This window comes from Urocitellus parryii, unplaced genomic scaffold (assembly GCF_045843805.1).
Source record: "Urocitellus parryii isolate mUroPar1 unplaced genomic scaffold, mUroPar1.hap1 Scaffold_61, whole genome shotgun sequence".
In the NCBI taxonomy this organism is placed as follows: Eukaryota; Metazoa; Chordata; class Mammalia; order Rodentia; family Sciuridae; genus Urocitellus; species Urocitellus parryii.
This window is the reverse complement of record NW_027554109.1, coordinates 1562400-1634488: the sequence shown is the minus strand read 5'-3', so window position 1 is coordinate 1634488 and position 72089 is coordinate 1562400. Positions and strand designations below refer to the sequence as shown.

At 34.5% G+C, this 72089-nt stretch overlaps 1 protein-coding gene across 1 annotated transcript; it reads left to right on the top strand.

Moving 5' to 3' along the window:
• Window positions 1-18022: 18022 nt before the first annotated feature.
• Window positions 18023-60477, top strand: LOC144252857 (cysteine-rich secretory protein LCCL domain-containing 1-like). The gene is given in 14 exon segments (XM_077794936.1): window positions 18023-18280; window positions 40742-40860; window positions 41193-41325; window positions 42322-42437; window positions 43109-43209; window positions 44814-44954; window positions 45137-45196; window positions 45305-45372; window positions 45585-45715; window positions 47768-47811; window positions 47911-47983; window positions 53376-53451; window positions 57778-57914; window positions 60426-60477. Coding segments are annotated over 14 exon segments (1509 nt in total).
• Window positions 60478-72089: the final 11612 nt, after the last annotated feature.

Below are 72089 nucleotides of genomic sequence, written 5' to 3'. Positions count from 1 at the left end.
AGTGTCTCTTGAGCAAAAAGGCACTGCTCAGCTCACTCAGTTTTGAGAGAGAGCCTTGGTAAGAGTGGATGCAATCCAAGGGTGTTACTGGAATTAGGGCTCCACAGGGCCAGGTTAGTGTGAGGATGGTTGTGGTGTGGTTTTAAGACTTTTTTTTTTAAGTTGCCTTCTTTGTGAAGCTGTCCCTCTTTGAACTCAGTTGCCTCTTCCTTGTGGCCTAGATGGAAAGGCAAAAGAGCTGGGCTTCACGCTGAGGCCTATTTTCCTCTGTGCCAAATGTACCATGTGTCTCTAATAACATGTACGTTCTGTGGCTCCATGATGCTAACCCAGGGTGCAGTAATTCTTTAAGCTGCCAGGGTTCCATGTATCACACAGGAAGGTCTGTTAATGGTGACCCAATGGGCGACTGAATGCCAGGTATTGTGTTCATCTCTCCCCTTTGGTGCCCAGTTTTCATAACTGAGCTTTAATGGTGTCAGCCAGACATTTTTTAGCCTCAGAGGACTGAAGCATCTTCCCACATACCTAATACATTGTTAGGAAGGAAATAAATTCTCTCCAAAGATAACAGAAACCACTTCTGTCAAGCTGTATGACTTTAGACATCAGTGAAACAGCATTTAGATTTTAATTTCTTTAACATTGGAAGAATATGAGCTTTGGCAGGAAGGTGATGTTCTCTTCCACAGTTTTCACTAAAGAGGAGAGTTGAAATTCTCCAGTTTTCAGGCAAGCTTGACAACTAATAATATTACCAATAGGAACCAACAGAAGTGGGAGGGATGTTCCTCCTCTCTCTACCTGTTCATTAGTACCCTTTTTTGTCTCCTTGACTTATTTTGACAGGTAGGAGACAGGTAGAGGGGAAATCCCTGTTCAGAGAACAGATAGAAGAGGCAGATAACCCTGATGCTGTTGATGAAGATAAAAATTCAGGACCTGTGGTTTGTCTTCACCCTTTTCAGGACCCCAGGAAAGGCACTAGCAATGTATTATTTCACTTTAGTTTTTATAAAATTTGCAAAATATTGAGTTTTGATAGCAGCCATTAAGAATTCTAATTCTTGGGGCTGGAGTTGTGGCTCAATGGTAGAGCACTCACCTAGCCTATGCGAGGCCCTGGGTTTGATCCTCACAATCATATGCAAATAAATAAATAAAGGTATTGTGTCCAACAACAACTAAAAAATATTTATTTTTTAAAAAAGAACTCTTGATTATTTCTATTCTGTCTCCCCCTCCATCACACTATCATCTTGTCCAGCAATGTTGAAGTACTCAAGAGGTTGGTAGGTATACAGGAGATGAGTTTTAAGTTATCCATCGAGTTTAGAATTACAGGGATATATTTACAAAATTCACATTTCTTCTAGGTATAGTAGATAATTGCCAGCTGTCTGCATTAGAAATGGATCATTTGATCAACCTTGCTGGACAAAAAATGAAATATCTTTCTATTCTCTGCTTGGGAATTATTACAATTATTATTGTTGTCATATAAAAATGTCATAAATACTATTCATTCAAAGAATAAAAGATCAGGTATTATAGAAGTGTTTCTTGTAGTAATCAATAAATATGTTATTTTTCTAAATCAGCCTGTACTCCTTTGCAGGGTGTATTAGTCCTTTTAAAAGTGTACTGGTCAACTTTTTGTCACTCTAACAACATACCTGACAGAGGCTTCATAAAAAGAAAAGAGGTTAATTTAGCTCACAGTTTTGAAAGTCCAGGGGCATGGTGTCTGAATCAGCTCGGTGTCCCTGGAAGATGGCAGATGGTGGACATCTGTGGTCAGAGTGCTTGTCTGGGCAAGCAGTTATATCTTGAGCCAGGAAACAGAGAGAAAGAATGGGAGAGGCAAGGCTTGTTCCTTTTATATAAACTTTCCCATGAGAACTCAAGGGGTTGCATGAGAGCTATCTTCCAAGAAATCACTGCCAATGACCAAGGACCTCTTACTAAGCCCCACCTCTTTTAGGTCTCACCTCCTTCCAGTAGCACTAACCCTGGGGACCAACTATTTAACACATGAATCTTTGTGGGGACACTGTCAGACCATAGTCAAACCACAGGACAGGCTAATGTATTTACATGGGACTTTGATCAAGAGCTGGCATTTCTGTTGGACTTCTAGTCTCCTGCATGGCAAGGTCAATATACTGTCAACAAATTTTAATTGAATGCTTGTTAGGTTCAAGACACTGTACTAAGAAGAAATGGTGACTTTAGGATTGCTAGTCCCTAATCAGAAGAAATTGCTTTTTTCTTCTAAAACAATTTGTAGCCTTGCATAAACCAAATTATATATATCACATTTGACCATCATGACAACTCTCTGCTGGAGCTGTTACTGGACCTCTTCTTAAAATGAGCAAATAAAGACTCTGCAAGCCTCAGTGAGCTTATGGGACTTTGTGAGTTCATGATGCTCATGAGTCGAGTAGGCCTCCTCCTCAGACTTCCCACCACCATCTTCCTTCTGATAAAACAAGTAGGAGGCCTTTCCAGAAAATTTCTTGGAGTGTATCAGGTCTGGCTGACTCTCTCAGTTGCTAGCTTTGAACAAATCTATTGGTGCCTCTCAGTTTCTGTTTCATTGCATGTTAAGTGGAATAATAACCATTTCCTCAATTTTCTGTGAGCATTTATAGCAATACTAAGAACAAGACCTCTGGGAGGAGAGTGCTACGAGATGAGGGGAAAAAAGGCAAAAAACACCCAATGTAAAGGCTATCCTCTTGGACTGGATCTCTCCACCTCTATATTTCTGTGTCTCAAGTTAAAGGGTCACAGATGCTGACAATCTTCTTGGTATCTATCTTCCCTTATTGCATTTTTCTTTCTCTCTATCATCCTTCTTAAAAGTAAAATCTATTTCAAGATGATGTGTCCTTCCCATGCATTTTTTAATCATTTATTTACCCATACATAAATTTATATCAGTATTGACATGTTCTTAGCAGAGTTCTTGGTCTGTAGCATGTCTCAACAATGTCAGTGTGAAAATTCATCTTTTCTACCTTCTGGTCAAAATTGATATCACAACCAGGTGCAGTGGTGCACACCTATAATCCCATCAGCTGAGGAGGCTGATGCAGGAGGATTGTGAGTTTAAAGCCAGTCTCAGAAACAGCAAGGCACTAAGCAATTCGATGAGACCCTGTCTCTAAATGAAATACAAAATAGGGATGCAGATGTGGTTCAATGGTCAAATACCCCTGAGTACTTCCCCTCACAAATTGATATTGTCAATATATAGATTAATAACGTCCTCCATTATCTTAATTTTCATTTCTTTCATTAGTAACAAGGCAAAACATTTAATAAGTTTATTAGCTATTCAATTTTCTCACTCTGTTTTTTTTTTTCAGCATTTGCCCTTATTAGATTGGGTCATTTGGGTTTCCTCTAAATTATTTTTGAGATTATTTACTTATTCTGCATAAAAATCTGTCTGTGATTTGTCATTTAACTGTATTTACTTTTTAAATTAAACAAATTATACTTTTTTTTCATAGCTAAGTAGATCAAGTTTTCTTTTGGGTATTATGCTTTTTTTCTGTCTTGTGCAAGAAATTCTTTCTTTGCTTGGTATTAAAAAGATATTCCCCCATATTTAAATTCTATAAGTTTAAGCCCCATTCCCATACTAAGGATATTTAATGGAAACAGCATTGTTCTTGTGGTATGAAATAAATATATCAGTTCATCTTTCCACAATGAAGACAATATCTTATAGCACCATTTATTGAATGGTCCAGTCCACTTCTTTCTACAAATGCCACAACTGTTATATATCAAGTTTTCAAATACATGTATGTTTATATTGTGCTGATACATTGGTCAGGTAGCCAATCCCTGAACCAACAAGCATGTTTAATGACAGATAGATAGGATGTTTTTAGTGGAACATAACTAACAAGAGGTTCTACAGCCAACCATGTGGATACCATTGACTGTTTTTCCTTCAGATCATACTTGAGGGTTGTAGACACATCACTCTGGGAGAAACTATCATGAGATAGTTTCCTAAAGACTATAAAGACTGACTCCCTATCAACTTAGTGGCTTTTCTTAGTCTGACAAGCACTTTAGTGGGCAATAAAATACTTTTAAAAGGACACCTGAAAATGATCCATCATAGCTACCACATCACTAGTCATGGTGCTCAGTTAAAAGGATGATTTCTGAAAAAAGATAAATTTAGAGGGGTTATAATCATAAAATATCTACTGGAAGTGCCTCTAACTAAAACAAATTCCACCAAGCTTTGCTGGCTACAGTGCTCCAACAATGGTAGAAGGCACTGCTTTTCCTAATAGTTGACCTTTGTTCATGACTTGATCAGAATAAGAGGAGTCATACAAGTTGTCTACTTTTTTATTTATTTCATGACGCAACTTGTTTTCTACTTTATCTAGAATTCAAAATTCTGGAATTTTTTTGAACTCACAGAATCATTCCACATCTTCACATCCCATCCAGAACAATCCTAGAAAGGGAGAGAGCTGATGTTTGCATGGATGCACTTTGTTTTGTTTTGGACTCAGAAGGTAAAAAGAGTATGTATTTGATATATGAAAAGAATTAAAATCCTCCAATACATTATGAAATCTCTACTGTCATGAACTAGGGTAAATAAAAACCAATTGATATATCTCGGAAAACCTCTTGCCTACACAGAGCAATGAAGTAAAACCCATTGGCTCAAATTTTAGAGTTAGACATTAATCTTATCAAAAGCTATATTTCCCTAGTGATTGCTATGACCCTTATCATTTTCTATAAGCACTTGTGGAAGTTGAGGTATCTGGTCTTTATAGTAGTCAAAAGGCCATCATTCTATCAAGACTTGCCTGAGAACTTCATCTGACATATCTAAAGTTGAATCTCAGATTTAATTTAAAATGGTAAAACCATTTAATTGGAAGCCAAATAAAACAGAAGTTTCTATAATTATGATTTTAAACATTCAACTTTTAGATGCAATAAATACAAAGTTGATAGGTTGGATTTCATTTGTAAATGTATTCCTCCATTTAGAAAATGAATGATTTGACCATAAAAACACAGAAAAGGGCATAGAAATCTCCATGTGTGCTGAGTTCTTCATTTTTTAATTCATTAAGTTATAGTGGTTAAACTGTGACTTTATCAGTGTGGAGTCCAGAAGTAAAGGTTATTTCTTGTATTGGAAATCTAGAAATAGCAAATGAGCTAAAAAGAAAATTGTGTTAGTGAAGTTGGCAAAATAGATGGAAATAGTTCCTCAGAATATGGAACCAAAGTGGAGAGTTGTCCTTTGCAGGCATGATGGCCTTTGAGTATACCATATTTAATTAAATGGGCATAGTAATGAAGTAGATATCCTGAACATGTTTTGTCTTTGGAGATATTATCTTCATTGGTTAAACCTCAAGACTAAACTGACCTTTGGCTTTTACTATTCTCTCATAGTTATGAAAGGTCATGATTCCAACATTTGAGAACAGACCAAGTCAAACTAAAATTTCCTGACAGGAGGTTCTTAAAATTAGTGAAAAATTTAATTTTTAAAAATTAACAGTGTTTTATCATTAGTATATACATAAACACAGTGGTGAATACTCATTTCTTTTATCTGAACTTACTTTTAAATAAGCATGAATAAAGAAAAATTACTTTTAAATGTGCCTTTTTCATCTATGATTATGCCAGTAATAATTTGGAATTGCTCATTTTTATAATCACCCAAAGGTATTTACCATCTTATTATAAAATGGATAAATAAGTAAAGGTTAAATGATGAATAAAATACATTTCCAGAGGTCTGTTGAAACTCTCTGTAGGTATTTTCATGCTGTTGATTACCAATGGAAATCAACCAAAGTCATGAAGACTTATGAATCAGTAAGTCATAATTACAAAGTATTCATCAATGCCAAGACAGAGCTACTTCTGTATAAGGACATTGTATTCTCCCTTCAAGGGTCACAGTGGCACAATGATGCCAGGTTTATGCCACTAAATGAAGATCAATTGCAAAGGAAATTGGCCAAATGAAATAGCTAAAAAAGAAAAGAGTCCAGAAAACAACTCTTAGTTAAATGAGGATTTAAGGTCTAAACCTGTTAATATTAAAATTAACATGGAGGGTCAGAATCAAGACATTGTCTTTCAAAGAGGATAGTGAAAAGGCGGAATAGTGGATAGAATAGTCAAAAGGAAAAGAGAGAGTACACTGTATAGCTTTAAATTATTTTTCTTCATGTTTGCATTCCTCTAATTCTATTCCTATCCTTGAGGTTAACAAAGGGAGCCAAGGGCAGACTTCAAACAAATTGTGAGAGGCCAGAAGTGGAACAGGAAATTTGGCTTGATAAAGTAAAGGCAATTTGTTCAACATGTGGGACCAGTGCTTCTTCTTGTTAATGGATGGTCTGTGAGCTGAATTGTTATGAACAGATAAGCTATTAATTTAAAAGAGAAATTGAATCTGTCTTATGGGATTTGCAGAGGTAATCATTTTTCTTACATGTTCCTTTCCAGATGTTCTTTTTATAACTACAGGCAATCTTAATTTTCACATATTCCCAATGTATAATTAAAGTTACAGTTTCACCTCAATTTGAAGTATTAAATATTGAATAAACTTGGATCGACTACTGCTTTGGCAAGCAGGGAAACATGTCTTGAATTCTTCTGATTCCTCCTCCAGCCGTGCTGTCTGCCATCTGGATGTTAGCCACTCTTCAGGTCTCAAAACACATACACCTACTTCGTCCTTCCTGGCACAAACTTGACCCTACTTTTCAGAACACAACTTCCTTTATATAATATTCTTGAATGCAGAAAGTCTTTGTACTTCATTTTGTCTTTTCTATATCAAGAAATATGTCTCACATGGATTTGACACTATATAATTCCTGTTGTTTGTTTCTTCATACAGTGAATATGCCTTTTGCACCCCCAGACTCTTCTAAATGCAAGAATCCTGCTCATTGAACCATTGAACCATTCTTTCAAGGTTGTTTTTTTTCTTCCCTTAATATGTCTTCTTTCTTAAAATACTGTGTAACAATAGCTTAGAATTGACTTAACAGAGAGAGAGAGAGACAGAGAGAGAGAGAGAGAGAATTTTTTAAAAAAATTTTTTTTCAGTTTTTGGTGGACACAACATCTTTATTTTTTATGTTATGTGGTGCTGAGGATCAAACCCAGCGCCCCGTGCATGCCAGGGGAGCACATTACCACTTGAGCCACATCCCTAGCTCCAAAACATATAATTTTTAAATCAAGAAATTCATTATGAAAGTGATAGAATTCTTCCAATGAAGAACAATCTCTAGTCTTAGATAATTATGGTGTAGCATGATACAACTTTTTACCCACCATCTTCCTGTTATAGTAAAAGTTGGATCACATAGGTATAATTATTTGTATTAATTTTGGTAAGAGACACCAATCAACATTTGTAAAGACTTATAGAGAAAGAATGAAAGAACAAAAAATTAAAAGAAAGAAAAGAAGAAACATTCTCAATTGACAAGTCACTGGTGAGGATATTTATCCATGAGTACAATTTAAAAACATTGAAACAAAATGCTTGGCATACAGGTTCTGTATTAGTTGGCTACTTCTCCACTTCTCCTTACTTCCAATGTCCTTTTTGCATTTACAAAAGATTTTTCACTTGCACCTTAAAAAATAGAGCAGTGGGGTGGGACAGGTGTGGCAGGGATGGAGACATTCTGGTGGAAACATTTGCTCTGAAGAAAAGATTTATCATCAAATTCTGTTCAGTTAATCTCTCTGAACCTCAATAATATTTATTTCACAAAGGCAATATAAGTTTGGTACATTAAATATAGTATTTATCAGTTAGCCTTGGACTGAGCTATTTTGTAAGGCAGACAGCATTAAACTCTTAGGAGCTTAGAGAAATGGTATTCAGGGATCCGAATAGTCTTGGCTGACCTCAGGTAGAATAGGTTGGACTCTAGGGTTTAGGTCAATTCAGACACAAACAATCTAAAAGAGCCATAGCTACCTGGAAATGTGCTTCTCATGACAAAAAGAAATTCCAAGTACACAAATGGAAACTTCCCTGTCCCCAAAGGAATTAGTTTGATAGACAATCCATCCCTTCTTTCCACATTCTATAATGCAAAGCAAGTTACAAGGCTGAGCCCTGCCCCTTGCGAAGTAAATGGCAAGATAAAGAAGATTTGCAGGCAAATAATTCAATCTATGAATTATTTCATGAATACTTTAAAGCTACTTCCTTAAAAAAACATATTTTACCCATAAATTCTAGCAAGTACATGTTACACCTAATTGTGCTTATTATGTGTTTAGATTGCTAAAATATTTATTCTAGGGCTCAGTTGGTAGAGTGCTTGCCTTGCATGCACAAAGCCCTGGGTTCAATCCCCTGTACCACCAATAAATAAATAAATAAATAAATATTTATTTTCAATAAAATAATTTCTATTTTTAAAATTCCTAATATCTGGATCCGCTGTATAATATAAAATTCCAATGAAAGCCTGGATTTTCTTAGGTCTAAAAAACATGGTTTTAATCTCTAGCAATTAGAGAAATGCGTATTGCAACTATACTGAAGTTCCATCTCACTCCAGTCAGAATGATAATTATTAAGAATACAAGAAACTATAAATGTTGGCGAAAATGTGGCGAAAAGGGTACACTCATATATACTGGTGGGACTTCAAATTGGTGCAACCACTCTGGAAAGCAGTATGGAGATTCCTCAGAAAACTTTGAATGGATACACCATTTGACACACTTATCCCACTCTTTGGCATATACCCAAAAGACTTTTAAAATCAGCATAATATAGTAATGGGCTATGTCAATGTTCACAGCAGCTCAAGGAACAATAGCTAAGCTATGGAACCAACCTAGGTGCCCTTCAACAGATGAATGGATAACGAAAATGTATTATCTATACACAATGGAATACTCATAAAAAGAATTACTTTTTTACTCAACCATAAAAAGAATGACTTTTGTTGGTAAATGAATGGAACTGGAGACTATCATGATGGTTAAAATAAGCCAGTTCCACAAAATCAAAGGATAAATATTTTATCTGATATGTGGATGCTAACACACAATAAAACATGGAGGAGAGAAGGGGGATAAAAAGAAAGGAAGGGGATGGGATTAGGAAAGAAAATAGAATGAATGAGACATAACTTTCCTATCTTTATATATGAATACACAACCATTGAAACTCCACATCATGTACAACCACAAGAATGAAATCCTAATTAGAATAGGATTATATAGGATTATTATACTCCATGTATGTATACTATGCCAAAATACACTCTACTGCCAAGTATATCTGAAAAGAACAAATATAAATAAATAAATAAATAAATACAAAATTTAAAAAGTGAATAAAAACCCATAGTTTTACAGTTAACTTTGGCTTTCATTGAGTGTTTTCAGGTTTATATAGATTTTAGAGTATAGGTAGAATACTTCTAAATAGGTATGTTTCTTGGGAGAAATCAGATTGTAGATGCAAAGAAAAGGAAAAGAAAGAGAGATACGTGCAGCAATTAAGAGAGATGTTATAATTTGGGGAAGAATTTGGGCAAACAGCACAAAGTTAGGAATATTTAAGAGGCAGAGAAATAGTGAGAATGGGTATCCAAATAAGGGTACAACATGAAGTAAGATGAAAGCAGAAGTAAAGGGCACGTTCTGCAAACTACACAACTGCAGAGCATTGAGTTAAAAACCATTTCAGATTCATGTATGAAAGCGTGTTTAAGCATATTTTCTATTTATTCATGTGCTTATTACCTGTTTATAAAATCATTAGTTACCAAAGCTTTTATTTTGTAGTTATTTCATTCTTTTAGAACCAAAGAATTTCTAAAGTCTGTGTTAATTCTTGGGCTTTTCCTCAGGAGGATAGTTAGAGGTAACATTGCAAATATAAAGTTGTCCATTTTCTTCCACATTTTCCGTGTTTTCCCTGCAACCTACCTAGTTAAACTTAAATTTTCTTAATCTCTCCCCTGCTATCTATTAAAGAATGAGTTTAAGGTTCAAGTACTACATGAACATGCACACATACAATTTTTAATTGGAGAGGATATATATTTGCTAGACACTAGGAATTCTCTTTCACTTTTGGTAAATATCATTCTTTAAAATCATCACTAAAAGTGAGCTGCAGGGGTTTTCTTCCAACTGTTTCTTCATGGGCTAACTAATGACAGTTGAGAAAGCTTTCATCTTCCTTATATTGGGATGAAAAGCCCATCTGACATTAATTCTGCACATGAAAAGGTGAGTACTTTTCCATTTACAATGTCTGCCTTTCAGCTGCCCTTCTTGGTAAACCTGACAGGCAACCTCTAACCCAAGTACATTGTCAAGTCCTTTTGTGGGTCCAGAAAGAAAAGTGATCATCAAAAGATAGAGCCGCTGCTAGATTTCTCTTGCCAACTTGAATGTATTTTAGAAACACTCCTTAAATTTTAAAAGGTTTTATTATTACCAATTGTTTATGGTATTTGGATTGGGAGAAATTAAAATATAGTTCTTTTACTTTTTTTAAAAAAAGTTTTTAGTTATAGATGGACACATGTATTTATTTTTATCTAGTGCTGAGGATTCAACCCAGAGCCTCACACATGCCAGGCAAGTGCTCTACCACTAAGCTACAACCATGGCCCCTAAACATACAGTTCTTTAACCTGGACGGAGAATTTCATATCACTGAATAGCTCTTTTCAGTTTTCTATCTATGGCTTTTGTTATGACTTAAAATCTACAGAAATTAACACTAAGAAAATGGCAGATCTTCATATCAGCCATGAAGAGATGTGTGGCAATATTAGCTATCAGCTGATAAAAGATACATTTAAAAAAAATCAATGAAATAGAGCATCATTCTGAAATATAATTTGATTCTTCCATCAATAGGAACCATTTTCTTATGAATGGTTAGGAAGAACGTATAGAAAAAAAGATTTAGGAAAAAAAGACTATTCCTTTCTCTCTCTCTTTTTAGAGAAGTATGTATATTTTTATTTTTATTGATTTTTTAAAAAATAAATGACAGCAAAATGCATTACAATTCATATTACACATAATATAAGCACAATTTTTCATATATCTGGTTGTATATAAAGTATGTTAACACCAAAATTCCTGTCTTTATACATGTAATTTGGATAATGATGTCATCACATTCTACCCTCATTGCTAACCCTCTGCCCCCTCCCTTTCCCTTTCACCCCTCTGCCTTATCTAGAGTTCATCTATTCCTCCCTGCTCCCCCTCCCTACCCCACTATGAGTCAGTCACCTTATATCAGAGAAAGCATTTGGCATTTTTTTTTAAATGTAAAAGTAAGTTTAAAGTTGTTACTTCTCTACACACTAAGAAATAGGTTGAGTTTCTAGCTTGTAGCATCAACGTAGGTCTCAGCACTCACATTTTTTTTAAATAATTCAATTGATGAAGCATCATTATATCTCTAATTGCAAATACCAATGATTTTTTTTTTCTATCTTTGAATTCTCAAATTTGACTTTAAGCATAAAAATAATTCATGAAGAGTTTTACAATGATGATGGCAAGTAATGTAGACTTTTTAATGTAAACATTGTAATCTTAAATATTCTTTGGTTACATTATAACACAAAAAATTCATTACAAATGGATTAAAGTCTTGACTTACAATGTAAAATAATAGAATTAGAAGATAAAAATGTGTACTTTTTTTCATTACTTTTGGATAGGCAAATGTTTCTCTGACAGATCTGACACAGCACTAACTATAAAGAGAAAGCTTAATAAATTGAAGTTTCTTGAAATTTGGATAGATATTCTGTTAAGAGACAGAGTAAAAGGCAAAAAATGGAGAGGAATAATAATAAAATACATGTACCCAACACTTGCAAAAAATTCCTACAAGTCAATAAGAAAAAGCAACTCACTTTATCTACTCAAGTTCTAAATAAGCATATTTTAGCATCCAGCTGTTCTCCTCCTAACTATATAGCCAATATTAAAAAGCATAAATGTGTGTGCCAAAAGACACAATATAACAATGGTCGTAGAAACATTGTGTTTAATTATGTTTAACAACCTTAATATTCAACAACATAATGAATAAATAACTTGTGGTATGGTCTTCAAACAAAAATAATAAATTACTGTTATATAAAACAAAATGGATATATCTTACAAATATATTGAATGAAAAACTCTAAACACAAAAGATATACAATGGAATCATCTGCTCTATTTTTTTTGTGTGTGTGTATGTGGGTGCACACATAATACTGGGGATTGAACCTAGGATCTTGTACATTCCAGACAGGTACTCTATTAACTGAGCTACATCCCTGGTCACAGAATTACTTGCTCTGTGATTTCACTTATATAAAGTTTTAAAGTAAGCAAAACTGGTTTGCAAAAATAAGATTATAAGTTATCTTTGGAGAGGAAGGAGGCATGAAGGAGGGTTCTGGAGAGATGGTTATGTTCTCTACCTGTAACTGAGTGGTCTTTATACAGGTGTGTTAAATTTGGAAAATTTCATTAACTGCATACTTAAGATTTTTTTCACTTTACTGCATGTGTGCAACATTTTAATAATGAGCTTTTAATAATCAACTATACATTTGCAATTAAAATAGAAAGGCTTTGTGTGTTAAAATTTTGTCATGTAATATAAATAGAACATTCTAAAATATTGCATATTATATACATTCATATATCTTAAAATGACTGCTTTTAATAGGAATGAAAACTGTGTCCTACAATATGCAGAATTGAAAACTGTTTTGGTTGTGAGAATAAATTCACTACACATGACCAAAAATTTTAAAGATTTGTTAAGAATCATGTGTATAGCCAGTTACTTCTATTCAAAAGTTTAATGCTTAAAACCACACAACACTTTTATTAAAGCCCATTGACTTATAAAATAGCAAATACAAAGTCTCTCTTTAGTTTTGATTGTAGTAATACTTTTTCATTATTGAGTACTTTCTACTTATGTTATTGTTTTAAGTGCTTCCACATATTAACTCATCCTAATACACAAAGTGACAATGTGAGATGGCTATTTCCCTTTAAAAACGAAGAATCTAAGGCTTACAGAGGTCAAGTATCATACTCAAGACCCCATGAATTTAAGTAGCTTAGTTTACATTCTATGTCTTAATATATTGTGCTACACTGCTACCTCCTCCCAAACTAACTACCATGAGGATTTTATTCTCCCTGTAGAGATGGACTTACCAACTATGTGGTGAGAGAAAAGTCTTGATGTCATAAAACTATATACAATGAATGAAATGTTTAAAAATGATTATATGCTCACTTTTGTAAGTGCAGAAATTAGAAAACACACATAGGAAAAAACATATTTAAAAATAACATCTAACTGTGCACATAACAGCATGAAGAAAATATGATGTTGATAGAGGAAGAAATCATCTCTGTAGAAATGTATTCTGCTAGAATGCTTTATGCTGCAAATAACTGAATTCTGAAATCAACATGCTTCAGATGTTCATTAGCTCTTACAGCAAGAACATGGAGGGAAGGTGTACCGATGATGGGTTAATGTCATAGAGATTCAGGCTACATCTGCTTTCATGTTTGAGCAGGGTGATATGTCTCTGCCTTCAGGTTATCTCTCTTCTTGGTATACTGCATCTTTAAATTTCACAAACTTATATATAAGCATCTAAAAAGATACTTTCTCTTTTTGCATTTCTTTTTATTATTTATTTATTTGTTTGTTTGTTTGTTTATTATTTATTTTTTAATTAGGTACATATGACAGCAGAATGCATTTTGACTCATTGTATACACACAATTGCAGGACAACTTTTCATTTCTCTAGTTGTACATGATGTAACACCTACGATACTAATGAACATCTCATTCCACCATCTTTCCTGCTCCTATACTTCCTCCTCTCCCCTTCCTCCCCTTTGCCCAAAGTTCCTCTGTTTTTCCCATGCCCCACCCCACTCCCTGCCATTATGGATCAGTATCTACTTATGAGAGAGAACATTCAGCCTTTGGTTTTTGGGGATTGGTTTACTTCACTTAGCATGATATTTTTCATCTTCAACCATCTACCTGCATATGCCATAATTTTATTCTCTTTTAATGCTGAGTAATATTCCATTGTATGTATATGTGATATATATATATATATATATATATATATATATATATATATATATATCACAGTTTCTTTAGCCATTCATCTATTTGACCCAGTTATCCTACTCCTACTCCTAGGTCTATACCCAAAGGACTTAGAATCAGCATACTATAGTAATGCAGCCACATCAATGTTTATAGCAGCTCAATTCACAATAGTTAAACTGTGTTTATCAAAACAAAAATTTGAAACTATGTCAAATAACTATATAATTGGGAACACATTTATTTTCCTTAAGGAATTAATTTTGTACTAAGGCAAACCACTGTTATGCATCAACTGTCATAGAAAATTTATCATAGCTAAGTTAATTTTTAAAAAAAAATATTTAATTGATGATTTTTTCTTTTCAAAATAACATCAGGAATAACAAGATTTATCACTGAAATGTTAATGTTTAACATGGGAATTATATAAAATCATTATTTTATATCAAAATATGACCTGTATTACCCCAATTGAAAGCCAATAAAAACATTGAGTTAAAAGTGTCTTTTTTTTCTCTTGCCTGGAGAAAGTTTGGAATTAAAATCTTAAAACTAAATTTTATTTTCTTTAATGCAAGCATTTTTGAGTCAGGTTTGTCCATTGTGTGGAAAGGTTTAAAACTGAAATTTTCAAGGATTATACTTCATTTAACTTAATTTCCGTATTATCTTAATTTCCTTTTTCCCAATTTGAGTTTTCTTTGAAAGTACTTCAAGTAATATTATTACTTTTAATGCTTTTTACTCAATACTTGTTTTATTTCCAATGCCATGTAAAAGTTGCAGTATAGAAACAGGATCTTTTACTGCTGTAACAAATGATTGCTTTTACAAATGATTTTTTTTAAACCATGGACTTTGGGGATCTTCCATCAGTTTGTAGAAGGATATCAAGTTTTCTGAACCTAGTGCATGAAAACTAAAAATAATCATTTGAAAAGTATACATTTAACAGTCCTTTTGTCCTTAAGTTGCTATAAAATTGTGAAATTATACCTATGGAAGACTTATGTGCACCAGAACCTGACACCTTTCTCACCCTTCAGATAAATGATGCTTCCTCTTTCTTCCTGTGAGAAGAAGCAAAGTCTCATGAGGCTTAAAGCTGAGCTTTTCAAATTTAATTTAAAAAGAAGTGTAGTTGGATGGTGAAGACAGGCAGCCATTGAGGTATGAGTTACTAGAATGTTTTACTTTAATCATATGCTGGATACTCCTGTATTTAGACATTGAGATTATAACTCAATACAAAACGGAGAAATGGTAAGTGAATTACAGCTAGAGAGGCAGTTCACTAATAGAGTGCTTGCCTAGTATATGCAAGGCTCTAGATTTTATCTGCAGTACCACCCCTCTTTCCAAAAGTAATGGGATGGTGTATTAAGAATTGTAATGCAAAAATAAATAAATAAATAAATTTAAAAGAATAAAAGTTACAAACTGTTTTTGCACTTAAACAAACAAACAAAAATCGTGCCTGTAGAAATCACTGTATTCAGCAGGGTGAGCCTGTAACATTATGGATTGTAACCTATTAATGTTCTTACTCTAAATTACAACATAGACAACAGGGAGACTCTCTTTCATTGTCTATTCTAGGACTGGAGTTTGAATTTGTGTCAACCTAGTACTGTTTAAATTAACTGCTGGTACCCTTTATATTAACTCCATAAGTATATACATTAATAGGAAGAAAAAAAATTCTGCTGTCACCGTGGGAAGGCAGTGATGCATATATGATGGGTGAATTGTGGCTCAGTTGTCAGGCAACCTTAACCACCCATAGCTCCATCATTTTATGAAACCCATTCTCCATCTGGACCTCATAAAGACTTAATGGAGCCAAAAAGAATAACTTCTCTATTCTAGATACTAGCTCCTGAAACAGATGCTGACCCCTGCAGAAAATGAAAAAAAAAAGTCTTCCTTTCCCCATCCCTCCCCCAGTTCTCCTTTGTGTCTCCATTTAAGGTGTGGATAACCCCCCACCTCTACCCGCTGTTCTCAGGCAGGGCAGCTACGTTTCTGTAAAGGCTATTGAAGCATTTTAGAATCTCATCAGAAAGGAACTAAGAAGAGGATCTTTGAAAGTAGAGGAGTCCATAGGGGCGGGAGGAATTGGGGGGCCTCCTCACACACACACCTCCCAGGATTCAGTCCGTTCCCCTCCTTGGTCTCTGAGGTCCAAAGCTCGCCCACGAAGGCTGGGCGCCCTGGTTTCCCCGCGCCAGGAGAAGCGGGGCGGGCTGCTGCTGTGCTGCAGCGGGCTTTGGGCCAGGGCCGGGTGAGGTGGAGGTGGGATGGGCGAGGAGGAGCGCTCACATCACGTGCGCACGCAGGGACGCAATAAATGCCCGCGAGCTCGAGGGAGGGCGGAAGTGCTTGGCGCCTGGCTCTGCGCGCCCAGACTGCACCCGGCAGGAGCGCGAGGTCGCTGTGAGCCCTGCTGGTGTCCCCGCCCCTTGCTCCTGCAGATAACGCTTAGAGACGCTTGGGCGCCCACCATGGCAAGTTAAAGAAGCAGCTCTCTTTCCGCCCCAAAGCTCTTGCTCTAACTTGGAGCGCTTTGCCTGCTACTTCTTCCAGGTTTAAAGGGAACCGAGGAGTCAGAGTCTCGCGTCCCCCTGTAGTCAGCGCCCTCCTTGCTCAGGGACTCGCTGTGTCCGGGTCTCTCCCGAACAGGGCTGTGTGTTTGCAGTGGAGTGTGAAGACTGGATGCGGCTGCAGAGGCCGGCCGTCCTGCTGCGCTCAGCTCCTGTAGGAAACTTCACACTGGAGAGGTAAGGGCGTTTCTAAAACGCATCATTCACTGGTCATACTGCTACCTTTTTCAAGCTCCCCTTTTCTTTTTAACTCTAAGTAAGAATAATAAAAAGCCAACTTGTTAAGAATGGTTCAGCATGGAGGATAGGTAGGCTACTGAGAAAGCAGTGGCTGTGGAGATGAGCGGGATCCTGTTCTTGTAAGTGACTTTGTTGGTTTCACCACCTCCCCTGGCGCGCGCTCTCCATTGGGTTAAGTGTGCGCCTTTAGTATAAGGGAGGAAAATCTCTGAAGTTGCTGGCTTTCTTGGATGAGGTACAGGTTAGGCACATACCTTCCAAGAAAGAGTGATCGAGTTCTTGACCTGTGCGCGGATAAGAGACTTTCCCCAGTGACCCTAACCATTCATTAGGTCCTCTCTGTGTGCCCACGGATACAAGTATGAATTGCATTTTATACTTCTTTAAAACATTCACCCTCAATTTCAGAAATGTAATGGACATTATGAATGCCTCTTAACAAGAAATGAGAAACTGGAATCAAATAATGCCTTAATTTTAAAACAAAAAATACCTTACAAGTCACCAAAGAGGAACACTGAACCTCCAGATGGAAATAAACATTCTAGATAGATAACACCTTTTTCAGGGGCTATGTAATGTGTAGAAGTTTAAAGTCTTGTATTTAAGAAAGAAAAAAATTTTTCAAGCTTAGACTCTCCTGAACTACTGTTCCCATTCGTTTTTGACCTCGTGGTTATCTTGGAAAATATAATTCTCTATTTTATGGAAATGGTGCACTGTTTAAAATAAATGGATTGGAGATAATTAATTTAAGAAAGTAGATAACTCATTTCAGAAAATGCAGGTTTTATATAGACAAACTGGCACATACCCTTTGTAACTACTGTTTTGCTTTTGTTATTAGAGTATTAATAATATCTACTGGTACGTTCATCTTAATCACGTGACATGTCGTTATAGCCAAAAGGAGTGGAAGAGCATGTCTTGGAGATTTTTCCGGGGAAATTCTGAGGTCATTCATTATGAAGTGTACCCTGCAAGAGTGGCTGAGAGTAACCACAGTGCTATTCATGGCTAGAGCAATTCCAGCCATGGTGGTTCCTAATGCTACTTTATTGGAGAAACTGTTGGAAAAATACATGGATGAGGATGGTGAGTGGTGGACGGCCAAGCAAAGAGGCAAAAGGGCCATCACAGACAATGACATGCAAAGTATCTTGGACCTTCATAATAAATTATGGAGTCAGGTGTATCCAACAGCTTCAAATATGGAGTATATGGTAAGGATGTCTTTCAAGTGGTAAATACAAAAGAAATGTTTATTGATGCTTTCAGCCATCATGGTTAGATTTCTTCATACTTTTCTTTAATCTTTTACCATTGTCCTGTATGAAATTAAAAAAAAGCTTTTTTTCAAGGATATCTTCCTCTGCACATTCTTTATTAGTGTTCCTCTTATTTCTAAGAGCTCTTTGAATTTCAGAGAATTAAGTACCTTTAAATGCAACTAAATTGCTCCAAATTCTACTCTCACCTGAAAGTCTCTATACTGCTGGACAGCAGGGGCATTGGCTTATAAGTGACTTAATAGAATAATGACATTCTAATATCTGATAGAACCTTATGAATGGTGGTTGTGGAAAGTTCCAAGATAATGAATCTGAAGAAGCTTTCTGGATTCCATATATATATATATATATATATTTTTTTTTTCTAGTGGGCCTTTGACATTATAAAGGGCATATTTCTGTGGTTGCTTTATATGTTACAGTGCTTCAGCAATGACTTTCCCCTTCCCTGGATTCATTTTTTTGTGAACTTTCAAGTATAAAAATAAGGCTGGGCAAAGTATTAAATAAAAATATCCACCTTATCCTTGATAACCTTATATTTACTCAGCATCAATTAACAAGTTTGGAAAACTAAATAACTTCTGTATGAGTATATTCTCCATATTTAGAAAACATCAATTATTCATGATATTACTTCCATGAATTAGCTATGCACTAGCAAAGCCTGATAGTAAATAGCAGTTGGTGACACCAAAGATTCTTTAAGGAACATTAGAAATAATATTTCTCCTTTCCATACATTGCAGGGTGTAGTTATTTTTAATGCATTCTGGTTTTTCCTTTTTTCTACATTTACATTAGTTGTCTTGGGTATTCTTCATTTAGATAACTTTCAAGAAATATAGAAGTCTTAAGTTTCCATTACCCATTAGAAAATATTGCATTATATTGTTTTGATTTTTACTGGGCAAAATATTTTACCCCAAAGAAGGTAGGTAGTACTCAAGAGAAATTGAGAATTGGGGACCAGGCTGTGTGGATTTAAATTTTGGCAATGACCCCCACTAGTTGTGTGATGTGGGGCAGTTTCTCTCTACTTCATTTCCTTATGTATAATGCATGTACTAATTTTAGATGGTTGTTGTGAGGATTAAATGAGATAGATAACCTGTGCAATGTGTAGCTCATTAGCTAGTGAAAGACAGCATGACTTCTTCATCTACCAACTTTCAAACAGGCTCCCAATTAGGGAGCCTTTCCAAGTAGGCCACTGTATGCTTATTACATGTGTCTAGGTATTCAGTAGCTTTTTCTTTAAAATAAAAGAAGACCTTGGGAGTTCAAACCCACAAAAGGAAATCTGAAAATATTTGTGTGTGATTTAAGAAATTTATGGAAATCATGAAAGAACAGTTCTGTGATTCCCTTTCATGTCTGACTTCCAAAAAAAATAACTGTCTATTGTATGATGTCTGGTCTGGGATGTTTATATGAGTTTCTTTTTAGTTTCATTGGTTTCATTCTGTCCTTGAAATGTAGATTCAGAAACCAGCCAGGGTTTATGTTGTGTTGCCCTTAGATACTATTAGCACTGGGACTGTGTCTTGGCCTTTAACCAGGCTTCAGAGGAGTTCAGTGCTTCACTGTAATACTGGGATACAGGATTTTTAGAATACACATTCAAGGGGAAGTTTAAAAAATATTACTTGTTGGAAATACTGTTGATTTATGCATTTTATGATAGTGTAAGTAATGATATAGATCAATCTTGCAAAATACAATTGATTCAAATTGTTATTTTCTGAGAAAATACTATTAAAAATTGTCCAAAGAGCTGTTTTCATAAAATCTGCCATGTCATATGATAGATGCCACCACTTTTGGCCATGTATACAATGTATGTCATTTCTTATTCCATGTTTGAATAACCAGTTACCTTATTTACAATTAGTGCTTATTTTAGTGCCGGGGTAGCCAAGCCACATCCACACTTATTAGCATCACATCCCCACCCTACTCTTATCCTCATTTAACTTGAGGGTTAAACATTGACTCTGGAAAGCTGCGTCTTCCCTTGCAAAACTTACAGGTTGATCGAGAAGAAGGAATAGAAATACCTGAAGCTTTTCTAGTAAGCCAGAAAACAACATTCTTTCTTTATGGACAATTCCAAGGCAGCATAGAGTGGTGGAATGTTCTAACTGTGAGTTAGAATGATGACCTGTTTGGTGTTTCATGAAGGTGGTCAGCATCACAAATTCTATAAGAGATTGGAGAGCATATGTCAATGAGAAGAAGAGGATCAGACACATGCAGGTGGCAAGGATTGTCAGGCTGATTATCAGGAACTAGAAGCACATTGAGCTGATGAAATCACATACATGTGGCAGAGTCAGGAAGGGGAGAAGTGAGTTATTGACGACAGGAACCAGTAATACTGAAGAGAGATTTTCTATATTTAATTTAGGGCACATTGAGAAATGGAATCCTTTTAGTCATCAAAGGAAACTCTTGCTGAAGACGCAATGGGTTTTAAAGGAAAAAATACTGGCTTTGGAACTAAATAGGGTCATATTTTTTCTCTGCTGATTGCTGGTATTAACTCTGATGGTTGGCAACAATTATGGATATTGTTTCTTTCATTGGTAAAATCAGTGAAAAAATATAAAGCCCACACGTTCCCTTGAGAGGACACATTGGAGTCTGTTGAACAGGTTTGCTTTCTTCAAGCCTTTCAGTCCATGAGCTGTGAGACCTCATTGTTTGGCTTATACATTCTTATGTCCTTGTTTCCTCCTCATCCTAAAAATTTGTTTCCCAGGATTTTGCTTTTTGTCCTTCTTCCTTCTATGGTGACTTTTCTCCCTGACTTTAAATACCCTCTGATGTTCATGGCTTCGTGTTCCATATCTCCATCTGAGCGCTCTCTTTGTGCACATCTTTCTCATACTTCTTCCTGTCCCTTGCATGATCTCTGTGTGATATTCTTCCACAGAGATTTCAAGCAAAGGATTCTGAAAAGGAAACTAACTACCTTTTCTTTCACTCTCATTTGCCCACCTGCATTCCTTCTTGACATCTTTCTCAGTGAATGTCACTGATGTCTGTCTGCTCAGTCCCAAGAAACAAATGAACCAGCAGGTAATTAGACCCCTCCTCAAGTCCTGCCACCCCTTTCCACACACAAACACGAATACCAACTACTTGACTAGTTCAGTAGAGTTTGTCTCAGGAATATTTCTGAATTTGTCTCAGAATCCCTTCTATTTTATCCTCTTGTATTTCATTTGCTCATTGCCTCACATCTACATGGGTAGTAGAGTTTTCCACCTGCCTAGCATACCAATCTGTTCTTAATTTACTTCTGACTTAATCCACCCTCCTCCCTTTTAGGAAAACTGACATTTTCATTAAACAAATATATGCTCCGTCACTCACCTATACTCTTGTCTCCTCCTAGCAAACTCCTATTTATCCCTCAAGGCTAAGTTGAAACATTCTTTCCTATGATGTTTTCTTTGGTGTATTGATTTCCTTACCCTGCTCCTAAAGCACTTCATTGTAGCCTGTTAATAGTATTTAAGTTTCATTGCAATAAAATATTTGCCTCTCTGTTTTCCTTTCCTAGAACATTAGGGATCATACCTTATTTATCTTTAGCATCCAATGCTTGGTGCATAGAAGAGGTATTCAGTAAGTGTTTGTTAATTAAATGCTCAGTAAATATGTGTTGAATGAAGGGATGGATAAAAGAACAAGTAAGATTATATGTGGGATAGCTAAGAAGGTCAGGTAATAAGAATTAAAATTATTATTAAATAATTAAAGTTCTGGAAAAAAGAATATTACCAACACCAGAGACACTGAATGGAAAATAGAAACAACTTGAGAAGAAGGCATAAATACTTCAGATAATTCAGAACCCCTCAAAATTTGTTTTTTCAGATACTCAGGGGATGCTAAAAATTATCAAGTGTCCTGGAACTTAAATAGCAAGAAGTAGTAATGGGTATTTGCATCTTGTTAACACATTTTTTAACATGTGTTCTCTTAAAACATTATATAGATCAACTAAAATCTAAAATCATTTACTGTTGTACAACGTGCAGCTATGTCTAGAATGTGCCTTAGCAATCAAGCGCTTGACCTAAAAACGACACACTGCCCAATTATATAAACCATTTCCTGCTATTACTACTGTTTCCATGTCTTCCTGAGACCTGTTGGCAGCCATCTGGGAGAGTTGATGGCTGGATGAGTTTACTCTCATCTCAAATGTGGGTGAGGATATGGGCAGAAGCTTGGCAGGACTGTATTCCAAATGTGAACAAAATACCACTGAAGGCCTCTCCTTTTGCTAAGCAACCGGAGGCTGTGAACCCAGTGGTACTTACAATGTGCAGTGTGTGATGAGGCAAACAGTGGCTTGGTTCCAGTGTGTCCCTTGCATTCTTTCTAAGGCCATGCTTATAATTGGAAATTGGGTTTTTTCCTTATGTGTTTCATAGCACATAATTCCAGAAACTTAACATGGGGCAGCCTTGTTTTTTGAACAGGGTAATGCTAATCTGGGATGTACAAATGATGTGCAAAAGTCTCTAGCTGTGGGTTGCTGTTTGCTATCATAAATCTCTTATTTGCCCTCAGCAACATATATCTAAAAATAAATGCAGATGAACACGTGATGGCTTTAGACTCATTGACCCATAACTCAGTGTTTACACATTTCTTACTCTAAAATAGTATCCTCAGTTTATCACAATGAAAGTTTCATTGTAATTCTTGATTCCTAATGCAATAGTTTTCTGTGAATAGTGCTTCTCCGGTTATTTTCAAAATTTAAATATTGTTAACTTTATGCAGTACCTACATGCACTTAAAGGTACATCTCCTTTATGTTTCATATAATATTATTATTTAAAGTAACTAAAATTTCTTTATTCTAAATTTAAAATAGCTTTTTTTTTATATACCAGGATTGAACTCAGGGGCACTTGATAACTGAGCCACATTCCCAGACCTATTTTGTATTTTATTTAGAGATGGGTCTGAGTTGCTCAGTACCTTGCTTTTTGCTGAGGCTGGCTTTGAACTCACCATCCTCCTGTCTCAGCCTCCTAAGCCACGGGATTACAGACATGTGCCACCATATCCAGATGAAATAGATTCTTTGATTTTCCCAAAGTGTTATTTCACTTCAGTAATGCTTAAAATAATATATATATTTAAAGCAAATAATATTTTGATTTAAGTATCTTCATTTACAAGATTTTAAAGTTTATGAAAATTGTATTTAAAAAATGCATTGACACTTTAAATTTTTTTCTTTTGGAAATTGCTATTGCTTGTAGAAATAAAGTGACCTTATAGCCCAGTTCTACTGAACTTTATAATAACTGTAGAGGAACTCTCTGGAGTTCTGGGAGTTACTAAATGTAAGCAACTGAAGTAGGGCTTTAGACAGGCAAGACATGGCATGGAGTTACAATGAAATAATCAGAGTTAGAAGAATACCACAAAATTCTGCAATTGTAATAATATTAATTCTTTTGTTCAATATATGTTGGTGTTTACCATGCACTGTTTGAGGCCCAGCACTGAACCTAGCAAGCGTTCTTCCTAGCAAGGAATAGATGTGAAGCCCCTGAGTGTGCAGACCTGGCAATGTGCCTGATAAAGCTGGGGAAGTGTAGAAAACGAGGTTGAAGAACTAGTTAGCAAGGAAAAATACAGGTCATTATAGAGATTCTCCCTTTTAGTGATTAAATTTTTTTTTTGAGATTTGAATAGAGGAGGAGCTTATCTTATACTTACTCAGGACTGTTTGGATTTGTTGAAAATCATATTTAAGTGGTGAACAGAGGGGCAATGATGGGAAGAGAGACACAGTGACTGCAGTAATCACAGTGACGGTGGCTAGGAATGTGGTGGCAGCTGTGAAGGTGTTGAAAAGCAGCAAGAGTGTGAATGTAAACCTTTTTGTAATCATAACATTGATCCTGAAAAATTCAAGAAAGCCTTGTTGCCAGATTATGCAATTGACTTTGCTTCTAGTAGGCTGGGATTTTCTGCATCTAGTACAAGATCTAAATCTCTGTATGCCTAGGCTTCAGGTTTTTGAAAACTGAGGGCATTATCCATTCTGGTTTAAATATTAATGGAGAAGTTTCTGGATCTGTCAACTTGCAGGGTCTTCCAGAGTGGTTACAGAGATTCCAAATATCACCAGTTACTTGATACTCATGTTATCAGCACAATCCTAAAAGTTTAAGGTGGTAGAATTTACCTTGCCTTGTAACTTCCTTGAAAAAAGAAGTCTGTTGTTTTCCTAATTTATCTCCTCCCCAATCCCTAAACCCAGCCATTTACCCTGTTCCATGCATAATAGAAGATGAGAATATTAGCATGAGATTCAGAACAGGACAGTGTATTGCTAATGCTCTGCTAACTGTAATTTTTCAACCTAGTTTTAAAAAGGAAATTCAAGAGGGAACAGATCTCAAATTACAGGCAGTCATATGAAAATGCAATTTCCTTGCATTTTTTTGTTATCTTTACTGAAGTCCTTTATGAAAGATTGAAAATATATATTTGTAGCTATATATAATCACGGTTAAGAGTGATAGTTCAGGATCATTTATTCTTTGTTATCATTCAGGTTGTATTCTCTTAGATATTCCTTTTAGGAATTCATACAACCAAATAATTGGACATGATTTAAGCATCTGTTGACTAGTCCTGTTGAATAGTAGCGGAGGGTTTCTCTGAGTTGCTGGCTTTTGAAATGAAAACTGAATTACAAGGAGTCAGCTAAGCAGAGATACACAGACTATTATTCTAGGCAGAAGAAACATACCGAACACAAAGTCTTCAAGTAATCTATTGGAGCTTCATAAAGAAGGTCAATGTGACTGAATGTTCCTCAGTAACAGGGGAAGTGAAGATGAACTAGATACACAAGCATGGACCAGAGAACTTTTGGGTCTGGTTGGATTTTATTCCTAGTATGGTAAGCCACTGGACAGTTTCTTTTAAGGAACTGATGTAGCCTTATTGCCAGTGTCAATCTCTGTCAGCCTTTCACTGAGTTAGGAATCCATCACTATATTCTAGGGAAAAGATAGTGGTGACTTGGGCCAGGGTGAGACTGATAAAGATGGAGAGAGGTATGTGCTTTCAGTGAATGTTTGGTAATAATATTGTTGACTAGTTTTGTAAACAGTGAGGTATAAGAAAGAATATAGAATCTTCTGAGTTTTTTTTTTTTTTTTGTGTGTGTGTGCATGCACTAAGGATTGAACCCAGGGCCTTATGTATACAAGGCAAGCATTTTGCCAATTGAGTTATACCCCCAGCTCCTGTTCTGAGGTTTTAAAAGCCCCTTGGTGAATAGTTGAAGCATTTGATGAGACAGGAGGAGAAACAGCAGGAGAAGGTGAAGGTGAAATCAGGATTTTCATTTTGGCTAAGTTTAGTTTGAGGTTCTGAGCCATCCTCAGTTGCATTTTAAGGTCAGTGAAGAGATGAAAATAATTTAGATAAGAGTGTGGGGATCATATAGATATTGTTAGGAGCTATCCGAACTCAACTTGCTGAGCAACATCATTTTAGAAGAAGATTTATTTACAGGGGTCGACACCTTAGATTGAGCCCAGGGGCATGGTACTATGAAAAGATCCAGCAGAAAGGAGAAGCCAGCAAAGAAGTTGAGAACAAGTGGCTGGCAAGCTTGGAGGGAAAGACAGATTAAATTGGTGTCACAAAGCCAGGAGAGGAAAGATTGACAAAGGAGAGGTCACTTTTTTCAGTATTGCTGAAAAAGCTGTAAGATATGAAGATAAGTTAATTTTGTCAATATGGAGGCTGTTGGTAACCTTCTTACGGGATTTCAGGGGTGAAGTGTGCCCAAAAGCCCTGGTGAGGAGTAAGAACAGATTAGAGGATATGCAAATGAAGTAACTTACCTACTCAAGATACCATTGCTGTGAAGGAAATTGGAGAAATGGGAGACTATAGCTATAGAGGCATATGAAAAAGCTTTGCTTTAATTTTTTGTGAACGTATTTATAGGTCAGTGGAAACAAACAAGTTGAGAAAGCCCTTGGTGTGGGAGAGAGAAAATAGAACTACAAGTCAGTTCATTTATTCAAACAGCAAAGGCTGAGGCTGTTGACACAGAAGTAGGTCATTTGGTGTGTTTGATAAAGAAAAGGAAATTTTTATATGAATGCTTTTATTACTTCCAGTGAACTATGAAGCAAAATCATTAGCTGGGATTGAGTGGGAGGGAAAGAAGGGGGTTTAAAGATAGGACTATTATCACTATTATGAAATAGTGATTCTGGAGATTCTGAGTAAGGGAACTTATGGAGTCAGACATATGGGAGGTGTTGAGATACTTCAAGTTCACTTTTCTCTCATTACTTTTAAGTTCAGAAGTCTATTAGGTATGGGAGAAGTTTACTAGTATGTCATGATGTTACTAAAAAAAATCAGATATGGTAAATAATGGTGCCTTCTCTATTTTGCCATTGTTCAGATCACTCTGTCCAGCCACTGCCCATAGTGCCATGGCTTGACTAGGCAAAAAAGAGATAATTTAAGTCATCATAGGAGGGGATCCATTTTAAAATATCTGGATATCAGACAATACAGATCAGGATACACAGACCAGATAGTATATTTGAGGTTTACATTGAAAACTGAATGCTAAATATAGATATTTGCATAGGAACTCTAAAAAATACAATTAGGTACCATTGACCCAACTATGTAACTTGCATTCATGGGTTACTAACTGGCCAAAGATAGGAACCTAACACTGTGATCTTGTGAATCTTACTGGTTTTCTTTAGTCTATACTGATTAATAGAATCAATAAGGTATTACTGTGTCAACTACCTACATGTAGCTCATTGGGGGAAAGTCAACAGATAGCCTGTATTAGTGGCTCATCAACTTCAAAGGCAAAATATGAAAACCAACGCAGTATCTTTTGCATAAAGCAGTTCATGCTTTATATTTTACACATTTAACTAACACATATTTTGAAATCAGTTACCAGGATATTAAGGGTAGAAAATATTTTTCATTAAAAAACCAATGAGATATGGTTTGTTGGGTAGAAATAGGGGTACTTTATTCCATTTCCCTCAAATTTTAATGTGCATAGACTTCCCTGGGTTCTTGTTAAAATGCAGATATTGACCTAGTAGATCTAGGGGTGGATCTAATATCCTACATTCCTAACAAGGTTCCAGGTGATTATGGTAACTGCTGGTATCCCCATATGAAGTAGAAGGAAAGCTTGAAGCAAGGTTTAAAAGCAGACATGAATAGCTGACTCCAGAATTCAGTTTCTTTAATTTTCCCTCTCAATGATTTCTTTCTCCTTCTCTCTTTTTATATTTAGCAAGTGTAACAACTGATGCAGGAGAAGAGAAGCCCCTTTCCACCCTCCTAAGTATTTAGACTTCAGAAATGAAGAGGCTTGGACAGCATGTCCAATATGTCGGCCTACTGTTGAGCTCCATCTGAGGAGTAGGAAATGCAACATCAAAATTTGGCAATGACCCTGCTCTACAGGATAGTGAAAGTGCTGCCAGTGACAGGAGACAATTCAAAGGCATATGAGTGAGAAGGGAGGAAGGCGAATTTCAGAAAGGGCAGGTCTCACTACTAGGTGAGACCTGCCATGAACATGGAGTTATTATTATGAGCTCTCCCTTTTATGTTGATGGTGTTGCAAATCCAGCATTAAAGAGCAGTCACCCAAATACTGACATGATAATGCATTGGGGTGGCTCTTGAATGAAGATGGAGTAAGGACATCAGATCTTATCTGTGAAGAAAAGACCAAGAGGTCTCTTATGCTGAGATTTTTGTGAACAAAGTGAGTAAAACCAAAACAATAAAAAGCAGTGCTATTACATGGGAACATCTCTGTACTCATTCTGTATGCCTTGGGGTTTTTATGCTGATCAAGCTCATTCATCCCAGCAGATTATTTTTCTTTAAGGGGTTTCTACTTTTCCTCATAATCAGCTTTTGAATAAACCTTCCCTCCAGAGTCACATGTTGCCTCCACCCCAGTTCTGGTCTCCATAACCTCCTAGACATGCCTCTGCCTCTTCTCTATATGTCCCCCCTCCCCCCTGTCCTTGCATTCCTTTGTGGTTAGAGACTGTGCTGTAGTAATCTTTGTAATCCCCAGCTGAGCAGCTCACAGGTGCTCTAAGCTCAGTATTATGCTAGTTGGAAGGAGAAACACTGTGATGAATGAATACAAAGATGACTAGATTTTTCAACAATTTAAAGTGGACTGAATGCAAAGGATTTGATTCTGTTTTGACAAGTTAGTTCCGTTAGAAAATTGCAAAGGCATTCTTCCCAGTGAAGTAGAGAGCTTATGTTTTACTTAATTTTCCATTTTTAAGTGCAGCAGTTTTTTGATTAGAGGGAAAAACTTCTTTAGTAAGCATGATGGGTTTTTAAATTCTCATGGATTTTGTGATTTTCAGAGCTGCAATGGGTCACTGACATCTCTGTCATGTGATGTGGGGTGGTCAGAACCTCTCTGAAGGCAGGGAGGGGAATCTTCCTGAAGATAGAATGATCACAATGCCAGGGCTTTCCACTGAGAACTGTCTTCAAAATATAAATCACCATGTGGTAAGAAGAAAACATTAGTATCTTTTAAACTGCATAAGCATAACAAATTCAGAATGAAGGAGTGGCTAGGGGAGGTATATTAGAAGAGGTATATTTTGAAATGCTATTTGGAAGAGGTTATAGTGATCATGTAGCAGGGTCTGTAGTAGAGAGCATTTGGATGGTGAGAACTTTGTCTGCAGTTATTGGTAGGGAAATATGAGTGCAGCTTTGAATGGGAGAGTGTGGGAGATGTGATCTGTGTGAACTGATCTGGGCCTCTATTTTGTAGATATTCAAAGGGATATTTTCCCAAATAATGGAGAACCTTGTTCTATTGAGTGATACTCATGGCAGACTTGAGCAAGAGCATATCACTATTAATTTTTTCTCTGCTTACCTGTAAAGAAAGATGTCATTGGGAGTAGTTTGGCAGCATTTAGTTTGGTTTCCGTAAATCAATACAAATTATTTTAAAACTTTGGGTTTCTTCATATTTTAAAAATATTTGTCTTAGCATATATAGATACATATGCATGTATATATACAAACATGTATTTCTGTGTATGTGTGTGTGTATGTATATATATATATATATATATATATATATATATATATATATATATAGTATTGGTATCACCTAAACTCTTTTATTTAGTTTTTCTGTAGAGCACATGTTGTTGTATCATTTATTTCCTGAAGTTAGAAGCTTTAGAAGAAATGTAATCTTGGGAATTTAATGTTAGCAAGGTCTCCAATTATTTGACTATTAAGAGATTCGAAGCAATGCTAGGAATAACTTACTCTAAATTTTAATTCATATTCTGTGATTATTCTTTCATTTGAACTTTAGATGGCAGTGATTATCCTGTGTTTAGATCATTTAAAACTTTGGATTTAGGGAGCTGAGGGCATAGCTTACAGCAGAGTACTTGCCTGGCATGCAAGAGGCCCCGAGTTTGATCCCCAACACTGATGAAAAAAAATGGGTTTGAAATTCATCCTTGGTCATGTGAATATCAAGGTTCCAAATGGAAATTAAAAGTTTATATTAATTACAGCAGATTCTTAGAGTCTTGTGATTCTTAGAGTAATAGGAAGAAGAAAACATTTATTAAGATCTGGTATGTGTCAAATAATATGTTAGTTTGCTGATATAATTTTGAGATCCTTTTATACTCAGATATTTGTTTCTCAGGAAACAAATGATACATTAATATGTGCTCTACAGAAATAGAATAATAAAGAGAGGTCTATAGGCAGAGTGTGGACTGGGTTAAGGTGAGAGATGTACAGGAGATGGTTGGATGTCCAGCCTTGAGTGGTGGAGCCACAACCTAGTGGGACTGAAACCTGGAATTGGACTGTGTGAGAGAACACCATCACCATGGACAGGCAGAGAGGAGAGGACTCAGAAGGCATAATCAGTACTTAAATTGCCCTGATTTGTCATCCGTGTCTTCCATTGGCCAAAAACAACCAGAAGCCAGAGAGCCTGAGGGGACTCTAGGTAGTTGAGCCTTTTGAAGCATAGTACATGACATCAGGGGCTGAGATGACTGTATGGGGACAAATGAAGAATAACATAAAGTTTATTTCTCAGGTTTTCAGAAAAAAGACTTTGGAAAGCTGTATGTGCATATTTACCATCATGATAGTCATTGTTTTAAATGTCAGGAAGAGGATGCTGTAGGCATATTCCACAGTAAAGTGAAGAATCTGATAGAAATGCTATTGTTATTAAAATAACTTTCAGCTTCTTGGCAGTCAAGAAAACAGAAGACATAGAGATTGCATGGCTTTCTCTGGAAGCATAGAAACCTGTCATTCCTGAGGCAAGAATCTTTGATAATAACACAGAATTCTCAATACAGTGAGAGAGGTAAAATGAATAGTGTTATACTGGAGTTTCAAAATATGTAACATGCATTTAATGTTTCTTATATTAGTCATTGATTTAAGTGGGAAATTTGATGTTAAATTGTAGTGTCTGTTTCTATCTGTCCACCAACTTTTTCTTTTACAAAATTGTCATGTTAATGTTTGGTTTTAAAGTAGGCATCTCTAAGTGCAGTAAATTAAAGCAAGTTTTAATTAGTTTCAAACCCTGTTACTATTATTTTGATATTAAAATATAAAATATATGAAATATTAAAAACTGAATACTGAGGTCTCCTCAGATCTTGAGAGCTTAGTCCTGAAGAGTAAACGACTCTTCTCTTTACATGACAATGAACAGAGTAATGGCATTACTGTAGCCTTTATGAGAAAGTCTATAAAAAGTTATGACATTTACAGAAAAATTCAACTTCAACTGATAGGGACTTACCCCTATGTAACGGACGTCCTTCCACCTAAATTTAAATCATCATGTACGTCTGAGGCTGGGAACTTAGGTTCTTGTATATCTGACCTAAGTTATTGCCCAGTCTCAGGCAAATAGGTGCCATGGAAAAAAAGTATAAGGCACAAATTTTGAGTTAAAATTCTGGTTTGGTAAGACTCAAAGCAATAGAGAGAATTAGGAGAATATGTAGTGTGGTAGACAGCTTTTCATTCATGTGATAAATATTTGAGAAAATCAACTGACAGGAGGAAAAATTTATATTGGCTCATGGTTTCAGAGGATTCAGGCCATTGTGTGCTGACTCCAGTGCAAAAACATCATGGTGGAAGGAAAACTGTTCAGCTAGCTCATGGTGGCCATGAAGCAGAGAGCAAGAGAGTGAAAGAGACAGATAGACAGTGATAGGAAAAAAAAGAGAGTGTGTGAGAGGGCGTGGGAAAAGGGGACACGAGACATGATATACCCTTCCAGGACATGTCCACACTGACCTACGTCCTCCTACTAGGCTTCACATTCTATACAGTTTCCACCACCTCCCAATAAAACCCTCAAATTATGAATCTGTCAATGAATTAATCCACTGGTGAGATGAGAGCCTTCACAATCCTGTCCTATCTCCAGATATCCACTTTTGAATGTTGTTTCATGGGGACCATGCCTACAATACATGAGCCTTGGGGGACACTCGAGATCTAAACCACAGCACATACAAGCTATAACATATAGTAATAGGTAACTTATATGTTTAAAAAAGATTCAGAGGAGGGTGAGATAAAGGGAGTTTTGTGGTTGCAGTTGGTTCCAAGAGAAGGGACTTTCCAAGAGGAAAAAGGATAAGGTTTAAGTAGTTAAGGAAGAGAGGATAGAGAGAACAGTCCTGTGGTTATCTCTGGTGTGACCAAGAAATATGAATGGACAGGTGTTAGAACCTTACTACTGAAAGCATGGCTTCTCAGCACGGTCCTGGCACCAGGTGAGACTTAGCATTTCTCTCCTGACCAACTGAGTCAGAATCTATATTTTGACAGAATTCCCTAGTGGTTTCTAAGCATGGTTATCTAAGGCTGGGAACTCAGGTTCTGGTACATCTGACCTAAGCTATTGCTCAGTCCCAGGCCAAATGTGAGACTCGAAATAATCAATAAGTGTTTATTTGTGATCTATTCTAAGCCAAATTTTATATAAGGAGCCATCGTAAAAGTTTATTAGAGCAGCTGTAAAGGGCCCATGTTGAGAATGGTTGAGCCACAAGGGCCTCAATTGTACAATGAGATGAGGTTAATTAATAGAAATGCTGGACAAAATGTAATGTAAGTGTTGTTTCAGATTAATGGCTCTATTGCACCATGAGGAAAGTCTGCCCTATATTATGCATCTGTTATAATATTAAATATAGTACCCGTGGACCCAGTGGTATGTGCCTATAATCCAAGTGGCTCAGGATGCTGAGGCAGGATGGTGAGTTCAAAGCCAGCCTCAGCAAAAGCAAGGTGCTAAGCAACTCAGTGAGACTCTGTCTCTAAATAAAATACAAAATCGAGCTGGAGATGTGGCTCAATGGTCAAGTGTCCCTGAGTTCAATCCCCTGATAACTCCCCCTCCCCCCAGAAAAAAAATATATGTATATGTATAGTATTAGTATAATATTAAAACATGGGTGTTTAATTGGAATTCTGATTTCCATATCAGAAATTAATTAATTTTAGGCATCTCTCTCAGGGGTTACATACTTTTCTTTTAGTGATGTGGCTTTGTTTTAGAGTCAATTTTAAAGAAACCTTGCCTGGCCTGCCTCACAGTCTCTGCAGTTTTCTGGAGACCTCACTGTGTGTATGGCCTTGAGGTGATCCTGCTCTCTAGCTGGCAGTGCCTCTGTGCTGGTGACTTAAGTGCTTCCTTTGAAACCTGAGCCTTGTGCATTTTCCCCACAACTATAAAGTCTTCTCAGGACAGGTGAAACAGAGCAGTTGAATACCTGCAGTAACCTCAAATGGCCAGGGGCACATTGCGGCTCTTTTCCATAGTGCTTTTTAATACCAGGTGACTCGCTAACTAAAATATCAGATGCCTTTTCAGCACAGAATTATTTATTTATTTATTTCGAAGATGTCTGTTTGGAAGAAAAGAAAGTTGCCTTGAAGACTTAGAATGAAGAGTTGTATTTGGAATTTGAATACGGTGACTTTTAAACTGTCTGATGTTGCTTCCATAGAATAATGAATTGTTGGGATATCTGGGTGATCCAGTTAAAGAAAGGATCACATGGACAACACATTTCATCTGATTATTTTTATTGCAGTTTCTGATTTAAATAAGAAAAAACAAGTGATTTGAGGAGGTATTTAATTTTTGAAGTAAGATGATTAATTTAAGAACCTGTCTTTTAGAAGTGGTGAGATAGCAAGAATAATCTCGTAAAGGTGTTATTATAAAAGATAATTATATATATATATATATATATATATATATATATATATATATATATTTAAATTACTTTGATATTCATGAGTTGACACAAAAATCACTGTGTTCCTGTTAACTTTCAGAAAAATTACACAAAGAGGACTGTGCCTTATTTCAAATATATTACCATTGTGTTTTCAGAACAAGGCTAAAGAGAGGCCTGGTTTTAACTTCTTGATTAAAAATATCTTCTTATTCCCTTAATTGGAAATTCGTACCTTTTGTTATATATATCTATTTTGAACAGTGTTAATACAAGTGGCTCAGAAACCATTGAGCTCTGCTTTAAAAATTACTCATAATTAGAACATCTGAAGTCTACTTGGTTATGTGATCTTGGAAGTCACAAAACTGCTTTTGCCCCTTAGTTAAGAGAATCTCTTTATTGTCATCAGAAGTATTATTTTACTGTTATTATGTTCTTATGGGTGCTGCAAAGTACTACAGGCCATTTCCAAGGGAACATAAGTCCAAATAATAGCATTTAAAGCTAAAAGGAAGGAAAAAGATATTTTCCATTTCTCTGATGTTACAGATAAGAAAAACAGAAACCAAACTTGACATAATCAAAGGGATAGAGATGAAAAGGTACAATTTTAATAGTATTTGATTTATGGGTTATTTAATTACCTATGGTTGAGTAGTTTTTACCTTGGTCTCAGCCTATACAATAAAATGGGAGGAAAGTGTGTTACTCATGCCCTTGAGGTATTTGTCCAGAACACGAAGCCCTCAGGAAGGGACATTTTAGCCTCACAGAAAGCTGCTCTCATTGGTTCTGACAGTATGCTCAGAAACGGGGTGGGTAGTATTGGAGATACAGGAGTGGTTTTCCAAATTATGTATGTCATGGGACCCAATGCAGGATGTTTGTGAAATTAATTAGTTTTCCTCAAATTGAAGTATTCCCACCCCTTCCATAATCACTTTTAAATTTTTATTATTTGTTAATTTTTCCTATATTGTATTGGTGCATTATAATTATACATATGTGCCAATGATAGAACCATGTAATCTGGTCAATATCATTCTATTATATTGAGTATATATCATTCTGCTATATTGAATAAATCCCTGTTTTCCTCCCTTTCTTCCCCACGTGGCCTCTTTTTCTATTCTACTGGTCTCCTTTCTACTTTTATGAGATCAAAGACTCATCTTTTCCCCCCTTTTCCTTTCTAGCATCCACATATGAGGAAAAAAAACAACATATCACCCTTGACCACAGAATTTATTTTTCAGAGTTTATTCCAAATGCTCAAACAGCTTTAGAAAATAGTTTTTTCATGTTACTTGAAATTTTCAGTGGTGGGAAGGCAAGGCCAGAGCATCCAACATAGATCCAGACGTCCAGCATTACTGCTTTTTTAATGCCACTGTGCTTATGTTAGATTATTATTTTGCTAGAAAGTAATGCATATTTTAAAAGTCCACATTAAGTTGTAAATTATGTCATGGACTTGTGTTTGTCATTTCATTAGATTACTTAATAGGATGATACTTAAGAACCGATTATGATTTTTTTTTCACATTCATCTTGGGAATACATTAAAGATATATCACTTTTGTGAATACATACAACAAATTTAGTCTTATATATGTTTATGCTATTTAAAGTTTTTCAATAATTGATTATAACATGTTCTGTATGAAATGGATGTTTAACTTTTACATGGAATATGGTCTGTCTTTCACTGTAGTTTTTAATACTGTGTTAGCTTCACATTACTAAAACAAAATACTTGAGGCAATTAATAAAGACAAAAGGTTTATTTAGCTCACAGCTTTTGAGGTTCAAATTTAGGATTAGGTTACCCCATTGCTTTGGGCCTTTGGTGAGGGCATCCCATGGCAATGGTGGGAGCACATCATGAAGCAAGCAGTCACATATCAAGCAGAGAAGAAAATGAGTAGAGCCCACAGTCCTATGAGGGTATGACCCCCAATGACATAAGAACCTCTCATCAGGCCCTATCTCCTAAAAGTTTCACAGCCCCTCTTAACAGAGCTTCTCTGGGCACCAAGTCATCATATATGTATTTTTGGAGGACAACTACTCATATTCAAATCATAGCAACTACCAATTGCAAAGACTTAGTTATCAGATAATGCTCATCTCCAAACAGTTCATAGTGACTAATCAACATTCATCTTAAACTCTTGTATGACACAGTGCAATAAAAAATTTGAAGCTATGAAGAGTGAATTCCCAAAACATCAATTTCCAAATTATATAAATCTGAAAATAGCTATAAACTTACTATGCTCAAGAAGATATAATTGAAAATACTTAAAACTGTTAAAGGGAAAACTTCTCCATACTTAAGAGAGAGAAAACACTAAATTTCTAAGGAGTCTTTTTGCCTAATATATAGTGATATAACTTACTGGTAAGCTTGTAGTCTTACCTCTACTAAAGCCATCTTCTTGAATGATTTCCAACTACTATTGAATACTCTATTTGAGCAAGATAGCAGATATCCTGGTGGGAATATGAACTGCTCATATTCATTCATATTTCACAAAGGATAGTGGTCAAAGTTTAATGTTAGTCCAGATAACTATGAATTTCTACTTTCTACAAATATAATATTTTAATACGAAAGTCATTATGTATTCAAAGTCTTTTGTTAAGATTTAAATTTGTACACACACATACTTGGAATAAGTAAGCCGCCATATTGGACTGGCTTAAAAATGTTAAGCTGGGAGTGTAGCTCAGTGGTAGAGCACTTGCCTAGAGTATGCAAACTCTAGGTTCAATCCCCAATACTACAGAAACAAAAACCAGAAAAAATACAATGAAATGAAATGAAGAATGTCAATAGTATTCTCAATGTTTCTTTTATTAATAAAATTTCATTGAAGACATTACTATGTTCTAAGAATGAACAACATATAAATGTTGCTGGAAAACAAAGGTGTTTTCATTTCTATTTATCTCGGGATCCATTTTATTAAATGGTAATTTTAGTGTAGTTTAATTTGAATGCTGGGTGAATAGTTCAGAGAGGAAAGAAACAAAACCAAAGCCCCTTAGGCCATCTTGATTTAATTTTCAAACCTGAATTTAAATAGCAATTCTTAGAGACCAACCTTAATTTTAAACAGAATGGGTACAATGAATTATTGATAGTCTTAAAACCTGAAATAACATGTTGTAGTATGAAAATATACACATACCATACTGTCATCATGTCATGACAGTATTTCTTCCAGAAGTGTTATATTTCCAGTACCTTGTGTTCTAATAATCTTTTTGATTTGTATTATTGAATCTGACCTAAATACCTATTCTTGATTACATTCTTTAAATAATTTATTTTAAATTGTCACTAATTAAAGTCCTCAAAGTTGTCTTCAAAGTTGTCTTTCTGAGTAACCAAATTTCAGCTGACATATTTTACAAATTAAAAAAAAATTAGCCTAAAGCATATGAATGCAATATTTTAGATTTGATTTTAAATTCTATATAGTATATATAAACAAACTATCAAAATTTACAAATTTATTAATTTGAAGCTAGTTGTATATCTTCTCTAAAAAGGGTCTATCTTCAATTTTATCCAAAAAAAATAACATCTAAGATTATAGAACCATGTGAAACAAGAGCAAAATGACCTCAAATGACGGTCTTCAGGACTCTAATGCAGGTTATCTGGTGGTGCTCCTTTGGGGTCCTACATGTTTCCATGACCTGGATCACCATCACCTGAGGGCTTGGCTGGAGCTCAGAAAGCTGGATGAAATTCATATGGAAAAATAAAAGACCCAGAATAGCAAAAGCAAGTCTAAGCAGGAAGTGTGAATCAGGCAGTATAGCAATACCAGATTTCAAAGTATACTACAGAGCAATAGTAACAAAAACAGCATGGTAATGGTACCAAAACAGGCAGGTGTACCAACGGTACAGAATAGAGGACACAGAGACCAATCCACAAAATTACAACTTTCTTATATTTGATAAAGGGGCTAAAGGCATGCAATGGAGGAAGGATAGCATCTTCAACAAATGGTGTTGGGAAAACTGGAAATCCATATGCAACGAAATGAAACTGAATCCCTTTTTCTCGCCATGAACAAAAGTTAACTCAAAATGGATCAAAGAGCTTGATATCAAATCAGAGACTCTGCATCTGATAGAAGAAAAAGTTGGCTCCGATCTACATATTGTGGGGTTGGGCTCCAAATTCCTTAATGGAGCAAGCTGTTCTTGATCTCCATCTCTGTGTTATCTCTCCACATTGTCTTTCCAGTTATCTCTTTGCTGTGGCCCAACTTTTAAATTATTGGCTCAGGTATTCAAGATGTTTCTTAAAATTGAAAATAAATATAAACCAAAAGCAGATAAAAGCTCTGTTTCCTAACCTAGCCTTAAAAGTCTTACAACCTCATTCTGTTTATTAGAAGTCACTATGCAGCTCAGACTGAAGGAGAGAGGGGGGAATTCATCTATACCTTGTGTGGGGAGAGCATTTTAAAACATCACTAGGCATTTTTTCCCTAGCCATATGTATCTGTGTGTGATCTTCCTCCAATTCCTGTCTGTTCCTGACAGGCGGTTGCTGGACTGGACACCTTAGGATAAGTGTAGTTTTGTAGTATGACTTAACAAGATGCAAGTCCCTGATTTCCAGCATTGTGGACAATTTGTCCTTTAAGGACAACCTATTTCTTAGTTCTGCTTGGAAACATGAGAGGTGATTATTTCTTCAACATTCTAGAAACAAAAGGAAAATCAGCATTTTGCCCATTTTCTGGGACTTTAGCCGAATTCGTTAGTTTTAACCTAAATTTTGTTTAGACAGATAACTATAGCAACTTGCATTATATTTTCATATAATAGATAAAATATGTAATTATAAAGTTAAGTCAAACAAATTAATTAGTAGTTACAAGTTAATGAATAGTATGCCCATATTAGCAAAGAGTACATGTCTGATAGATATTTATTTGTAGCATGCATTTCTCATATTTGTCATAAAACTGGTTATCTTGAATATTTGACATTAATTAACAGTAAAATTTAAGTTTTTATGAAAGTCTTACAGCTCCTAAGATTTTAGTTGCATGTAAACATATGTCCCTGTGTATTTTTCTGGTTAATAAAAGTGTTCAATAATAGGAATATACTTATTCTAACTTTGATTATATTTTACTTTGTGACTTTGAAAACATGATTTTCTTTATGTTTTCATAACATAAAGGGAGGAATTATTATCTAGGGAAAATTATATGAATGAATTATGAGACTGTTCCTCACACTGGTGTGTGTGTGTGTTTGTGTGTGTGTGTCTGTCTGTCTGTCTGTCTCCATGGTTTCTTTCATTTTTTAAAATCAAAGTAACAAATTCTCCCCACACCCTGACATCCTCCCTTCTTCAACTTCTACCTCACCTCTCTTCCTTCTGTGCAAAGCATTAATTCACCCATACTTGCTTTTCCCCACTTTCTTTCCACTTAACTTTTTAAGATTTCTCCCCATCACTGATCTGAAATTGCTCTTAATCCTGAGTGGGTACTTAGCAAACCTCATATTTCTCAACCTTTATATGGCACTGGGCCTCATTGCCCATTCGTGATTCCTCAAATCTCTTGTTCTGTCATTCCTGTAATCTAGTCCTTTTTAGATTCTCTCAATTTTCTGATCATTTTTTGACACAATGTACAATCTTAATTGTTCTTCCTCCCTTTTGATTTTGGTAACCCTATAATTTTTTTTAATTATGCTTATCATTCTACATCTTTTTTCCTGAATAAATTAATCTTTGGGTGAATAACTGCATAATTCTTCACATAGAACTCCAGAATTCCAATTATATATTTCTGTGCTCTACTTGGCAGATATATAGTCCTTGTACTGCCTGCTGAGATTCTGCCAGGGAAATCCACAGACACATACTTCTATTTCTCTTTCCCTTTTTTCCTTTCTCATAACATGTCAATCTTCACCTTTTCTGTTTCTTTACCACTTACTTTCAGTCTCCCATCAACTTTGAGGAATTTAGATTCCTAAATGTCATTTCAGTTCATCTACTCTCTGAAATCTCCTTGCTAGTCCTTTAGTTGTGCTCATGTTCTCTTCCCTGAACTCTTTCCCTGTCTTCATAACACTGAAGTGGTAGTGCCAAGATCAATCCCCTTTCTACCTGACTTAGTTCCTTTACTATCATGTTTAGCACACTGCCTATTTTTCAAATTAATACCAAGTTGAATTCTAAACCCAGAGCTTGAAAAGTTATTTCTGTAATCATTTTATAATTTTAATAATTTCCTTATAGATTATTTTAAAATGAATTGGTTGTCATTTAATTTAATGTATAAAAATCATACATATTTTATAGGAATCAAATTTATTATTCATTCATGTTTTCAACCAGCATTTATTGACAGACTCAGAAAATGCATGAGGTAAACTGCCTTGTGACAACTTTATGTCTCAGGAAAATAATCAGACATGCAATCAGACATTAATACTATAGTGTCATAGGTGCTAAATAAAGAGTCTTTGAGAGCTTCAATTTCTAAAAGAATTGAAAAGGTATCACAGAGACTGTGTTATGTAAGGTAGGATAGGAAAAAAAAGAGTAGGGGTGCATATGACCAATAACTGAAGTTTAAGGCAAAGGAAACAATACCAGCAAGGAATAGCATGTCATCATAAGGAACAAAGACCATGGGTTTTATGTGTATGGGAATTTATTGGGTGTGTTTAAGCAGAAAAATATATTTGTGATCACTTTAGTAGCTCTCAACATTTGTAAGACAAATTGGCTGGAGGAAATACATAGTCAAGGAGATTAATTAGATGACTAATACAAAAGTCTAGATAAGAAAATCAAGATGATACGACCAAGATGTTGACTTTGTAGAGAAGGAAGAAATCCTAAGGACTGAATAATGAATGCTATAAGCCTAAGAAATGTCCACACTCTCTATATGCACACTGTATTCTTGTAACTGTATTTTATTTCTGTTTTGAATTGTAGACATGGGATGTGGAGCTGGAAAGATCTGAAGAATCCTGGGCTGAAACTTGTTTGTGGGAGCACAGACCTGCAAGCCTGCTGCCATCCATCGGACAAAACTTGGGAGCACATTGGGGAAGGTAGCTTAAAAATGTGAATTTTTGTTTTCAAAAACATAAGTGCTAGAAATGAAATACTTATTAATTTATCATTGCAGACTTTCAAAGCCTTGATGCTTAAAAGAATAAAATATCATAAAATAAATAACAAAAATGAAATATCATACCAGAATTGTCAGCAGGTTTTTAGGCTTGTTTTAAATAATTGATACAATATAATGGACAGAAGTGCTTAAAATGTGCAACTTACACGGAACTATCTTTCTACCAAGTTTTATATATCTATTTTGCCATATTTTGTTTTGAAATTTTTCCAACTTTACTTATTCTTTGTGGTTATTTGCTTCTAATAGGTATAGACCCCCAACGTTTCATGTGCAAGCATGGTATGATGAAGTGAGAGACTTTAGCTACCCATATGAACATGAATGTAACCCGTATTGTCCATTCAGATGTTCTGGCCGTGTATGTACTCATTATACGCAGGTATGTTTGGGGTATGTTTCTCTTCATTTTTTTCAAATTTAATTAAGCAACAGGAGGAGAACAAAGTTTACTGAGTATGTGTCTTTATTATGTTATTTGAAATGGTTATTGTTTTAAAAACTCACATCATTACTGATTACATGAAACAGCCTTATAAATTTCTTTAAATAATAAAACTAACAATCACAAAAAGTCCAAAAGACTTAAAAATACATTATTTCCATGATTTTTCATATGAAACATCTTTTAATATGGCCTTAATAAATGCATATGGGGAGCAGTTTACTATCTTTAATGTCAAAGTTTTACTCTAAAGTATAGAACTTTCGTTTTATTTACCAGTAACAATTCATTTTATAGGTTTATAGAATTTATGTATATTTTTCATATTTTATGTTCATATTTGGTATTGAATGTGTTCTAAACTTCTAAATAAAATAATAGGCAGATTTGACTAGACAAAACTCACCACTGATTTCAGTTTCTAGAATTCCTACAATCTATTATCAGTGAGACTAATAATCTACCAGTGAGATGAAACCTATACGTCTTTGCCATGTGATAAGATTTAAGATCAACTTGGAACTTCCTAAATACCAGTGGCACAATGAAAAGATCCTGTCGTATAAGAAATCTCAACACTTCAATTTTTTTCTGAGTGCTTTCTGTTTAAGATGTAAAATTCAGTTCATAGACATGTTAATATGGCAGACAGGTTTGTGAAGATATTAAATTTTGAATTATTTAGTAAGTTTATGTTTCATAAATGCTGACATTTTATTCAAGAAAGAATTATTTACCTTTAGATTCCCTGTAAAAGTTTAATTCAGCAGAAACCAAAGTCTTGGGGAAAATACACTTTTTGATATTGTCTCATTTCATGTTGGTTGATAAATATTGGTTTCTCCAGTTCAATTTTATTCATTTTTCTCCTGGATATGTCATCTTAGTCCATCTTAGCCTGCTTTTTCTGAATCTTTCTTTTCTCTAATGTAGGTGGTGTGGGCAACCACTAACAGAATAGACTGTGCCATTAATTTGTTCCATAACATGAACATCTGTGGGCAGATATGGCCCAAAGCTGTCTACATGGTGTGCAATTATTCCCCAAAGTGAGTAGACAAAACATTACCTTTAGATGTAAATTTTTCTAAGAACATGAAAATAATTTATATTTGTGATTTTTTTCTCATTTTCAGTATGTATTGAGTAAATCACATTGTTTTAATTCACTTTACCTAATATAACAGTGATTATAGTTGCATAGGTCATAAAATAAGTTCTTAAAGTGTTTATGAAAATTAAAAATATGATCTTTGTGAAGTCAGGAATCATATATTTATGTCTTCAGTTTCACTCATTGAACTATTCTGTTCCATAGATGTTTAGAATTTTGATTAGAGAAAATGTATTTTTATCTTTATAAAGACCATTTGAACATACTCTAAAAAATTCCACAATCATTCTTAGGGACAAATTTAAATTTGTGAGCTATTTTGATTAAAGAATATGGGATATAGGTGAATATTTCATTATAATATTTAGTTTTCAGTAAAAAAATTAAATGTTTAACAGTAATATAGTAAATTACTTTGATAATTTTCAGAAGAATGAGGTAGAAATCTGTATTTAAACCTAGTAAACAAAAGGACTGCTTACCAAAATATATACATGTAACACATCAAGATCATTACTTGGAAGATTCATATAGGGTGATATGTTGCAATGTCTTATAAATCATGCCGTTAGACAACCTCTTAATGGAGTGTATCATATCTTTAAGGGGAAACTGGTGGGGCCATGCCCCTTACAAACATGGACGACCCTCTTCTGCTTACCCACCTAGTTTTGGAGGGGGCTGTAGAGAAAATCTGTGCTACAAAGGTAAGTGCTATTTTTTTGTAATATTCACTTTGATTTATATTTTAATTCAGTCTGCATTAATTTGTACTTAAAAAAAAAGTAGGGCTAGGAGTATAGCTCAGGGTAGAATCCTTACTTAGCATGCATGAGGCTCTGGGTTCATTCCACAGCACCACACACATTAAAATAATAATAATTAATTTAAAAATGTACTTAATTACACAAAAGTACACTTAGTTTCCATAGCTGTTTTTGGATATATTGTTGACTAGAGTGTTTCCATAACTGCTTTAATTTTTTAAGGTTTTGACAATTTAAGTTTATTCTTACTGAATTTAGAGTTTTTGCAAAACTCTCCATGTACCTTATATACAATGAATTATATTGATTCTACACTTTTCACTGTAGGCTGTACAATTCTTTATGCCAAAATATCCCAAAACATATATAATGGTACTATAAAACTGTTATAATATTAATGCATTTGTTGTACTACAAAACAATTATAATATTAGTACACTCAAATGCATTTGAAATCTTAAAAAGTAAATATAAATATGGTGTCACATTTATAGTACACAGAGAAAAATTATATTTAACAGAGCTTTGTGAAAGTCATGCTTTTGAGGATCCAAGGGGATGCTTTTTATTGCCTTGTACATTCTTCTTAATGATGATTGGTTGAAATGTCTTACTTTCTCTTGATGAATAAATGCTCATTTGCTATAATGAGCAGTCAAGAAGTACCCATCTATGTCAGATTATTTTTAAATTCCCAGAAGCATTTGCACCATCTTTTCACTGTGAGTGTGTGTGGCGGGGGGGGCGGGGGTTGTTGGTTTGTTTGGTTTAGTTTTTGTTTTTTATACTCTACCCATGAACCTGCTATGTCTCTGCCCTTTACCAAGGATCATTTTTCTTAAAGTTGGCTTTCCTCTGCCTTCAGACTTCATTTTTCCTAGGTTTTGAGTTCTGGGACACACATGAAAATAATATACTGCTCTATAACGTGCCACTGATAAGCCCTTGATATAGGACAGTCTGAGAAAAAAAAATATATTTAAAGCTTGAAACTATCTCCCATTGTCAAGATGAAATTTTTGAACACTGAATTCCTTCTTAAAAAATGTTTTCCATGGAAATGGATATGGTAGTAAATAACAAGGGCACATCAATCCTTCTTTAGGCACATCAGTCCTTCTTGTGGGAGAATTCTAAATGTGATCCTGCTGAAAATTCTAAAAATATGATTTCATTTGGGAAAGCAAAACTTACATTTCCTAATACCTGGCATTATTAAATCACTATGCATATTTTCTGATGTCATTATGAAAACCAAACACTGATAACATACTGAAATACAAGCAGAGTTTAGAAATGACTCCACTGAATATTAGCCAGATACTCACACAGATGAATCAAGGGCTCAAAGTCCTGTATGTGTATTTCATTTACTTCAGTGCAGTACTTAATATTATGGCTTTAAGATAAAATCTGTGCCAAAAGAGTACTGATTTTTGTAGTTTTAAATACTAAACATTGTATACAGGCATTTCATTATTTAGTAACTTTTGCTCATGTAAACTGGGATTAATTTTTCTCAAATATCTCTTTCTTTCTGACAGAAGGGTCAGATAGCTATTATCCTCCTCGAGAAGAGGAAACCAATGAAATTGAGTGACAGCAGGCACAAGTTCATGATACCCACGTCCAGACAAGATCGGATGACAGCAACAGAAATGAGGTCATTAGCACACAGCAAATGTGTAAGACCTCTGCATCACTATAAGAATTTAAAATTTGTCCTAGATGGCCAGGCCATGTAGATTTTGTTAATTTGGTTCATTTGGGAATGAACCCAAACTTGTCATTGTATTATACATAACAAATGTAGCAGCTTTTACATTATCTAGATGATTTTGGTGATTTCTTTTATTTTCCTTTTTAGCCCAGATTGTTTCTTGTGAAGTAAGATTACGAGACCAGTGCAAAGGGACAACCTGTAATAGGTAATACTTACTATCATTCTCAAAATCAACTGACAATATATAAGAAATCTTTTTATTTCAAACTGATGTACAGAGAAGCTAAATTTTGTTTCCATTACTTTCATTTGGGTATGAATGTCCTGCTGGCTGTTTGGATAGTAAAGCTAAAGTCATTGGCAGTGTACATTATGAAATGGTAAGTATCAAAAATGTTAATTTTATGGAAATAGAATCCTTCCCTATAATTTTTAAGATTTGCATGTGGGATATAGCAACTTATATTAAGTATATTTTTCTTAGACATAGACATATTTATTTAATTTAAAGTCATATCAGTAGCAAGTAGTTTTATCTTAGGCAGAGATTAAATATTTTAACATCATGGTGTCTCCTCTTTTTTCCTTCAAGCAATCCAGCATCTGTAGAGCTTCAATTCATTATGGTATCATAGACAATGAGGGTGGTTGGGTTGATATCACCAGACAAGGAAGAAAACATTATTTCATCAAATCCAATAGAAACGGTGTTCAAACAATAGGGTAAGTACCCAGATGATTTTAAATTGTAAAAATGAACTAAAACATTTTTTTAGGGCAAAGTGTAGAAGCATTTAATTAATGACGAGAGAAGTTGGTAATTTTCAAGATGTGTTTTAGCTACTTAATGTCCATAGATTAGAAGAAGGAAAAGGATCTAAATTCAAAGTTGAAACCTTTTTGCTTATAAAGGGCATGATCTGAATTTTCAACAGTTTCATTAAGAATGTGTAAATTTACAGTTTAATATAAAGCAATGAATTTTTAGCTATGGCAAGTGATACCCCAGAGAAGACTAATTAATTTGCATATTCTTTCTGCTCTGTTTAAGGAAAATGGTTTATTTTATGCAACAGCAATTTTTAATGAATTAAATCAGATTACTTGGTAAAGAGCATTTGGCTAAGTCTATAATATACTATATTGTCTTCCATTGTCAGTCTAAATACAATTCAATACCATAAGAAGCACTGATTACTGTTTTCAATGTTTCTCATGTTATATACACTAAGTACTTTATTCTAAAACACTACAGTTTTGTTCATTTTTCTATAGGAAATAGAAATAATATTTGACATATTTTTGTGTAGTGTCTTTTGAACCTCAGAAGAATTGTTGAGCCTCAGAAGAATGTTTTTCTTAGCAAATGTAATTTCCTTTCTTTGTAACTATACAATTTAATCTAACCAAGCTCCGTAGTAGGGTTAAGCTGGAATTCATAGTTATAGAAAATAAATTATTAAAATTTGCGGAATGAACTTTAATGTATACAGTTTTTTTTCAGAGGCTTGATATGTAGGTTTTAGCTACTTGCAAAACTCTCTTTAGTAAAATATATTTGTAGAAATATTTATTAGCTAATTCATTCAGCAAAATTTTATAAATTACATCAATAAATAATTACTAGTTATTATCTTTATTAAGCCAAGCTCTGCATATTGTATTAAAGAACATTTATATTTTCTCTTAAGTTTAAGTTTTGCTTGTCTATTGTAGAAATTCTCTTGAAATATTAAGTGTACTACATTTGATAGGTTATATATACTTTGTGACTCAAATAATGTTATTGGGAGGGATGTCACATTGCAGATGATAAATATTAAATATTAAATTTGAAACTGAAATAAAATATTGTTAAGATTTGCACCTTCAATACTGAGCTAACATGTTCAGAGGGTGAACACATCATATCCATGCTAAAAATACCATCACATGGCTGGGTGTGGTGGTGCACCTGTAATCCCAGCAACTTGGGAGGCTGAGGCAGGAAGATCTTGAGTTCAAAGCCAGCCTCAGCAAAAGTGAGGAGCTAAGCAACTCAGTGAGACCCTGCCTTTAAATAAAATACAAAATAGGGCTGGGGATGTGACTCAGTGGCCGAGTGGCCTTGAGTTCAATCCTCAGTACCAAATATATATATATTTTCACACACACCCACAGACATACACACACATACCATCACAAAAATCTTTACCTTCTGTAACAGGTATTTATCTCAAAATCTGGACATGCATAAGCAATTAAAATTTTGACATACAATGGTGTACCTAACTTTATATTCCTATTTTTAATAATTCATATAATGAGGCGAGATTCATTCATGTGCTGTAGACACTTCACTAGATATGAGGATAAATAAAAATTGATTAATGCATACTCCTTTAAGGGACATATTATTTGTAGGCTTTGTACAACATTGTCTTGTGTTTATCTCTGTGGATTCCATGGAAACTGGGAATTAGTATTTGAGAATTTTAATTTTGATATGAAACCAATGTGTAGATAGTATGTTCATTGTTTGTGTTTTTATCTATTTTTGAGATTAATAATGAAAAGAAACCACCCTCTAATGTTAAGAAGTGAAGCTAGTATGGATTTAGCCTAGGTGATGTATTCTTATATCTCTACTTACATAGGTATACTTATATCTCTTCTTACATTTTAATGAAAAAGATTTTAAAAATACAGTGTGCATGGATCTGAAAGGCCCTAGCAGTTACACTTATGATGATGCCTAAAAGCAAATGATTGATATTACTGTCTTTTTATCTTTAGCAAATATCAGTCTGCTAATTCCTTCACAGTCTCTAAAGTAACAGGTGAGACTTTTTTTTTTTAAATTTCATTTCCTTATTACTGTGTGTTGAGTTTTCATTTCTAACAGAGTCACTTTTTTTTTTTGTGCTTTTATTCTTCAGTTCAGGCCGTGACTTGTGAAACTACTGTGGAACAGCTCTTTCCATTTCATAAGCCTGCTTCACATTGCCCAAGGTAATGTTTTCTAAATTTTCTTATGTGTGTATGTATATGTGCATATGTATGTTTGTGTTTGTGTGTGTGTGTGTGTGTGTGTGTGTGTGTGTATGGCTTTAGTCTGTTTTTACATGAAATTCTATGTCTCTAGGATTCAAATTATAGTGGAATTTATTGACTAAAAAAAAAGATCATATACATATGATCTTGAACTGCTAAGCAGTAAAAAGTGATAGGACTTCACAAACTTCACACACTCCTGGCCCTCCTAGTATGTCTTCTCCAAATTCCAGAGTACTTACTGCTATTCTTTAGCAACAAGGATGGTACATGTGATTTGTATGTTCATATTTGCTACAAAAGAGTTCTTTATCAGTCTGCTTGGGCTACTATAATAAAATGCCATAGACCAGATGGTATAAACAACAAAAATGTTTTCCTCACAGTTCTAGAGGTTTGGGATGTCCAAAATCAAGTTGCCGTATAATTTGGTTACTTATTGGGACTCTTCCTAGCTGTCAGGTAGCATAATGTATTTTGTGTCCTCACATGGTGGCTGGAGAAAGGGCTTACTCCCTTGTATCTCTTCTTAGAAGGTCACTAATTCTTATATTTGGTAAGGGGCCCTCCCTTATGTCATGTTGTAACCTTAATTCCCTTCATAAAGGTCCTATCACAAAGTCACAATGGGGTTTGGACTTCAGCATATGAATTTTGAGATACAAAAACATTCTTTCTATAAAATGTTCCTCCACAGACACTGAAATGATGTAGTTTTAGCATTGCTATTCAGTTTCTAAATTAGATTAATCTAATTGCAACTCATAAGTCAAAAGGCCTATGTCTGCTTTTCTTTTAGTTTTTAATATGTTCTTAAAAATTATAATGAAATTTATCTACTATAAAATAATGAAGAAAAAGTCTTCACTTTTCTGAACCAAGCTAAGATGAACACTATTAGAGGAACAGTACATCCACAAGCCATCATCAACACTGAAGAAAAGTAAACTATGTGACTACACATACTGTCTTAATCATAGACATGCTACTTCCCAAACTCATAATGAGATTTAGAGAAATAATGGTAGTTTGATGACAGAGGTTGAGGTAGGACGATCATGAGTTCAAATCTAGCCTCAGCAAAAGTGAGGCCCTAAGCAACTCAGTGAGACTCTATCTCTAAATAAAATACAAAATAGGGCTGGGGAATGTGGCTCAGTGGTCAAGCATTCCTGAGTTCAATTCCTGCTAACTCCCCCTTCTCCCCCCCCCCCGCCAAAAAAATTAAGGAATCTAATTATATGGTAAAATTTATTTACTTAGGAAAACCCTTTTAAAACTGAAGTAATATCTCAGTTAAAGAATGAGCTTGTTGTTGACAAAGTAACAGAAGACTATGTTGTTGATACAGGAAAGCAAATACTTCATCTGTCAGAAGGAAGATTCTCAATTATTGATGTGATTTAAGGTATCAATTCTTTCGCACAGGAATATCTAACCTGTTTCCTTTTGAACACTAAATCCTTTTATTTCTACTCTAATGCAAGAATACTGTTGTAATGTTTTTGGTCAGCTAACTTGGTGCATACTGATTTGAGACTTCTGGATTCTTCAGCGTATGTGTTTTATTAAAGTCAGCAGATTGCAAAATGGATGGAATACTTTGAGGATCCCTTACTGTATGAAATTCTTTGTATACTTTTTCACCATCTGACCACAAATGAATTATATGTTAAACATTTTTTTTAATATTTTTATTTTTTGGGGTACTGGAGGTTGAACTCAGGGGCACTTGACCACTGAGCCACATCCCCAGCCTTATTTTATATTTTATTTAGAGACAGGGTCCTACTGAGTTGCTGAGCACCTCAATTTTGCTGAGGATGGCTTTGAACTCATGATCCTCCTGCGTTAACCTCCCAATCCAGTGAGATTATAGGCATGTGCTACTTGTTGCCTGGCTATGTTAAAAATTTGTTATAATAAAATAATCTTCTGTTTCTAGAGCTTCACCAGTTATGCTATTACAAAGCCTACTGATTTGATTAAGTCATTATGTAATTTTAGAAAATTTTGCAGGATTTTTTTCAGACTAGTCCTGTATTTACAGATTACATGTTTATAGGGAGAAGTAGAGATATATTGATAGGTGAAGTTGATGAATTTTAGCATCAAAATTCCACATTTATAAATATTTATTATTCACCATATGCCAGTACTATTCTAGGGCCCATGCAGCTAAATGAGTAGGAATAAATAATAAGCATAATCTCCATGAAGCATAGACTATAAAGTCTTTCTTTAGTAAATACTCAACAAATGGTAATTCTGTCTCTCTCACAGTATGTATAAAAATATTTTTCCCATAGAGAAAAATCATTCAAGTAAAATATTAATTAATGAGTTTCCTACTTCTTGTCTTATTCCAGGAAGGGAAGCATCCAAAAAAGGAAAATGATATAAATTTTTAAATTTTAATTTTATTATGTTTTCACCAAATAATAAAACCATAGAGTTAATAATTTATACATGATTTTTACCTTACGTAGTTTGGAAAGTACCTCCTTATACACTTTTTAACTTTTTGTTTTATTGAATAGTGAAACCAAGATTATCTTTTCTCATGTAAAATTTTTAATAGCTCATAAATTAGGTCATAATTGTATAACTGATATAATAGTTTATAACTTTTAGGGAACTATATTATTGATGTATCTGCCTTAGAGTTTTATTTCACTTAAGGGTATATCCTGGAGAACAATGGCAAGGATAATATAAATAAAGTAGCTAATGAAGGATATGAAGGACTGCTTGCATAGTCATGTCCTTGGGAGGTTTCATAGATACAGAATAACCTAAAATAAACTGTAGAATTTGTGTGTGTGTGTGTGTGTATGCACGCGTGTGTGCACACACATTTGTATTACTAGAAATCTTATCCTGCTTTACATTTATCTATAAATAATTACGTCTTTAAAGTTATTGAATACTTAAGATGTAAAAGTGTCATTAAAATGTGTTAGCATTTTAATTCAAGGCTTACAGGCAAAATATAGATAATGGAATGTTTACTAGATCACTGCCTACCTTCTCTGTAGAATGTAATGAGATGTTAAAAATAGATATAGGATATAAGCAAAAAAATTGCCCTGTCTTTTCTGCTTTTACCTGAAATTAACTAAGTAGATATTAACTCACCTCAAAGCTATTGACCTTGGCCTTCTGTAAACCAAGTGTTAAATATAAGTAAGGTAGAGTTCACACAGCATGACTTTAAGGGCATAGCAGGTAGTTTTACAACCAGTGGGAGGGCAGTGAATGTCCAACAGTTCCCAAATATAGTCAGCTCATTTTCCAGTCTATGGGACACCCTTCGTTCTTTAAAACGAGATGGGGCTACCAGCTTTGAGCTTAGGGGCACTCCACCACTGAGCCATATCCCCAGCTCTATTTTATATTTTACTTAGAGACAGGGTCTCACTGAGTTGCTTAGGGCCTCTATAAGTTACTGAGTCTGGCTCAGCCCTACAGCTACAGGGATTGCAGGCATGTGCCATTGTGCCCCGCAACACTGTCTTTTATAATAGTCAGTTTTTAAATTCAAAGTTATAAAACACTCAGATTTATTTATTTCTTATTGTTTAAATAGTTCTGGTTTAGATATTTAAATATGAAATATGTACAGTCAAAAGTATACAGTGTTATGCATATTTTAGAAATAAGAACTAGAGCTATTTTTAAAAGCTATCCTGAGGAAGAGCTGCTTAATTGGTTAAGGTAGTTTCAATGAAAATTTTGAAAATCATTGATACCACCATCCACCAGTGATTTTCATGTAGTTGTTATATTGAGAATCTCATTTAATATGTAAAACTTAATTGTAGTTTTTCCAATGTTGGTTTATATTTCCTTTTAGTGCATGAATATGTGTTGGCATGTATGCTTGCATGCATGTGCATGTGTGTACATGAGATAGGGGAGAGAATAAACTAAGAAGAGCAATTGATCTTTAAAAATGTGCTATATGACAGTTTCTTGAACTCTAGGAGTAGATTTGAAAATATTTTTGATTAAACACTGATAATTGAACTTTATATTTAAATAAAGTTTTGGGAAATTTGTTTTACATGAACTAATCCAGTCAGATAACAGGAAATAGGATATCTGGGGAAAGAACTTTTTATGCAAAGAAGAATATGATTATGTCCCAATGTCCCAAGGCAGAATCACATTGTGTTTAAGAAATATCATGTCAAACCATCATGACTGGGGCAGAGTGAGGAAGAAAAAGAGGAGTGTTTAGCTCAGAAAGTTAATGGTGTACTGAATATGCAGGGCTTATTGGACATTCTAAGCATCTTGTCATTTCTTTGAATGAAATGGAAAGCCCCTGGAGTATTTGAAGCAGAGAAATGATGTGTTTGGACTTATACATATGGATATAGATTGGAGAGAACCAGTAATGAACAAGATCATCCCTGGAGAGCCTGTTGCGGTCAATTTGACAGTAGATGATAGAATCCAGAGTCACTGAGCTTGAGATGCTTAGGGATCTCTGATCTTAGATATATCCTAAGGTGTAGCCAATAGAAATGGCTGGGTTGAATGTAAGGTGTGAGATAAAGAAAGGGACCATGGGTAGAATAAAGGTTTTGGCTGAGACTCCTATAATAATGAAAATACCATGTATTGTGATGGGAATCCTACAAAGAAATAGATTTGGGGAGTAGAGATTAGGAATTTTTATTCATACAAAATAAATTTGAGATATTAATTAGACCTCAAACTAACAGGAGGGTTGAATAAATGGCAGGAGATATATATAGAGAGAGAGAGCCTTGCTTTTGCTGAGGCTGGCATTGAACTTGACTCAGCCTACTGAGCCTCTGGGATTATAGGCTTGTGCCATCTCACCCAACTATAATTTTTGAATAAAAGAAGTCCCAACTGCAGATACAAATTTGGAAATCAGGTGTTTGTAAATGATAATTAAAGCCATGAATTGAATATAAGACAAAATATGTAAACAGAAAAGGAACTATGAGATGTTATGACAGTGACTCAGATTTTCCTAGTTGTCTGTTGACTACATTTTTCTACAGACACAGTGAGTAGCAGATTCCCCACTGCATAGAGGTGCTTTTGATATTTTCTTCTTCTTTGAATCCCCAAGTTAAATGTCTTCCTGACTAAATTTAAGATCTCACATTTGTGCTGAAACTTAGATGTGGATAAAATAAACAGAAGCAATTGTGCCGATTGCCTGCTTGTACAATTGACCTACTTCAGGAGAGAAAAAAATAATAGGGTTTACAATGTTGAGTTTGGTTCTGTGTATGAATGCCTATGTTCTTATTAATAAGAATGACTGAAGTAAACCACTTACATTACATGTTGGTTTTTTTTTCAGAGTATATTGTCCTCGTAACTGTATGCAGGCAAATCCACATTATGCTCGTGTAATTGGATCTCAAATTTACCCTGATGTATCTTAATTAATACAGATCTCAATATTCATGCTTATATAAAAATATATACATGTATTTAAATGTATATATGTGCCTTTATGTAGAGAATAAGAAAAGTTTCTTTACCCAGAGACTTACTCTTGGAACAGTTACTCAATAATATCACTGAAAAATGAATACATTCATGTGCAAATATGAGTGTAAAATAGTTTATTTTGCATAAGTTGTTATTTATATCTTTCCAGTATGTCTTTTCACCACAATTTTTGTTATTGCATTATAGTTATACATAACGATTGGATTTGTTGTTACATATTCCTACATACACACAATATGACAATATGATTTGGCCCATATCACTCCCTAGCATATATCTTTTTCATGTATTTTATATCAGGCACTTAAAGGAATAACCTTGGAGGCATTATTGGGAAGGAAAATGCATTTTTATTTTTTCTTCCTTTTAATTCATCCACATCTGAAGTATAAATTGGATGGTTACGGATTTGCTAAACATATAGAATTTGCTAAATGCATAGAAAGTATTCTAGTGGTTACATGACTATATGTTTGACAAAGTCACTGAACTGTATGCCTTTTTAGAAAAGGTTGAATTGGTAAATTTTATTCTATGTAAATTATTCCTTAATAAACTTAGTTGAAAAATTTAAAAAGATCTATTTGAGAAGTAGCTTAGAATACAAATCAGATCATTCCCTAAAGTGCAAAAGGAAACTAATTGCATGTATGCTGTAAGTAGATGACTTAAGAGGGTTGAACAATGAATATTAACTATGATGGTTTCCTTATGGATAAATGTACTTTGAGCAAGGTTTAAAGTGTTGGTTGGTAGAGGAGATTATGGAACATTCTGGGTGGTTTGCATGATATCTACAAATACATGGATTAAATGTGTTGCTCGTAGCCATACCTTGAAAATTGGAGCTAAGAAAGGCCACAGCCAAATTAGTCTGAAAGAGAGAGAGGAATCTGCTCTGGGAATGTATAGGTGAAGACGCTGAAAGTCATGCTGATGAGTTTAGATTTCATGCTGTAGACATGTAGAAACCATCACAGATTTCTAAGCCAAAGAGTTACAAAAACAAATTTAAGAATCTTCTTGTTTTGATTTTTTAGTTTGCTCTAATTAGTTATACATGATAGTAGAATGCATTTTGACACATTGTACACAAATGGAGCACAACTTTTCATTCTTCTGGCTGTACAGAGTATAGGGTCACACCAATAGTGTAGTTATGCATGTATATAGGATAATAGTATCCATCTCATTCTACTGTCTTTTGCATTGCCAACACCCCCACCCCTCCTCTCACTCCCCTCTACACAATCCAAAGTAAGAATGTACTTATTCAATAGAATACTACAAGAATCTGATTGTGTAAAGAAGCCTGAAATATGCATATTACCACCTTGTCTCTTTTGAAACATTCCCAAATTCAGCTTTGAAATTATTCTCCCATTGTAAGCATTACAAGCTTTAGATTTGCAATTTGCATTATTACTGTCAGCTGCTTAAATTTCCTACAGATACCTGGAATTTGCTAGCCCTCACATTTGTGTTTATATTCTTATCTCTTTGAAATACACCCTTTTTGAAATTTTTCTGTCAAATTCATGGCTGTTTCTTATATTCCAAATTATTGCTACTTTCTCTGTGAGGTACCTTGCTGGCCCTCCTAATTCAATCATGAATTCATCCTGCTTTCATCTCCTATTGTGTTGCCTTTACCACTTTACCTATTTTGTTAGGTATCCTGTTGGTTACCCTGTCTGTCTTATTAGTTTGTGAGTTCCTCAAGGGCAGCAGCTGTGCTGTCCATCATTTCTACATCACTTCTTTGATATCTGCCAAGTTATGCTTGTTCCTGCTCTGACAGAACCTAGAGCACACAGTGTCATCCGACTCTAAGCAAATATCTTACACATAAATATTTGCTGAAAACAACTAATGAATGTGTAGGAATGTGTCTATCTGGACTCTTCAGAGACTTCCAGAAGCATTGTTTCTTCCGATTTTCCCATTAAGCATCAGAACTTTTAATTTTAGTCATGCCTGTAAAAAAGTCTTTCAGAATTGTCCATTCAATTCTATACCTTGAAGCCACCATTTTCTAGAATTAGAGTTTGTTAGATCTTGTATCCTGATATCATTTTATCTTCCTATCTCAGTAAAGTGGGTAGATAATATGTATCATTATTTGGTTCTTTTTTTTTTTTTTAAAGAGAGAGTGAGAGAGGAGAGAGAGAGAGAGAGAATTTTTTTTAATATTTATTTTTTAGTTCTCGGCGGACACAACATCTTTGTTGGTATGTGGTGCTGAGGATCGAACCCGGGCCACACGCATGCCAGGCGAGCGCGCTACCGCTGAGCCACATCTCCAGCCCCATTATTTGGTTCTTTAGGGAGTAAGTTGGCAATATAAAAATTACAGTCACATGGGGAGTGCAGAGTCAGATTAAACCAATAATTTCCAGGGTTCCCAGCTCCTACAATATATATAATCCCTTTAAATAAGGTTGATATGGAAAGATGAGCATTAGTCAACCAAATTGCCTCCCTCTGGCTTTCTCTTTCTCTCTGCCCTCTCCTACTTTACACTGTAGAGTTAGAACGTGCACATTTTACTGCCTTGAATTTTTATTGGTAGTTTATTACAGATTGTTAATTTCACATTCATTACAAAATTCCACTATATGCATGGAGAAAATTCTTATTTCTTTCAAATAATATATTCTTACAAAGTATGGATATGAAAAAAAAAAAAACTTCTGACTTTTGAACTCAGCTGGAATGCCTGCTGACTGCAGAGCTGTAAGCTAAACAATAGTCTCAAAACATAGTAAAAGTGTTTGGATTTAGTGAATGTTATCATCTAAGCACTTTTGTTGCCTTGGGGGAAAAATGCTGATATTACCCTTTTAACAGAAGAGCAAAAATATGTGTACAGAACTGTTTCTATTTCCATGTGTTATGAACTGTATTTGGATACGATTATGAATTCAGTGTGGGCCTTTCATATGGTCAATAAAATGCCTCCTTAGAGTCTGGACACAAGGTTTTAGATGTGTGGTATTTTGGTGAGATAGGAAAAGCCTGAGAAGGATTAAACAGCCTGGCTGAAGGCTCTTTGAGCTAATAAATACTGACTGATGGCACAGAGTTCAGAGCACAGCCAGAAAGCAAGGTCATGTAAGATATACACGCTTATGTGAACTTTAAAAAAGCATATTCAGTCACCCACATGTGCAGAGAGATAAGAACAGAACATGCCAATGAGACTGGGAAAGACCCATGGGGATTTGAGGTGGGTGGCTCTATACTGAAACAGTTCAGGCATTTCCTGTTATGGGATTTCCTTAGGCTACACTCAGCTATCGACAAATTTTGGTAGAACATTTGGCTTAAAGCCAATAGTAAAATCTAGGAAAGACTGTGATAGGCCAAAAGAAATTATTTGACTTTTAGGATTCATTTAAAAATTTTGAAAGTATTAGACTTGAAACAGTAATTTTCTCCTTCATAGAAATTGTATTAAATTCAGATTATGTAACTGGTACATTGTAAACAAAGTCATTTTTCTAATACTCATGTCAGGTGCTTCAAACCAGAGTAATAATAACCGTTGCAAATCTAAGTAGAAGCTATATTTTTTTCTTTTTTGTCACAAATATTTTTATTAGTGCATTATAATTACACATAATAGTGGAATTCATTGCTACATATTTGTAAATGCACACAATATAACAGTGTAATCTGTAATCTGGTCACTTTGTGTTATTCTGTAGGGCAAAACATTTCTGCATAGAATTTTATTATGTAATAGGAAAAAAATCCCCATTTAATATATGCCCATATTTTGGCAAATGGACCATAGAGATATAAAACTAAGGTTATATGGAAGTCAAAAGGGAACATGAATGAGGCACAGATAATCCAACCTATGAACATTTCAGCAGACTGATTTCAGTATGCATCAGCAAAGGGTAAAATTTAATAATGACACATAGGACCCTGAGGAGATAAAAGGACCTAACTTGCTTTTTTATTGCTTTGACTATAAAAGCCTGTTTTTTGTACAGCACTAGTGTTTGTAGATTAGATGGTGGAAGGGTGTTACCATGGAAGCCACCCTCAAGATCTTCCTTCAGACTTTCTCAGGATTGGCTTTGACTTTGTGCCTTTTGAAACATTCCTTTATATGCCAAACATTGTCCAGGAACTCCTAAATGGCTGCATAGACAGATGTCAGAAGTAGAAGAATAGGCTGTGCAAGTTCCGCAGTACTTTCCTAATAGTGGCGCGTTTTCTCCTTGCCTCCTCAGCTGTCCAGTATCTGCGGAGCAGCAGTACATGCTGGAGTGGTTCGAAATCATGGTGGTTATGTTGATGTTATGCCTGTGGACAAAAGGAAGACTTACACGGCTTCTTTTTCTTCTCAGAAAGGTAAAAACAAGCATGTGTGTATGTGTATGTGTAGTGTGTGCAATTGTTTTCATGTACCTACCTTGTGATGTATGGTTGCTTCACAGCAGACCCACTTGCACATGATTTCATTAGGCGACCCAGCTTGGGTGTTTCCTTTACATACTTGTGTAACGACTGGTTTTCCAGGGGTGGGAGAATCTGCAGTACCAGAGGTGCCTGTCTCCTGCAGGCTTATAAAAATCAACATGAAAATCTGATTACAAGTCAGAACCATTCTTTTGTTAATTGCTCTTATAATTAGGAAATTTCTTTCAACCTCTTTTGGATTTTCTAGATTAGGTTTTATACTTAATTCTTTCTCAATGAACAAGGCACTGAATATTTCTCTAATCCAGTTATCTGACAAAGTATTTGACAAAAATAATGAGTCTGATTTTCCCTAGAACCAAATTCTCTTTTGCACTGGAACTTGGATGCCTTGTATGTTGTAAACGAACTCTTTCAGGTCCTCTCATGGTATTTAGCTCATTAGTGTTATATATACTTGGGGATTTGAGAAAAATTCATGTGGCTCACCTTATCATGTGTTAATAAATAATAAGATAAATGAACCCTCAATGATTTTTTGAAATTATTGGTACTTTGGAAGTAATGTTATGTCCCACTTATTTGTATAGACACAGAATAAAATTCCTAACTTTTAGATGTTTCCTGGGATTTCCAAAATTACCAATGGAGGATTCGTATATCAACTAGTTACTCTAAAGAACACCACAGGATATGCCATGCAGGATATCTAGATTGTCTTTCACATAACCTTCTGGGTATCAGCCTCATAAAAAGACAAATCTGCATTTAGTATCTATATTCAGATGAGATCATATCAAGAGGCCATTATTGAGAGGGGGATTTCTCAATAACTTGCCTCCTGGCCTCGAGAATCAGATATGATATGCAAAGTGAATTCTTGAGTCTGTAGAATCTGATATTTCCATTATAAGCTAACCTGAGTGATATGATTCCATTCACTGCTTATATTTCTTAAATTCATCTTGAAGCTATAAAATGGCATTCTAACAAAATTGAGAATAATAATTTTGGAGTATCTGATATGAATATTCCAGACACTAGGCACTACCATACTCTAAGTATTTTCTCTCAACTTCACCAAAAGCCCCATAATGTCTATTCAGTTCTGTAAACTCTGATGTATACACATGTTAACTGTTGTTCCAAGTTGGTTAAATAATTGACGTGCCCAAGGTCACATAACTTAATAATCCCTGAACTCAGACTCCACACTAAGGCTATGGGCTCAGAGATAAACCTTGAACTTGAGCATTTGCTTGTGTGAAAAACTTGGTGCATGTGTGTCCATCCATATATTTTGTGTGTGTATGCACATTTGTGGTTTCTGCATCATTTTTCTCACTTTAAAATTCTCTTCCAGGGCTGGAGATGTGGCTCAAGCAGTAGCGCACTCGCCTGGCATGCAGGCGGCCCAGGTTCGATCCTCAGCACCACATACAAACAAAGATGTTGTGCCTGCTGAAAACTAAAAAATAAATATTAAAAAAAATTAAAAGAACTCCTAAAATTCTTCCTTTTATTACATATATATATAAAGAAATACATGAAAGCACTTACACTTTATCTCTTTCTTAGCATTCATTGTATTGATCATTTATTGCCTTTAAAATCTTTTAAAATTATTAAGCCAATAGAACTATGTAAAAAAGCAAAAACTTTAAAAGCTCCTAGTTGAAAGATGAAATAATGATTAATGATCTTATCAATATGTTTTAATTTCTAGAAATTTAAGCAAAATGTAGTTTAATCATTGATGCCAAATAAAAAATAAACAATTTAATAAAGAGTAGAATTTATGGTTCTCATTACTTTTAACTCTGTTTTAAAAGTACCTCCAAAATGACACTGCATGCTTTGTGGTATGTGTGTATGTGTGTGTTTTCCCATTTTGGTGAAGAAATTTTTGAATGTTTTCAGACTTCACCATTAAATTTTCCTGCTAATATTTTCCTTGAGAATGTGGATGTTATGAAGAATTAATCTATGCAATAGCAATATAATTTAAATTCTGTCAGAAATGATACTGACCTAGTACTCCACAATATTGCTTAAGTATCAAACATCTTTTTGACTTGGAGTTAACTTTTGTCTATAAAAATCAATTGTAAACTGAGTCTCTGCATTACCTCAAAAAAGTGGAGTGATGAGTGCCTATCTCTGTTTTATTAGAATCAAAGGAAATAAAATATGAAAACTTGATACAGACTTTGTGACATTTTCTAGAGACTACTATTACTCCGATTGCACATCTTCAATTTCTTTAATGAACTTTCAGTCTAGCGTACAACCAAAATTTAAAGAATTATGTCATCCTCACTCACACATTCCAATAGCTACAAATTATAGTGGCCTTAGAAAGTTAATCATCTGGATTCATATAACTGTCATAAGACAGCATGATTTATTAGAAGGATTATGTTTAGAGATGACATCAATATTTTTTTCATTTCTGCAGTTTACAGAATCCTCCAGGAGGAAAGGCATTCAGAGTATTTGCTGTTGTGTGAAATGGAACACTTGGAAAGGTATCATAAAGACTATTCCAAATGTCATATTTCTGAAGTTTGTATAAAACTGTAACATTACTGTACAGAAGATAGCAGCTATTTTCAGCCCCCCAAAAGTGCCAACTGCATAAAAATTGATAGACAAAATCTATAAAATAAAACATGGGACATTAACTTTGAAAAAAGTAATGAATATGTAATGGTTTTAGAAATCCTGTGTTAAATATTGCTATATTTTCTTAGCAGTTATTTCTACAGTTAATTACATAGTCATGATTGTTCTACATTATATATGTTATATTATATGGTGCTTTGTATATGCCACTAATAAAACAAATCTCAACATTGAATGTGAATGGTCCTCAGAAAATTATCTGGTGCATTTAAAAATAATCAACTCTAAAATGAAAAGAAATCTTTTTATCACATTTTCCTCAGCTATTGTTACCTGCACTAAATCTCAAGTTTGTTTTCCATTGAATACCTGAACAGTTTTTTTTTCTTTTGTTAAGTTTAGGAATATAGAATAGTAAATCATGTTATTACACTCGCTATTTTGTTTAAAATAATTCTTTAATATTCAGATGAATCTATTAAAATGTTTGGTTTCTTGGGAATGGCTTTAATAGTAAATGGAATAAGGTAAAAGTAGTGGTATGAAAACATTTCTAGTGATCATGTCATAAATATAGGTTAAGCATGGGTAGCTATAGCTTCCTGTGCAATGTTTAAATTGAGGTCACAACATTGTCTTTTATATCGTGGCAAATACTCCTGCAGGCCAGGAAGTATAATAGCAAAACATTTAACAAAGATGAACTAATGTATTGCATCATCATTGCTACTGATCTTCATAGTGGCAAATGGCCTTATGTATAAATGTTGTCATATTATAGTACCAATAGTGATGATATATTTGTTTCTATGAAAGATGTTTTGTGCGTTGAGACTAAAAAAATCTGTAAAATGTTACTTTTGATATTTTTTCTGCTGGTGAATTTGTGCATTTCCTATAAACATATTAAAATTAATAATGTTTCAAAGTATTGTTTTCAGTTCTGTTTGTATGGTGCATGCTTTGATTTAGAAGTACTATTGCAATTAATGAGCACAATTGGTAGAAGTTGTCTAAATTCGAGTTATTAACTATTTTAGTTAGTTTTTGCCTCACTGTGACCAAAATACCTGACAACAACAGCTTAGAGGAGGAAAAGTTTATTTGGGGCTCACAGTTGCAGAGGTCTCATTTCATAGAGTTCTCTGTTGCTCTGGGCCCACGGCAGTACATCATGGGGGAAGGGCCCAGTGGAGGAGAGCTGCTCTGCTCATGGCTCATTCTGGAAGCAAAAAGTGAGGGGGAGGGGAAGATGTGCCCTTCCAGTGACCCACCTCCTCCAGACACATTCTTTCCTGTGTACAAGTTGCCACCTATTCAGTCCATTCAAACTAGGATGAACTGATTAGGTCACACTCCCATAATCTAATCATTTGACCTCTGAATACTTTTTTCTGCATTAACAGAAGTTTTTTTTGGGGAAAACTCATATCCAAACCATAACTTTGGTATTAGTATAAATAAACATAATAATAGAAGGTTGCAAAGTCAGTGTAATTACTTAGGTATATTTAAAATGTGGAGGAGAAAACACTTTTTTTTTTTTTTTTGGTATCAGTGATTGAACCCAGAGACATTTAACCATTGAGCCACATCCTTAGTTCTTTTTTTTATATTTTTATTTATTTAGAGACAGGGTCTTACTGAGTTGCTTAAGGCCTCACTAAGTTGTTGATATTGGCTTTGAACTCACAGTCCTGGCTCTCAGCCTCCCTAGCTACTAGAATTACAGGTGTGCGCCACCAGGCCTGGCTACAGTCATGTCATTTTAGAAGTATAATCACAAGAAAAAAATTTGAATAAAATGAGAGAAATGTATTCTTAAAGTAGAAGAAAAGAGCTCAAAAGATATGCAGTGACTGAAATTATGAAAGATTTGGCAAGACAATAAATACCTAAAGAATTTTTAGAGAGTAATTGAGCAGTGTTTAGGTGCAGATAAATGGGAGATCATTTATATGCAGGGGTCAAGGATAGCAAGCAAGCTGGATAATTAAAAAGAAAAAAAGAGAATCATATGACCACAGAAAGGCAAATTTGTGAATGAGCCAAAATTTCTTATTGGAGAATCAACAGGCAGATGGCTAGTTCAAAATATAGATAGCCAAAAGTTCTTGATTTAGACATTAAAAATTCAAAACTTAAAGCAGATTTTGTGGGAGCACTTTTTCTAAAACATACATGCTTTTCCACCTTTTAAAATAGTGTGTTATGAATTTATTCTTCTGTTTCTCACTTGTTATCCCACAGTAGGGACTTCCCATCAATTTTGTTAGTTACACAGTTTCTTGAATTTGTCCCTAGTTAGAGCTCCATCATGCACTGTCACTCACTGGAGCCCCTTTGTTAGGTCCCTCTCATTTCCTTTCAATGCATGTTTATTTTTTCATCAATCTTTCCCTTTCCTGAGTTTCCATTGTTTAAGAAAACCAAACTCCATTATAAAAGCATTTAAGAACTTACATGGTCACATTTATATTGTCTGTCTTCTACACAAGGCTATGGACTTGGGTGGGTTATTAAACTTTCTATTCTTCTGTTACCACACCTGAAAAATGGATATATAACCTCTCAGAGAGAGTGCTCTCAGAATCAATTGTGACATTATGTGTAATGTACTAAGAAGAACTTTACACAAATAATATATGGTCAGTGTTCATTTTTATCATTATTTTGTTATTATTTACCTTGAAAAACTATGTACCTATCATACTATACTATTCATCCTTTGACACTTCAGTAAGTGTGAAATCTTCTAGGAATTTTTCTTTAATTCTTTTGGTAATAATTCAATGCTTCCAATATCATGCCTTTTTAATTTGACCCTATTAATTATTAAATTAGCTTGTGTTATATCTAGTTCTTTAAACTTGACAGTAAGTCTTTGAGAATGATAATATTCTTATCTCTCTCTACCTGAGAGTACAATTAGCTGAATGAGTTTGCACTTATTGCACTCTGCAATTACCGAGTCTATATTGTTGAATGAATATTACAAGGATTCCTAATTTGATTGTGGATTACATAAGTGAATATTTTTTTGCATATTATCATAGTAGAAGGTCAACATTAATGTAAAGTATTATAGCTCATGGAGATGATAGACATTCTTTATGTGGATTTAAAACAGGTCAATACTTATAGAATAGTATCAGCATCATTATTTTAGCTTTCAATTTTTAACAGAACACATGTTAATTGCGTTAGTGTCTTCATCTATTAAAAATAATTCCTAAATTTCAAGCAAATGAGAAAAATACAAAAATAAATTTCTCTCCTAATCCATTAGTTAATTTTCATATTAGTGTCTACTTTCCATTCAATATTCTATTTTGAAATCTCTTTAGTAGTTCAAAAATGTTTTTAAAAGAAATTTCAACTCTTCTAAATAATATTATGAACTAAGCAAAGAAACATGCTATCATTTTCACAAACATACCAATCTTCAGATTTGGAGTTTATTTATTTCACAAAGAATTACATTGTTTAAGTTGATTTAAAAAGAAAAACAAACAAACAAACTTGTATGAGGTGATATCTTCACCCTGGCACCATAACATTTAGGAGAAATGTTATTTATAGTTGAATGAAATAATCTGATTCTCTTTCATTTATTTGTTGGAATTAAGGCTAAATTATATCAGTTTGAGATTAAAAAGGCAGGCACTCTCCTTAGAACTGCAATTACCACTTTGCAATTAAACATTCTTTATTTATTCTTATCCTCCAATTCTTATGTATGTTGCACAAAATAATCAGTGTAGAAAACAATGCTAATAACTAAACATCCTTGCACTAGACCATTAAGTTTTGGAAACTAATATTTCCATGATTGCTAAAAACTATTTTCTAATTAAAACCATAATTGTTGTCAATTATGTTTATGACTATGTTCATGAATATGAAAAGGAGAAGGCTCACACAAGATTAACTGAAAAGCTCAATTTAAAAAGACACATGCACAGAAAATGAATTAGAAATCCAGGATTTATATTTAAAAGGCAAGAACTGATTTAAAATATCAGGTTGCTAATAACAATCAGGTTGCTAAAATCCAAACTGATTGAGTCCTGAGGGTTAAACATAAAAAGAATTTTTTAAAAGCTATGTGAAAACAGCATGCCTAGGAACAATATAAGGAAAACAAAAACAAAAAACAAATACAAATAGCCTCTCCTGAAGCTTTCCGCTTTTGGGCTTCATTCATTCAAGAAAAATATTGAATTTCTACAATGTGCTGTGGACTGTTGATCAATGTAGATATGCATGCCTGTAAGCAAAAATGTCTTCAGGAAACCAGAATCTAGTGAGGGAGACATATTAATTAGACATATTAATTATAATCACACCAACAAGAAAGAAGGAAGGAAATACCATATTGCAGGAATAGCAGCAACAACAACAACAAAAAAAAGGTCAGTATGTTTTGAAGACATAGAACAAATAATGTGCTATATGAGTCAGGACCAAAGTGGGGGAACAGAAAAGCCTGGATAGAACCTCTCTAGGATTAAAATGCACTATTGGAGCTCAAAGAGATGCCTAGATTGAATAAGTAATATGAAGTGACAGGTATCAATACACTCAAAAGGCACTCAGGTATTCAAAGTTTGTGCACAGAAGGAAAAGTAATGAACACATTCTATAAAGAAATCAATCTTAGAATTCTCTATCACTTTACAATAAAGTGTTTTAATACTCTGGGAACCTAAAGAGTTTGACTCTCAAGTAATTATAACGTCTGTCAGCCGTGGGTTGTGGATGATTTTATGAGCAGGGAGAAGTAATGACATGTATTGAGCACCAACTATGTGTTAGAGAAACCACTATACACTTCATGTTGATTTTTAAACTCAAGAGACAAGATTGTATTTCCATTCTTAAATGTTAGAATGCAGATTCTCAAAGGTTAAGCAAAATTGTGTCTCCAGTTTGAGAAAAGTAATTCACATCTCCATTCTCTAAGCGCAATGTCCTCTCTCCTCTATTGGATCACCCCCACAAGATTTTTCTGCTGGGACTGTGAATGAACTCAAGAGTTCCTCCCATGCCAGGGTTAGAAACATAGAAAATTTTATAATCCTTGGCTATTCCAGGAATTTGGTAGATGTAGGAAGGTCTGTAGAAGAGGAATAGAGATAATAGCTTTCTTTACAAGTGGACTAAAACAAAGATAAAAAGAATATTGGTTCAAGAAACATCAAAGAAAGCTGAAGTTTGTGTTCCACACATTTTGAATCATTGGGCTACTTTCCAGAGGAAACAGACTGAATACCCCTCCCCCAGTTCATAAAAGGGAAAATAAAGAAAAACACAAATGTGCTCATAAAAGCAAGAATGTCCTGAATATGGATGGCAGCTGGAATTATACTGGTGATTAATTCAGAGCACAAGGAGACTGGGCTCAGCACCCACAGCAGAGAAGACTGACACTGAGGTGAGGGGTTAGTTTTTGAATCTATGGTAGTGTCACAGACTAAAGTGACCACAGAATCTCCTTTGTAACATCCAGTTGCTGGCAGCTGGACTTCATTCTTTACTCTCTGACCCTAACCCTGCCCACATAACAGCAAAAGAGGCCAACCAACCAACATGTCACCAGGTGCATAAGGGAATTTTAGGTCAGGCCACCACTGATAACAAGAGATTCCTATGTTCATGAATCAATTTCTTCAAACATTAACATAAAAACTAAAAGGGTCATCAGAGAAAGGCACAGATAAATGAGCATAATGTCAAATGATATCAGAGGAAACCAGTGTTTTAGGTAAAAATTCCTCTAACAGTATTATTAATATCCGCAAAGGGGAGGTTAGAGGACAGTACACAAGTAAACAAGAACAGGATAGTATATAAAAATATCCGAGGACAAAAAAAATATTAGACTTTGAAAATCAGAGGAGGAAAGACTCAGCTACTTTAAGGACTGAGAATGAAGACAAGCTTATACATCGTGATGGGGACTAAAAGTCAGAATCTTAAGGGTAGCTGTGGAAGTTGGAATAGAAAAATTTCTACTTCAAGATAAAAATATGCAATATAAGTAGTCATCCAAGCACATTGATACTATCAGTAATCATGTAAAATTAAGGGTAAGGCATGATATAGCACAGAATTTCTAGCGAGAAATGTATTTTTGTAACAGTTTTGCCTTTTTCTAATCAGATAATGCCATATTATTGAGACATTTTATCAAACTTCTCCAGTATAGTTTGTTTACATATAATGCTGGAATGATAAATTCCTCACAACATTGATATGAGAAATTAAAGAACATAGATGAAATTGCCTGGCACTTGCTGAACACTAATTAAATGATATTACATACACACACACATACACACATAGGGGCACAGAAGGAGATTGTATTCTCAGAGGTTACATGGATTTTCTTTCAGAATTATTTTATGAAATATATTCAATTATTTTAAATCAAATTTATTAAGGTACAATTTAGACACAAATAATGTGTGCTACATTTTGATGGGTTGTATTAGTTTCCTAGGGCTACTAGAACAAAGCACCACGGATGGAATGGCTTAAACAGTAGACATTTACCGTCTCATGGTTCTGGAGTCTAAACTTCTAAGACCAAGGTGTTGGTAGGGCATGCTCCCTCTGATTGCATGTGTGATCTGTCCCATGCCTCTCCCCTGTCTTCTGCTGGGTTGCAGGAAAGTTTGTGCATTCCTTGGCTTGTAACTTAACCTGTATTTTCACAGAGGATTCTCCTTGTGTGTGGGTCTGTTCAAAATTTCTTTTTTATAAGGATATCAATCATATTGGATTAGAGACCTACCTTACTCCAATGGGACCTCATCTTAACTAGTTAATCTGTGAGGTCACATTCTGAAGTACTGGTAATTAGGACTTACACAGATTAATTTTGGCAAACACAATTTAAACCGTTACCTGAGTGATGACAAATATATACATTCATATATACAACCATTTATATATTCATATATACAACCATTATAATCAAGATAAACATTTCCACAAACTCCCCCAAATTCCTTGGCACTTGGTCCCTGTCAATCCCCAAATGCCCTCAGATTCAGCAACGACTGTTATCCTTTTTTCCACTACTGATTAAATTTATCATATAAATTTAGTGATATGATATATACTATCTTGTGCTGTTATCTTTTGTTTTGCATGTTTCTGTGATTTATTTATGCAGTTACATTTATAAGTAATTTTCTCCTCTTTTTCAATGCCTTGTATTTATTTCATTGTATAAATATACAACAAATTGCCTATTCACTCACCCTATTTACAGGCATTAAAATCATTCTAAATTTTGGCTAATAGGAATAAAGGTGCATGAATCTACATGTCCAAGTCTTCAAATATATCTTCATTTTTTAAAATTTTTTGATAGCAGGGATTGAACTCAGGGGCACTCAACCACTGAGCCACATCCCCATCCCTATTTTTTTTAAATTTTATTTAGAGACAGGGCCTCACTTTTTGCTGAAGCTGGCTTTAAACTCGTGATCCTTCTGCCTCAGCCTCCAGAGCCACTGGGATTACAGGCATGCACCACTGTGCCTGGCCATATATCTTCATTTCTTTTGGGTAAATAAGTAGAATTTCTGAGTAATATGGTAAATGTATGACTAAATTAAAACATTTTTCTGAATTAGTTTTCAAAGTGGTTGTGACATTTGACATTTCCACAGTGAGGAAACGTTCAGTTGATCCACATGTTTGGTAAACTTGGTATTTTTCACCTGTTAATTTTACATTTTCTACACGTGTGTAATGACATCTTATTCTGGTTTTATTTTGTGTTTATTTGATGAATGGAGTGTTAAGCTTCTTTTCATGTGCCATTTGTACACTTTGCTTAAGTATTTGTTCATATTTTTTGCCTATTTCCCAATTATGTTGGTTGTCTTTTTATTATTGAGTTATAATAATAAAAATAAATATATATCTTTGCTAGAAGGACTGTGTCTAATACATATAGTTCAAATATTTACTTCCAGTTAGTGCAAAAGTTTTAAATTCTGATAAAAACCAATATGTCATTTTTTTTGTTCTGTAGATTATGCTTCTTGTGTCATCTTTAAGAATTCTTTGCTTACATAAGAGTACAAGTATTTTCTCCAGTGGTCTCTTCTAGTTTTGATAACAGGGATTGATCAAATTCTATGATCTTATTGATTTAATTTTTGTGGATATGTGAGGTAAGAGTGAAAACTTTATTTATTTGTTTGTTTATTTATTTATTTACTTACTTATTTATTTATGTTTCCATATAAATATCCAGTTTTCCGAGTACCATTTGTTGAAAAAACTGTCCTTTCCCATTGAATTACCATGATATTCGTGTTTAAAAAAGTCTGGACACATGACTCCAGAACTATGTGATAAACATTTAATGTGAGTCACATATATCATCTTAAAATTTCTAATAGTTACATTAATAAAATGAAAAAAAGATCAAGTTCATTTGAATAATGTTTTATTAAATCCAATGTGTATGAAATATTATTATTCCAACTTATAATCTCTATAAAATATTTGGTAATAATTTTATTCTAAAGACTAGCTTATTTGTCATTCCAGGTTTTTTATGATTGTTCTTGGAACAGATTTTCATCCATCCAGTTACTAATCTTTGAGACCTAATTTTCATGCATTTTATTATATATATTGCATAATATTTAGTGTACTATTCTCTTACTTTTGGCAAATACATATAGTCATTTAGCAAATAACTCAATTACAGAACTTTGTAATGATGCTACATTGTCAAATTTGTCTGATGCTACATTGTCAAATTTGTCTGATGCTACATTGATGAAGTCAGACCTGTCTTCCACTATCAGTTCCTGAAATCATTGTCACTATTGTTCTGCCTTTTCCAGAATTTCATATAAGTAGAACCAATGTAATTTTTTGATTCTGGCTAATTTCACTTAGCATAACCAATATGAGAGTCTTCCATATTGAGCCCTTCTTCCATGGCTCATTAAGTTTTTCTGCTGAGCAGTATTCCATTATGTGGCTGTACTGCAGTGTATTTATTCATCACCAGCTGAAGGACATTAAATTGTTTTCACATTTTGGTAATTATAAATAAAGCTTTATAGGGATTGCCTTGAAAATTACATTGTATATCTGACCATTTTTAAATATTCCAAAGAGTTTTCCAAAGTGTCTTGAATTTCCTCCAGCAACGTCTGAGATTTACTTATCATCCTCACCAGCATGTGTTGGTATTAGCCATTCAAATAGGTGTACAGTGAGAATGTATTATTATAGACTTACCTTCAATCTCTCTACTTAATATATTTAATAGGTGCATAGAATAGGGCATTTTCTTTTTAAAATAAGTCTGACAATTTCTTTAGTTTAATTAGATATTTAGGTCATATATATTAAATATATATATTTTTTGTTTATTATATATGTACATATTCATATGGTCAGGTTTCAACCTTCCAGCTTTTGATTTTATTTTACTTCCAATCTTATTTTACTTCTTCTTTGTCTTCTTTTGGGTTAGTTGAATATTTTTAATATTCCATTTTATCTCCATTGCTCACTCCTTTTCAGGTTCTCTTTGTTTTAATTTTTTTAGTGTTTTCTTTAGTGTTTACAATATGCATCTTTAAAATTATCACAGTTATTCTACAAAGTATGATTCCACTTAAATATAAAACACAGTAAAGTACTCCCATTTTTCCTTTCACATTTTTATACTATTTGTCACATAAATTTAACTCTAACTTATTGTAAATTTCACAATACACAATTATGTTTGTTTTAAATTGTCAAGCATATTTTGATATTTTTAAGAAGTTTTTACTGGTGTATTAGAATTATACATAATAGTGGAATTCACTCACTATATCCATACATATACATAATAATTTGCTGAGTCTTCTTCCCATTACTCTCCAGCTCCCTCCCATTATCATTTCCCTGTTCACTTGCTCTACTCTACTAATCTCCCTGTATTACTGTTGTTATTTTAATTAGTACATTATTATGACATATATATCTATATCTATATCTATATATATATATATATATATATATACACATATATACACATGTGTACACAGATGTGGTTCATTGTGGTATATTTGTACATTGACATAGCATATAATATCTTTATATTCACTCACAAATTTATTTTTATAAGTATTCTTCAAAAGTTTTAATTTGCTTTTTTTAGAAATATTTTCTCTAGGCATGGAATTGTAGGTTCACAGTGGTTTGCTAGCAGCAGTTTTAAGGAAGACATTTCATTGTCTTCTGAGTTATGTGTTTTGTGAGGAAACGTCTATAGATGCATTCATCTCTAAATCATGGTTTAAATTATGGTTCTTCCTCTTTTGGGGGAGGAGAGTACTGGGGATTGAACCTAGGGCACTTAATTGAGCCACAGGTCCAGCCCTTTTTATTTTTTTAATTTTGAGATAGGGTCATTCTAAGTTGCTTAGGGCCTCGATAAGTTGCTGAGTCTGGCTTTGAACTTGTGATCCTCCTGCCTCCGCCTCAGGAGCCTCTGTGGTTACAGGAGTGGGCCACTGCACCAGCTGGTTCTTCCTTGGCAGCTATTAAGACTGTCTTTTTATCACTCTCTAGAAAGAGTTTAGCCTCATACTTGAGTCCACCCCAAGGCTTTGTTAAGTGTTTCAAACGATGAAAAAAGAATCTTCACTGTCCCTGATCAGAGCTCTGGAAGTAGTTTCCTCTTTTCTGCCCCAGTTTTTTGGAATATTTTTTTGCCAGTTTCTTGGAATATTTTTAAAATTTGTTCTTTGTAGTTATACATGACAGTACAATGTGTTTTGTCAAATATACACACATAGAGTATAACTCATTATATTTAGAATCCCACTCTTGTGATTGTACATGATGTGGAGTTACCCTGGTTGTTTATTCAAATCCAAGGCTAGAAAAGTTATGTCTTATTAGTTCTACTGTCATTTATATTCCCTCCCTGCTCCTTCCCTTTGTTTTCCTTTGTCTAATCCAATGGATTTATATTATTTTCCTTCCCAACCTCCTTTATTTTGGGTTAGCATCCACAAATCAGAGAGAATATTTGGCCTTTGTTTTTTGGGGGGATTTCCTTATTTCACTTAGCATGATATTCTCTCCAGTTGCATTTGTTCATTTAATGGTAAATGCCATTATTTCATTCTTCTTCATAGCATGTTTCTGGATAGGCAGAATTAATATGGTCAATATGGTCACACTACCAAAGCACTATAGAGATTTAATGCAATTCCTATAAAGATGACAATGACATTCTTCACAGAAATTTTTAAAAAGCCATCATGAAATTCTTTTGGAAAAATAAGAGACCCAGAGCAGCAAAAACAATCATTAGCAGGAAAAGTGATGCAGGAGGCATCATGCATGATACCAGACTTAAATCATACTACAGTGGTATAGTAACAAAAAGAGCATGGTATTGATACCAAAACAGACATGGAGATCAATGGAACAAAATAGAAGACACAAAAAC